The sequence below is a fragment of the Nicotiana tomentosiformis genome, chromosome 8, assembly GCF_000390325.3.
Source record: "Nicotiana tomentosiformis chromosome 8, ASM39032v3, whole genome shotgun sequence".
Classification (NCBI taxonomy): domain Eukaryota; kingdom Viridiplantae; phylum Streptophyta; class Magnoliopsida; order Solanales; family Solanaceae; genus Nicotiana; species Nicotiana tomentosiformis.
The window spans coordinates 6613366-6685454 of record NC_090819.1 but is presented as its reverse complement, the minus strand read 5'-3'; the positions used below and the strand labels follow the sequence as shown (position 1 = coordinate 6685454).

The 72089-nt window shown below is 36.0% G+C and overlaps 5 protein-coding genes across 12 annotated transcripts; 1 reads left to right on the top strand and 4 right to left on the bottom strand.

The window, feature by feature from the left end:
- Positions 1-31777: 31777 nt before the first annotated feature.
- LOC104105238 (COBRA-like protein 10) lies at positions 31778-35682 on the bottom strand. Of its 2 annotated transcripts, none has more exons than XM_009613491.4 (3): positions 34798-35682; positions 32631-34073; positions 31778-32125 (listed from the first exon to the last, which is right to left on the bottom strand). In XM_009613491.4, the coding sequence occupies exons 1-2, from the start codon at positions 35396-35398 to the stop codon at positions 32650-32652; spliced, it is 2025 nt and encodes a 674-aa protein (XP_009611786.1). In that variant the 5' UTR covers positions 35399-35682; the 3' UTR covers positions 31778-32125; positions 32631-32649. The 2 variants fall into 2 exon arrangements, with proteins under 2 accessions (XP_009611786.1, XP_009611785.1); XM_009613490.4 differs by having other exon boundaries at positions 31778-32134; positions 34798-35681.
- Positions 35683-36885: 1203 nt separating this feature from the next.
- On the bottom strand, positions 36886-43239 carry LOC104105240 (DDRGK domain-containing protein 1). Of its 7 annotated transcripts, none has more exons than XR_001971032.3 (11): positions 43093-43239; positions 42637-42783; positions 41755-41860; positions 41032-41138; positions 38851-38952; positions 38617-38778; positions 38138-38194; positions 37830-37866; positions 37490-37724; positions 37295-37379; positions 36886-37187 (listed from the first exon to the last, which is right to left on the bottom strand). XR_001971032.3 is itself a non-coding variant. In XM_009613495.4 (10 exons), the coding sequence occupies exons 2-9, from the start codon at positions 42754-42756 to the stop codon at positions 37519-37521; spliced, it is 897 nt and encodes a 298-aa protein (XP_009611790.1). In that variant the 5' UTR covers positions 42757-42783; positions 43093-43239; the 3' UTR covers positions 36886-37379; positions 37490-37518. The 7 variants fall into 7 exon arrangements, 4 of the variants coding, with proteins under 4 accessions (XP_009611790.1, XP_009611792.1, XP_009611789.1 ...); XR_001971033.3 differs by having other exon boundaries at positions 37508-37724; XR_004509391.2 differs by having other exon boundaries at positions 37295-37724.
- A 2122-nt stretch (positions 43240-45361) lies between these two features.
- On the bottom strand, positions 45362-48819 carry LOC104105241 (protein translation factor SUI1 homolog). The gene is made up of 5 exons (XM_009613498.4): positions 48682-48819; positions 46628-46727; positions 46214-46419; positions 46058-46111; positions 45362-45646 (listed from the first exon to the last, which is right to left on the bottom strand). Exons 2-5 carry the CDS (start codon positions 46662-46664, stop codon positions 45602-45604), a joined length of 342 nt encoding a protein of 113 aa, XP_009611793.1. The 5' UTR covers positions 46665-46727; positions 48682-48819; the 3' UTR covers positions 45362-45601.
- A 3474-nt stretch (positions 48820-52293) lies between these two features.
- LOC104105242 (polyubiquitin) lies at positions 52294-54187 on the bottom strand. The gene is made up of 2 exons (XM_009613499.3): positions 54059-54187; positions 52294-53605 (listed from the first exon to the last, which is right to left on the bottom strand). The coding sequence occupies exon 2, from the start codon at positions 53603-53605 to the stop codon at positions 52460-52462; it is 1146 nt and encodes a 381-aa protein (XP_009611794.1). The 5' UTR covers positions 54059-54187; the 3' UTR covers positions 52294-52459.
- A 2349-nt stretch (positions 54188-56536) lies between these two features.
- LOC104105243 (uncharacterized) lies at positions 56537-59969 on the top strand. Its single transcript, XM_009613500.2, has 5 exons — positions 56537-56697; positions 56781-56878; positions 57378-57477; positions 58945-59127; positions 59663-59969. The coding sequence occupies exons 1-5, from the start codon at positions 56641-56643 to the stop codon at positions 59783-59785; spliced, it is 561 nt and encodes a 186-aa protein (XP_009611795.1). The 5' UTR covers positions 56537-56640; the 3' UTR covers positions 59786-59969.
- Positions 59970-72089: the final 12120 nt, after the last annotated feature.

Below are 72089 nucleotides of genomic sequence, written 5' to 3'. Positions count from 1 at the left end.
TTCCTCCTGTTCTCGATGACTGGAACAGTCTGATTGGTATAGATGGGATTACTCCTGCCTTTGTGGATGATCAATTCCTGATGATTCCATTCAAACTTCACAACCTGATGTAGAGTAGAAGCTACGGCCCCAACGACATATATCCAGGGTCGTCCCAAAAGTAGACTGTAGGTAACAGATATATCCAACACTTGAAACTCAATATCAAACCAGGTTGGGGCCATCTGTAGGCTGAGGTTGAGTTCTCCAATTGTGGCCCTCTGAGATCCATCAAACGCCTTCACATTCATACTTCCTGCCCGTATCTCGTGCAGACCTTTACCCAGCCTCTTCAGAGTAGTCAGAGGACATATGTTGAGACTTGAACCCCTATCTATCAGGACCTTGGAGATGAATTTGTCCTCAAATTGCACTGTAATATGTAGTTCCCTATTGTGACTAAGTCCTTCCGGTGGAAGCTCGTCTTCATGAAAAGTAATTTTGTGGCTTTCCAACACCTGCCTGACCATGTTGGCCATTTCCCCACTGGTGATGTTGCTGGGTACATAGGCTTCACTCAACACCTTCATCAGGGCGTTCCTGTGTGTCTCTGAATTTTGCAGCAATGATAAAATAGATATCTGAGCAGGAGTTTTGCTCAAATGGTCAACCACAAAGTATTCTCTTGCTTGCACCTTCCTCCAAAGGTCGTCAGGGCCAGTCTCGACGACAAGTGGCCTAGACGCAACTCATTTGCTTGTTCCTCCCAAATACTCGGGTGTATAAACCCTACCGGTTCTAGTCATTCCTTGTGCTGCACCTGTTTCTTCCATTTTCGCTTTTTCTTTCCTTTTTGCCTCCGCAACATAATCCCATGGTATAGCTTTAGACTGGTAAGATGGAGTAGGTGCTACCATCACAGTGAAGGGTGTGGTTACCTCAACTTCAAATGGCATTGGTGCGGCTACTTCAACTTCAATTGGTTCCTGGGTTTGCACTACAATGGGTGTGAGGGTGATTGGAGATGTTTTAGGATCATCCCCCTCCCGAATGAATCCAATTGACCCTTCCGAATCCCGTTCTTCATCGGTCTCTATCACATTTACTCCCTCATCTCTATGATCTGGGAGAGGATTTTTATGAACATTAGGTGTAGTCTCTTTTGCCTATATGACTTTAGTGTCAGTAAATGTTTGGATCTTGTCCTTCAGAGTGCGACATTCCTCAATGGTGTGACCCTTTATAACTGAGTGAAAGACACATGTCTTGTTTGGGTTAATCCACTGAGAAGAGTTTTCCATAGCAACAGTGGGAATGGGAGTGACATAACCGGCAGCCTTCAGTCTCTCATAGAGTTGGTCTATGGGTTCAACAATCGGAGTGTATTGTCTGGGTGGTCTGGTCTGCGGTCAAAATTTGGCCTTGGTTTTTGATAATTCTGGCGGGCTGGTGGTGGTGAGTGGTAATATATGGGTTGGGTCTTATAAGTATGGTAGGTGGCAGCAGGTTGTTGGTATCTGGGGGGTGAAGGCTGGTATTTGGTATGTGAAAGGAGACTTCAGATCTTGGGCTACCATTACTGCATCCACTTCTTTCTTCTTAGAGATACCTCCCGACTTCAAAGCTTTATTTATGGCCTAGAGTGCTTCAAAATTCGTTACCATTCTGCTTTTGATCCCTTCTTCTATTCTCTCTCCCAGGTTGATGATGTCAAAGAACTTATGGTTTTCAATAACCATCAACCTTTCATAGTATTGCGGGTCTTGAGCTCTGAGAAGAACTTATTCATCTGTTCTTCTTCAAGTGCCGATCTTACCTTCGCAGCTTCAGACCTCCATCGAGTAGCATACTCGCGGAAGGTTGCTGTTGGTTTCTTCTTGAGATTTTGAATGTAGAAAATGTCTGGTGCATTTTCTATGTTGAACCTGAATTGATCCATGAAATCTGTTGTCATGCTCACCCAATTAAACCACTTCTTTGGGTTCTGACTGATGTACCAAGACAAAGCATCACCAGTGAGGCTCCTCGTGAACAGCTTCATACGGATTCATTCATCTTTGCCAACTCCTACCAACTTGTCACAATATGTTCTTAGATGCACTTTCAGATCACCAGTTCCGTCGAACATTTCGAACTTGGGAAGTTTGTAACCCTCTGGCAGTTCTATACCTGGTTGTATGCATAGGTCCTCATAATTCAAACCCTCAATGCCCTTGCCACCTTCGACACTTTAAACTCTTCCAGTGAGATTTTTGAGTTCTTCTGCCATGTTCTTGATGAGCAGGTCCTTCTCAGTGGATTCCGGTATATATAGGGTTTGTTGTGGGGTGTGGGGTAAATTTTCCACATATATGGGGTTGCTTTGGTGGACTCCATGACTTTGGGCGTAATGGTGGTCATTGGTTGAGTTTCGTGGATTAGGAGTAGGCTGTGGTACATTCTGAGGGGTATGGTATGTGGTTGTTTGTGGGTATTGAGTTGGATGGTGATGGTGTTGTTGAGGAGTAGGTACCGGTGAAGGCGACGTGGTGTATTGATGTGGTGCGGGAGGGTTTGGTGGTAGATTTTGATTTTGTGTGTTTTGGGGAAGTGTCGGGTTTTGGGCGTTTGTGTTTTGTTGGTTGATATCATGGACGTTTAGGGTGAGGGGAAGGTTTTCCAAGTTCCAGACCTGCTCAAGTTCTCCTTGTAACTCTAGTATTTTCTTTTCCTTACGTAGGACCAATTCATTCCGTGCTAAAGTACTCCGACCGTCCGAAGTTTCAACGTTCTCTGCATTGTCCTTTCTGATACCGCTTAAATCGTCCATTTTTCCTTTCCTTTTGCTTTTTCCTTTAGTATCACTTGGTGGAGGAGGAGGTGAAGGACCTCTGGATCTAGTATGATGTGCGGATGATGTCAGTATGCACGAACCGACCTTGGAGAATGGGAATAATCAAACGAAAGAAAAATAAAAGGTAACCAAGTCAGTAAGGGATATTAGAAGAATGCTTGCAATATTGAACATGCTTTGCAAAATCATGTAACAGATTCGCGTCCTAATTTGGGGGACCTCGTTGTGCCCGAGGTAGGCCTAAGCGACACATAGACTTGGAGAAAATTGATGCCAATAATTGTGTCATTTCATTAATGCGAAAATGAATCAAATCCTTACTAAAACGACAATAATAAGAAAGTTACTAATGGCATTTGCCTTATTACAATCGAAATCTAAAACTAAGCTAAAAAGCAGTAAAGAACATCATTTCCTAATCTACTTGGTCCCAGAAGGACCTTCCATATGCTTGGCTCTCTTGACTCCATCAATCAGATTCCCCAGGTCGCGGATATCCAACAATAGGTAAGCCTTTGCTAGATGCCCCCTTCATTGCCATCCGTGTTCTGACAATCTGAAAACCTCTTTCTCATCTTTCCCTCAAGCTCCATCAACCCTTTCTCCAAATATTCTAATCTTTCTGTTGATTTAGTGACGGTTTTCCTCCGTTCGTTGATTGCTTCCATATCCACTTTGTGTTTTTCTAGATGCCTAGCTTCAGACTCGAAGACCCTTTTGCGTAACCTCATATACTTGACTTGTGCTTCAGCAGCGTTATCTATGATCCTGTTTTTCAGATTAATTCCCGGCTTGACGTCCCCTGCTATATCGTCTACTAACCATGATGGGTAGAAGTACACATGGCCAGCATGATACCTATCTGGCTCAATAGTATCCTTTTCCACAATGACCTTCTGATTCCACATATGTTGTGCCTCGAACTTGAATGGAAAAACCTCCCCTTTAAAATCTACTTTGTACTGGACCATGTTGGAAATTCGAGGTATAACTTGTTTTCTTCCCGCTTGTCTTATTACCCTTATAGGAGCATAAGGATAGATGCCCCTCAACCCGATCAGTACTAGGCGAGTAGTCTCTCTTGACCTGATGATGAAATCACTGCTAGGAAACCATTCAAATATCCAATGTACTTGCTCGTCCGTCAGACTGCTGAAGAAATGCACCCAACTCATATCATTTCTAGGTTGTGCAAACCTGTCTAGGATAAATGTCATTCTCTTTGGGTGATGGTAAGCTATGTAATCATTCAATGGCCGATGCAGAAGCTCTTAGCGATATTCTCTTCTTTGAAAATGCTCTAATAACCAAACTTGCAGTAACAGATTACAGCCCTCGAAGTGCCCGAACCTCTGCTTGCATCGATCTAGAGCGCGGTACATCTCGGCTAGGATCATGGGGATGATGGTATAAGTCTATCCCTCGATGCCTTCCATCAAAGTCCTGGCGACCATGGCTAAACGGGTATGAATCCTCCCCCCTTTCATTGGAAATATCAATAACCCCAAGAAGCAGACAATGAATACATAAACCCCAAGGTCCGTCCAACCCCAAGGAAGTAATGGCAAGTTCATCATGATAAATGCGATATGACTTGTTGTGCCCATACGCTCATAAAGGAATTCAAATGGGATGTATGACTTCTTCAAACAAAGCAACTCATCATTTTTCTTGAAACCCAACATTTTCAGAAAACCGCGAGGGGTGCGATTAACTGGCACTAATAACCCTGGACTATCCCATGGCAGCTTAGCAAAACCTCCTATTTCCTCTAAGAGAGGAGTCATTTCTATGTTACCAAAGCGGAAGACGGCCCTTTTCTCATCCTAAAACATAGTAGCGGCCTCAATAAATGCTCTATTAGGTCGGATGTCTAATAAAGATGGAAAATTACCAAGGACCCTTCTCACATGATTCTTGTCAGTAGGCGCAAGATTTTTCCACCAATCAAGTAGCAGAGGTGGAATGTTTTGGACCATGCCGAACCTGGGGACTTCGTGCTTCATTTTCTACAAACAAATAGAGTTACCCCCCCCCCTCCAAATTCGACTATTTACACACTAATGATCAACATATTGGCATATTTTCTCCAAGTAATGCGCATAACATGACGGTGTCCATTGGGATTGTGGAAATCCCGTCGGACTTTGGACAAGGATTATCTTAGCAGGATATCATGTTGACAACGTTCTAACTCGTACTAAGTTTAACATTATGCATGTACATTTGATATTGGAGTAAGGTTTCTAGAATGGCCTAGACTGGTACTCTCAAGTGGACAACATGAGAGGGAAAGGAACGAGACCATCGACTGCACCGCTGATCGACTAGTCTACCGTAAATAAGCCTTTCCGATCAAAAAGGGTAATTTTAGAAGAGCGCAGACACTCATCAAGCGCCGATATGTTGATAATTGGCACGAGTAGAGTATGATGTGGGGCATGCTTTATGCAGAGATAATAACACATTGCCAAGTATTTGCATGATAAATATGTAAAAAGCAGTATATACAGTATTAAAGTTAAACGTGAAAAACATAGGAAGAAAGACAAAGGAAGAAGTTAGTCCATGGAATATATGCGAGAATGTAATAAAGCAAACAAGGGAGTAGAGACGGGAGAGGCATGATATAGCTAATAAAGAGCAGTTAGAGCAACTAAGGGCGAATAAGGAAAGGGATGTGCATGTTATAACAAATTTAAGTAAATAAAGGTAGAGAAGGGAAGGGATGTGCATGTTATAACGGGTTTAAACAAGTAAAGGTGAACGGAAAAAGGATGTGCATGTAATAGAAAAATTTAACAAATAAAGATGGAAAAGGAATGTGTGTTTTATAACAAAGAAAACTAATCCACATAAGCCAATTTCATTATGGTAAGAGCCTAAGTTTCCCCAGTAGAGTCGCCATGTTGTCGCGCCCTTTTTTCTCTCGAAAGTGGGTTTCGACATTGTGACAACTCTTTTAAATGGGTATTAAAAGAGGAGAGTCGCTACCTAACAATTTTTTAAGGTGTGTTAGGGCACCTATTTTCAAATAACTCTGTTTGACTAGTCAACGCCACCAAAGATCAGGTAAGGGCTCAAATTACCTCAAAGAGAAGGTGTTAGGCACTCTTCGAGGTCCAGAACTATGGATCCCGGCCGAACATAAGATTATGTGGATTACATTTAAACTAGGTGATCAAATAAACAAAGGGAATTCATAAGTCAAAGAACATGATAGTATAAGTCTTAGTACAAATATAGGGATACAATTATTTAGATCTAATAACCACATATAAAGAAAAATGGGGGGTCCTAAGTTTTGTTTAGCCCATTGGAGTGGCTAACTAGGTTGTTTAATGTTATTTTCAAGACGAAAGAGATGCCAGAGGAATGGAGGTGGAGTACGATATTTCCACTATACAAGAACAAAGGCGATATCCAGAACTGTAATGACTATAGGGGCATCAAGCTACTGAGTCATACCATGAAAGTGTGGGAGGGGTAGTGGAAGTGAGGGTGAGGAGGCTGGTGTCGATATTCGATAACCAGTTTGGGTTCATGCCTGGTCGTTCCACTACGAAAGCGATCCATCTTATTCGGAGGTTGGTGGAACTGTACAGGGATAAAAGGAAGGATTTGCACATGGTGTTTATTGACCTAGAAAAAGCTTATGACAAGGTACCCAGGGAAGTTCTTTGGAGATGCCTGGAGGTGAAACGTGTTCCGATGGCTTATATTATGGTGATTAAGGATATGTATGATGGAGCTAAGACTCGGATTAGGACAGTGGGGGGCTACTCGGAGCATTTCCCGATTGTTATGGGGATACACCAAGGATCTGCGCTCAGCCCGTTCTTATTTGCTATGACGATGGACGTACTGACATACCATATTTCAGGGGAGGTTCCATGGTGTATGTTATTCGCTGATGATATAGTTCTGATTGATGAGATGCGAGGCGGTGTTAACGAGAGGTTGAAAGTTTGGAGACGGGCCCTTGACTCTAAAGGATTCAAGCTGAGCAGGACTAAGACTGAATACGTGGAGTTCAAGTTCAGTGGTGTGCCGGGTGAAGCGGACATGGACGTGAGGCTTGACTCTCAAGTCATCCCAAAGAAAGGGAGCTTTAAGTACCTGGGTTCGATTATTCAGGGGGATGGGGATATTAACGAGGATGTTACACACCGTATAGGAGTGGGGTGGATGAAATGGAGGCTAGCGTCTGGTGTCCTGTGTGACAGGAAAGTGCCTCCGGAACTTAAAGGAAAGTTCTATAGAGCGGTGGTTAGGCCGGCCATGATATATGGGGCAGAGTGTTGGCCAGTCAAAAATTCTCATACCCAGAAGATGAAAGTTGCAGAGATGAGGATGTTGAGATGGATGTGCGGACGCACTAAGCTAGATAAGATTAGGAATGAAGATATTCGGGTGAAGGTGGGCGTGGCTCCCATAAAAGACAAGATGCGGGAAGCTAGGCTTAGATGATTTGGGCACGTGAGGAGGAGAAGCCTGGATGTACCAGTAAGGAGGTGTGAACGGCTGGCCTTGACAGGTATGAGAAAAGGTAGAGGTCAACCTAAGAAATATTGGGGAGAGGTGATCAGGCAGGACATGATGCGGACGCAGATTTCCGAGGACATGGCCCTTGACAGGAAGTTATGGAGGTCGAGCATTAGGGTTGTAGGTTAGTAGATATGAGGCTAGTATGTTAGTGTTTTGTTTTAGGCTGCTAGTGGCTCCAGTTGTGTTATTAATACTTCATTAGGGTCGTTTGTTAGGTTGTGGTATGTTTAGTGGCCCTTTGTATACATATTATTCCCTTGCGTCTATAGCATTGTGCCTTTGTTACTGCTTACTGTTACTACTTTGCTCTCTATTTTTTGGTTATTGTGTTGCTGGTGCTATCGTTCTAGATTCCGTTGTTGTTACTGATACACTGTCTCTTTCCTTCTTGTGCCGAGGCTCTACCGAAAACAGCCTCTCTACTCCTCCGGAGTAGGGGTAAGGTCTGTGTACACACTACCCTCCTCAAACCCCACTTGTGGGATCTTACTGGGTTATTGTTGTTGTTGATCACCACGTGCAACATAAATAATACTTCGTAACTCCCTTGGAATATGGAGTTACTCATAATATTCAGCGGGTACAGACTATCATCTCCTGCTACCAGATTACTATGTTAAAGTTGTTACCTAAAAGCGTTCTAATTCAATTCTGAGTTGTACACTACGCGTGCACTACCCATCCCATACCTATGGTCCAGGAGGTATTGGACCTCTATTTGGGTGCTTCTAGACCTAACTTAGGCTGCTCAGAAATGTCAAAACCAGGCAACACACAAAAACACATTGGACCTCACATATAGGCAGTTAAGGCTCAAGTTTGCCTCCACACTTAAGCAACAAATGCACGCAAGACAAACTTTATGTTAAGCAATCCAGAATTAAGAAACTTAAATCCCTATAGACATGATTTCTATATGACAAGGCATCAAGGCTTGCAAGCAATTTCAGAGGCCAAGCATTGCCCATAGACAGGATTATACGATTTGCATGCTGATTAATGAAATTGCAGATTTTCGGTTATTAAGCTTGATGTGTCTATGTGACTCGTGCAGTAAGGAATAATGAAAGGACCATTGGGAGGATCCCAAAAGTGCATAATAAACCATATTGAGAGGTGCAGCATTGACTCTTATTAAGACGAAACAGTGTTGTCCAATAGATAGGATCTCTAATGTTTAGCACTTGGAGCTGATTTTATCATTGCACTCAACCCTATTGACATGTTTTCTAGGTGAACAGTGCGATGTAGTAACGAATGAGATGATTAACATCCTATAGGCATGGTTTCTAGCGAACAGTACGAGCTAATAGCAAATGAGGTTATCAAAATCCTATAGGCATGATTTCTAGTAAATATGCTGAAATGAATTGAAAGAAAGTTCATTGACATTTGTTCCTATAGGCAGGTTTTCTAGTAACATGTAGCAGTAAGAATAATTGCAGCATTTGAATTCATGTTTGCCAACAGACAATGTATGTGTGTGTGTGTGTGTGTGTTTATCCTAATGACATGGCTTCTACAGTGCACATATAAATTGAACGGCACATATAGCAAGTGATTCAATGAGTCCTATAGGCATGTTGTCTACCCCCTTTTACACAAACATTAAGAATCTACTTCTTCCCTATTTTTACTAACATCCCAATCATTTATACAAAAATTATTACAGGCCCAATAATGAGTAAGATACAAAATGTTATACAAATAATGACAATAGGCCCACATCAGGCCCAAATAAAATACCCAGCATTTTCTGGGCCTTCAGCAGCATACCCAGACTTTCAACAAAGAGTCATGTTCGTTAACACAATCCAGAATCAATAGAAGAGCTCGAAGCCAAATCACACAATCATATTGCCAAGCAATGAATTACTTAAACCAACCAACTTACATGTTCGTGGGATAATAAGAAGAAGGAACTGGGATAATTCAGGTTCCAATATTAGGAGAAATGATTAGGGACCCAAACCCTAGTGTGTCAGAGCTCACAAGGGCCTCAAAAGGACCCCGAGCAGTGCTCACACTAGGGAGGTTAGTAGTAAAAGCCTTGGTATTCTTGGCTTTCAGCCGGCTAAGAATAAGAAGTTAAGAGAGCACAGGTGACAAGTGAAGGAGAGTGAACCAAGGCTAAGAGACAAGAATTGAGGGACACAGACATAGTCAAGTTGAGCATATAGAGCAGATAATCGAACAGGTCACAGGATTTAAGAACAAACTTAGTAAAGATTTAGAAACAAGTTCAACACTTAGCGCATAGGCAGTCACACATTAACAGAGTTAAGGAAAGAACAAGTTTGCAAGATTGGCAAAAATTATCATACACAGATTCATAATACCAAATAAGTAAAAACCTAAAAGGTCCAAATTATGCTAAGTATAGGTCCTAGTGTTACAAAATAGTCGTGTTAATTTAAACATGATAGGGAAGCAGATTATGACAATTACTGGTGAATCAAGGGAGCCAAAAACATGCTAAAGGGCATATTAACAGAGAACTAGTCATGGTTGATTAAAAAAAAGATCTTGATACAGGATTAAAACATGCTACATAGGCAAAGATACCATTACAGAAATTCAGAATAGAATAGGAAGAGAAACTCGTGCCATATAGCAAATGCAAACACTCAGGTTTTGAACACAATCGACTAGTTAAACTAAAGAGAGTACAAATTATGCAGATGAAGCATGTTCGAATAACAGAATTGGCATTTTGAGAAGAACTAAACACTAAAAAGATGATAACTAGGGCAAAGGTCACACACAGTAGTGGTTCAGAACATATTGACTTAGGAGAATCTAAATTACTTGAATCAGGCTTAGGCACGTTTCAACTAGCAACATTATGAAGTTAAAGGTTAAAGAGACCTAAAATTGAAGTAAAGCAAACAGAATTGCACACAAGAATAATGCAGAAAACACATTAAGCTATGAACCTCAGAAGTGAAAACATATGTGAACTTCAGATATATAAGAATTGAAATTACAAAAGTACAGTAACTCACCAGTTAAACGAATAACAGTAAAGAATCAAAATTCCATAAGAACCCAGAATCTCAATGCGTCAAAGTTCCCAAGAACTTTGAGAGAACTCCGGGCAATGCTCGCACCAAGAGGAGGTTGAGCAACAAGGTCTTGGTGTCCTTGGCTTTCAACCGGCCAAAACAGAATATAGAATAACAGAATAGCAAAAGCCCCAATTTTAGTGAAGAATATGTCGATTAAAGTCTGTCTCGAAGGGGAATAGGGAGGGGTTTATATAGCAGTAAAAATTAAACGATCACGCAAGGAAATGGAGTAAATCGAACAACAATAAGGAAAGAAATCATGAAAAATCATTTCAAAATCAATTAAGGAGAGAAATCGGGTAAACCCTAGTTTTTTAGGGAAAGTGTAAATCAACAGAGATCTACATGAAATCGGACTCACATAATATGGTATTGAATGTATATAGACGAAATAATGCTCAAAATCAAAGATTCGAATCATGTTCGATTTTAGAAGGTATTGCTTGTCATGTATAGGCAAGCACCTAGGTAACACCACAAACGAACAACCAGTACCAAAAGGTTTCAAATATGGCAAGAGAATAGTAGTCGAATCCCATTATCAGTGGGATTAGAAGAGGGATTAAGGGGAGGCGGCTAGGGTTTAGTTAAGAGGAGATGAGTGACAGAGGGAATAGAGGCAGCTATCTTTAGGAAATGGGGTTAGGGTTAGGTTTTGGGGATATAAGGAAAGGGAGTGGGGTGTTGTGGGCCGTTGATCACTTTTGATCAACGGTTGAGATTAAAAATGAGATGGGTCGGGTTTTGGACAGGGAAAGGTCGCTTGGGTTGGGCTTGAGGATTGGGTCAGGGATTTGGGTCTGTCTGGTCCGAAAAATAACTCAAAAATTGGGCCAGCTTTTAAATAAGAGATTAAAAAGGAAATAATTTAATAAAATAGTTAAATAAATATATAAAGAATACTATTTTTGCAAATTAATACTTTAAACAAGGATAGAAGATTATAAAAATGTAAAAATATCATTTTGACTCTGAATAAAATGACAAATGCAATAAAATACAAAATATAGGCTATTATTGCAAGATTGTGCAAATAGCCTAAGAATACCAATATAATTATATAAAATAAATTAAAAATATTTGAAACATGCATTATGGATGCAAATAATAATTTTAGATTATTAGATCATCACAAGAATAATTTAAAGGAATAATTAGTAAACATTCAGGTAATTTAAATGCAAGAAAATTAATTTTAGGCTCTAAAAATTGTGAAAAAATTAAAAAACAAAATGCTTGTATAAGTATTGTAACTTAAATAGTGATGCAGAATGACATGTTGAAAAGATATATATACTATTTAAAAATATGAGGGCAAAATTGGGTATCAACAGCATGGACAGTACATGAAAATCTGGGAATAGTCCTAAATTTTGATTTTATGGCCTTCAAATGCCAAAAAATGAGAAACGGTAATGGCGAAGCGATAAATACTATTCATTAGGTCATTTTTATGGGACCTTAAAATTTTAGGAGATTCGGGGTCGATTCATGCAGATGGCGTAGATTATAGCACATGAAAATTTAGGAATCATCCTGAATTCCTGTTTTATAGCTCTAAAATGCCAAAAATGAGAAACGGTCATGAAGAAGCGATGACAATTATTCATGAGGTCATTTTGTATGGACTCACAAAATTTTAAGGAGATTCGGGGCCGGTCACCCGAATTCATGCAGATGGCGTGGAATATAGCACAAGAAAAATTGGGAATCTCCTTAATTCCTATTTTATGGCCCTAAAACACCAAAAAATGAGTAACGGTCGTGGCGAAGCTATGACTATTGTTCGTTAGGCCATTTTTTATGAGCCCACAAAATATTAGTAGATTCGGGGCCGGTCGCCTGAATTCATGCATAAGGTGTAGACTATAGCGCACAGAAATCTAGGAATCGTCCTGAATTCCTGTCTTATGGCCCTAAAACGCCTAAAAATAAAACACGGTCATGGCAAAATGATGATTCTTGTTCATTAGGTCATTGTTGATGGGCCCATAAAATTTTAGTAGATCCAAGGTTGATCGCCCTAATTTATGCATGTAGCACACAAAAATCTAGGAATCGTCCTAAATTTCTGTTTTTTGGCTCAAAAATGCCAAAACACGAGGAACGGTCATGGCGAAGCGATGACTATTGTTCATTAGGTCATTTTTTACGGACCCATAAAATTTTAAGAGATTCGGTGCCGGTGCCCGAATTCATGCAGATGGTGAGGTGTATAACATACAAAAATCTGGGAATCATCCAGAATTCCTGTTTTATGGCCTTAAAATGCTAAAATATGAGAAATGGTCATGGTGTGGACTATAGGGCACGAAAATCTAGAAATTGTCCTGAATTCCTGTTTCATGGCCCTAAAACTCCAAAAATGAGGAGCGGTCATAGAGAAAAGATGTGTATTATTCATTAGGTTATTTTTTATGGACCTGCAAAATTTTAGGAGATTCGAGACCGGTCGCCCGAATTCATGCAGATTGTGTGGAGTATCGCACATGAAAATCTGGGAATCGTCCTGAATTCCTATTTTATGACCCTAAAACGCCAAAAATGAGGAACGGTCATGACGTAGCGACGACTTTTGTTCATTAGCTCATTTTTTATGAGCTAGCAATATTTTCGTAGATTCGGGGCCGGGGCCCGAATTCATGCAGATGGTGTGGACTATGCCACACGAAAATCTCGTAATTGTTCTGAATTCTTATGTTGTGTTCCAAAACCACCGAAAAATGAGGAATGATCATGATAAAGCGATAACTATTGCTCATTAGGTCATTTTTGATGGGCCCGCAAAATTTTAGGAGATTCGGGCTGGTGCCCAAAATCATACATATGGCATGGACTAGCACACGAAAATTTGAAAATCACCCCTAATTTTATTTTTTGGTCCTAAAATACTAAAAAATGAGGAACGGTTATGCCGAAGCCATGACTATTGTTCATTAGGCTATTTTTGATGGCCCTGCAAAATATTAGGCAATTCGGATTTGGTAGTCCGGATTCATGCAGATGGCGTGGACATAGAACACGAAATTTTGGAAATCTGAATTCCAATTTTTTGGCCCTAATATTCCAAAAAAGAGGAACAGTCATGTCGAAGCCATGACTATTGTTCATTACGTCATTTTTTATGGTCCCGCAAAATTTTTGGCGATTTGGATATGGTAAACTGGATTCATACAGATGGCGTGGACTATATCACACGAACAATTGAAAATAAGCCTGAATTTCAGTTTTTTGGCCCTAAAATGCCAAAAAAGAGGAACGGTCATGTTGAAGCCACGACTTTTGCTCATTAGGTCATTTTTAATGGCCCCGTAAAATTTGAGGCAATTTGAATCCGGTAGACCGCATTCATAAAGATGGCGTGGATTATATCACACGAAAATTTAGAAATTAGCCTGAATTCTAGTTTTTTGGCCCTACAATACCAAATAAACGAGGAACGGTCATGCCAAAGTCATGACTATTTTTCATTTGATCATTTTTATGGCCCTACAAAATATAAGGCTATTCAGATCCGATAGCCCGTTCATGCAGATGGCGTCAGCTATCGCACACGAAAATTTGGAAATCTCAATTCCAGTGTTTTGGCCCTAATATATCAAAAATCGAACAACTGTCATGCCGAAGCCATAACTACCGTTTGTTATGTCATTTTTTTATGTCCCCTAATATTTTTAGGCGATTCGGATTTGGTGGCTCGGATTCATGCAGATAGCGTGGATTATAATAGCACACGAAATTTTAGAAATCAGTCTGAATTTCTGTTTTTTATCCCTAAAAGCCCAAAAATGAAGAACGGACATGCCAAAGTCATGACAATTGTTCGTTAGGTCATTTTTATGGTCCCAAAAATTTGAAGGCAATTCGAATCCGGTAGACCGGACTCACACAGATGGTGTTGACTATAGCACACAAAAATTTGAAAATCGTCCCAAATTCTAGTTTTTTGGCTCTAAAATACTAAAAATGAGGAACGACCATGCCGTGTAAAGGATAATCCTAGACCAACTAGAATCTTGGTCAAAGTTATCTATTTGTTGTGGATTTAGGTTCCCTGTAGTATACGGACTTGTATTATATTGCTCTCTGTATGTCTATAGACTTAGGAGTCTTATACATCATGGATGATAAGTAGTGAATGAAAGAACTCTTTATGGTATCGGAGCCTTAAGTGGTTTAATCAACCCAAGGTAATTTTTTTTTCAGTAACAGAGAACGAAGACGTTATTGATATGGGGGATGATATCAACTCCTCATCGACCTCTACTACACCGCTCTATATTGATATGGGGACTAGTCCTTGCCTATCGTCCCTTCACCAGGTCACTAGAATCACGTCAAGAAGACATTATGTTTGATGCATTATATGGCCTTATCCTTAATGAAGAAAGACAGTTAAAAAGAGATGAGACCATTAATGTTATTGCACCCACCGCTCAGTTCACTCAGAGTTCTATTTATACCACTCGAGGGCGTGATAGAGGACAAGGAGGGCGTGATCGCGGACGCTCCTCCATCCAAGGGTTCACACAGAATAACCAAAATCGTAACATTCAGGTATCCAACCAATCGACTAAAGCAAATCAACAATCTTCTAACTACTCCGGACTTATCTGCCATAATTATGAAGGAAAAGGTCATATTGAACGTGTATGTCCTTCACCACGAGCTAACAGTATCAGCATGGTGTCTGCCCGACCCACTTCTAATCTTGCCAGTTCTCCCAATCCAGCTACACAAACCTAGTTAATGGATAGTGGCACCACGCATTATCTCATAACAAAACTTGATAATCTAGGCATTCACTCTGAGTATCAAGGCCTCGAAGAAGTGACATTATGTAATGGTTCCAAATTGCCTATATCTCATGTTGGTAAAAGTTTTGTTCTTGTTTCCCATCAAAAGTTCAATCTTGATAATATTTTGCATGTTCCTTCTGCTATTCACAATTTATTATCTCTTTATGCCGAAACCATGACTATTGTTCATTAGGTCATTTTTATGGCCCCACAAAATTTTAGGCGATTCTGATCAGGTAGTCTAGATTCATGCAGATGGCGTGGACTATAGCACACGAAAATTAAAAAATCGGCCTGAATTCTAATTTTTTGGCCCTAAAATACCCAAAAAAAAAAGAAGAAGAAGGTACGGTCATATTGAAACCATGACTAGTGTTCATTAGGTGATTTTTGATGGCCCCGCAAAACTTTAGGCAATTTGAATCCGATAGCTCGGATTCATGCAGATGGTGTATACTATAGCACACGAAAATTTGAAAATCAGTCTAAATTCCAGTTTCTTGGATCTCGAGGAATACGCCTATACCAAATAAATATCCTTAAGATGTCCGTGTTTTTTTAACAATTACTAGTAAGTGTCAATGTCGAATCCTCGTCACTACTTCTCCGGGGTTAGGCCAGATACTTACTGGGCACGCATTGATTTACGTACTCATGCTCTATATATATATATATATATATATATATATATATATATATATATATATATATATATAATGGTCTTTTGGGCATAAAGGCGCGGCTGTTGCGGGGACTTTACGGTGAGCTGCATTCCCTGTTACGATCCACAGCATACAGAGTTTCCATCAGAGTTATTTATATTCTCCTGTCTAACTTGTATTCCAGACAGATGTTATATTTTATTATATTTCTAGTAGATATTCATGCACTTGTGACACCAAATTTTGGGATATGCTAGTCGGCGTTAATAGTTTTGCTTTAATATTGTATGTGTACACGATTTTAATTATATTAAATCCCTTATTTAACCAAGTTTATGATTTCAAAAGTAATAAAATGAATAATTATTTGGATGATTCACCGTTGGCTTGCCTAACGGCGACGATGGGGTCATCACGGCCTATAGTGAATTTTGGGTCGTGACATAAATAATGAAGAATTTTATAAATAAACTTTAGTTAATTTTAAGGCACTAAATATTCGGAAAAGTAACATGAATTAGTTATAATTATGTTATGTAGTTGGAATAAAGAAAAATTTATATAAAGTAAAATTTGATTGATTATAAAGTCCTAAATTTTAGTATTTTCTACATAATTTAAATAAAAAAAGTTTAATAATCATATTTTAAAAACCTAAATATTAAAAAAAATTACAAGATTATCCAATATGAAATAGCATCATAATTGTTAAACATTAATTTTTTTCCTATTACCAAATTGGCAGTAGAAATGTTATCACGGATAAGTGGAGGGGTTATATTTGATTTCCTCCTCGAGAATGTGAATATACTAACGTACAAATTATGAAAATTTCTTCGTAGTAAGTCATACGGTCATACCTATAAAATCTCGTCCATGAGGGAGAGATTAGTTTTTTGGTGATAATTCAAACTTTCCATATTTATATTACTAGTATTAGCACCCGTGTGGATGCGCGAACACTAATCATGTCAAATATTTAAGTTATTTGGAATATAGGTAAATAATCTTAAAATTTAAACTTTCTCGGTAAATATAGATAATCATTGGATATTAATAAAAAATACTACATGAAAAATATTAACCATTTCTTCTATTTTTCCTTTTTGATATCATTCTCGCAGGTGTCATTGAATCCTAAAAACAGTCAGGAAGCAAAATAATAACTCATATTTATGGCAAAACAATCAAATGTTGAGACTATGAATGACTCTTTGGATACGACTTGCCTCTTTTACTACTACTTGAACTCTTATTTGGTGTGTTGATATCTCTTAAAAATATATTTTTATAAACAATTACAGTTTCTAAAATTTTATTTTTTAATAATTATTATTTTTATAATAATGTAAGTGAAAATATTATCATTAATTCAAAACTCATTTTAGTTGGCTATCTAAAAATTTAAAAAATTCTTTAGCCAGTGAATTTGTTTTTTTTCACTATGACTCCATTTTGATGTTTGACATTAATCATGTAAAATATCTGAGTTATTTGAATTATATGTAAATAAACTTAAAATTTAAACCTTCTAAATAATTATAGATAATCGTTAGATATTAATTAAAAACACTACATGAAAAAAGACTAATATTTTCTCAAATCTCGTAGTGATAATTTTATTTTTGCACTATTCTCATTGGGGTCATTGGAACATAAAAATAGCCACAAAGAGAAATAATAACTCTTATTTATGGCAAAGCACAAAGGCTGACACAATATAAACGATACTTTGATTATGACGTGACTCTTTTACTACGACTTGAACTCTTATTTGGTATGATATTATCTTTCAAAAAATATTTCTATTTTAAAATTCCAATTTCTAAAAATTTATATATATTTCAATAATCAGTATCTTTATAATGATGTAGGTGAAGATATTATCCTTAATTTAAAATTCAATTTAATCGGCTATCTAAAAATTTAAATGATTCTTTAGTTGGAATTTTTTTTTTCAGTATGACTCCATTTTTTAAGTTTATCAATATATCTAGCCACAAATTTTGAATTTTTAATACCCTATATATACAAAAATTTTGTTCTTTGAATCATTAAATGTTAAATTAGTTGATTGTTATTATATAACATTGCATATATTGTCTTAAAATTACCAATTAGTCTATAGTGTTTCGACACCATACTTGGCTTACCCTCAATGCAAACTACTCAAATTGCATTTAAATTCAAATACGAATATCATATCAGTTTGTTAGTAATAGTGATTTTTTAAAAACGACACACAATGTAAAAAAATATATATATATTAAGATATCCTTATCTTATAATCTATGTATTTGAGTTGAAAATTGTCACGACCCGAAATTCTCTCATTCGGACCGTGATGGCGCCTAACATTTCACTTACTAGGCAAGCCAACGTTAGAATAATATTAATAATTTTTTCAACTATTTTTAAATTATTAATAATCAAGGAAACAAAAGAGGAAGCAAAGTTTGTAACATAGTGAAATAATCCATAAAAATAACGGTGTCTAAATACCATCCCATAATTGGTGTCACAAGTGCACGAGCTTCTAGAATAAATAAAATAAAGGTCTGAATAAAATAAAGCTGTCTGAAAATAAACACACAGCTAAAATAAAATAGACGAAAACTTCAGAACTGCCGACGCCATGCAGTTATACCTCAAGTCTCCTCTGGTAGCTGAAATCCGAGAAAGTCTATTGTACGCCGCTGGGACCAACTCCAAAATCTGCACAAGAAGTGCAGAGTGTAGTATCAGTACAACCGACCCCATGTACTGGTAAGTGCTGAGCCTAACCTCGACGAAGTAGTGACGAGGCTAAGGCGGTTCACTTATATTAACATGTACGCAATATTAATAACAACAACAAATAATAGAAATAAATCAGGTAACTCATTTATAATAATTGAAGCCAACCCAACAGTCATAATTCATTATTATTTCAACCAATTCTGTTGCAGCGAGCAACCCGCTCACACAATATATTCACATTCAATTCTGTTTCAGCGTACAACCCGCTCTCCCAATATTTTTCTTTTAATCAAGTTTGTCATATATTTATTTCAATCAAGTATATATATAGACTTTTAAATAAGTCTGTTGCGGCGTGCAATCCGATCCCCCAATATTGACTTTTAATAAGTTTGTTACGGCATGCAACTCGATCGTCCAATATGGACTTTTTAATAAGTCTGTTGCGGCGTGCAACCCGATCCTCCAATATTGACTTTTAATAAGTCTGTCATATATTTATTTCAATCAAGTATATATATAGACTTTTAAATAAGTCTGTTGCGGCATGCAATACGATCTCCCAATATTGACTTTTAATAAGTCTGTTACGGCGTGCAACCCGATCCTCCAATATGGACTTTTTAATAAGTCTGTTGCGGCGTGCAACCCGATCCTCCAATATTGACTTTTAATAAATCTGTTGCGGCGTGCAACCCGATCCTCTAATATATCAATTTCAATCAATTCTTATAGAAGAAATTTTCCCAATAAATGTAACCATTAATATAAAATTATAAGACAACAAGCATGCAACAATTTTGATTTAATTATGAAACAAACAATGACAAATAGCAAATTATTATAGAAATCAGGGAGAACATAGGCAGTTTAATATTTAATATGTTAAATGTCAAATAACAATTAAAACACATAATTCAAATAGCATGTAACAATTAATACAGGAATTCAAGAATTAATATTTGACAAAGAATAGGAGAGAAATAATTATTATAATAATTAATTTATGATTTAAAATAATTTATGATTTTTCAAGTAAGCAGGCAAACAATTAATTTGACGACGTATAGACACTCGTCACCTCGCCTATACATCGTTCACATGCAATTCATATAACAAATAATTTAAGGGTTCTATTCCCTCAAGTCAAGGTTAACCACGACACTTACCTCGCTTTGCAAATTCCAATTAATTATTCAACCACGGCTTTTCCTTTTAAATTTTCCTTCGAAAGCTTCAAATCTATTCACAAATAATTCGATATATTCAATACTAATCATAGAAATTAATTCCATATGAATTTATAAATTTTTCGGATAAAAATCTGAAATTCATTTAAATATTCGACAGTGAGACCCACATCTCAAATCCCGAAAAAACTCGCGAAATTCGAACACCCGTTTCGATACGAGTTCAACCATACAAAAATTGTCCAATTCCGCTATCAAATGGACCTTCAAATCTAAATTTTTTATTTTTGGAAGATTTTAGAAAAATCTGATTTTTCTTCCATAAATTCACTGATTCATGATATAAATGAGTATGGAATCATAAAATATAATCAATATGGGGTAAGTGTTCGCATTAACCGAGCTCAAAACGATCAAAATGTGAAAATAATTTCGGACTCTTCGATATATACACTACCCAGGCATTTTCGCACCTGCGGTGCCTGGGCTCACACATGCGAGTTCGCATTTGCGAGAAACTCTCGCATCTGCAGAAAAGGGGCTGCCAGCATAAGTCCGCATCTGCGTGATTTGGTGTGCATTTGCGGACACGCTTCTGCAAGAAATTGTCCGCTTCTGCGAACGCGCGGGTGCGTGCACATTTCCGCACCTGCATACTTTTGCCCAGCCACGCCCGGGCGCATCTGCGATCGAAGGCTCGCTTCTGCGAGCTCGCACCTGCGGTCAAAAATCCGCAGGTGCGATTATAACATAAGGCAAAAATTCAGATTTTGCTTAAGTCTATTTCTTGATCCGCTTTCAAACCGTATCACTCTCGGGGTACCCGGGACCCCGTACGAATATATCAACAAGTCCAATAACATAATACGGACTTACTCGGGGTCTCGTATCATGTAAAACAATGCTGAAATTATAATTCACACCCCGATTCAAACTTTGAGTTTCAAACTTTCAATTTGCAAATCTCGTGCCAAAATATATTAAATGAATCCGGAATGACTTCAAATTTGGCACATAAGTCATAAATGACATAACGGAGCTGTTCAAATTTCCAGAATCAGATTTCAGCTCCGATATCAAAAAGTCAACCCAGTGGTCAAACTTGGAAATCTTTAGCCTTTAAATTGCTAGTTCCGTTAAATAGTCATAACTTGAGCTAGGGACCTCCAAATTAAATTCCGAGCATACGTCCAAGTCCCAAATTATGATACGGAGCTACCGGAACTGTCTAAACACTGATCCGGGTTTGTTTGCTAAAATTGTTGACCAAAGTCAACTCACTTGAGTTTTAAAGCTCTATTTCATATTTTAATCCATATTTCATATGAAAACTTTCCGAAAAACTTTTCGGACTGCGCATGCAAGTCGAGGAATGATAAATGGTGCTTTTCGAGGTCTTAGAATATAGAATTACTTACTAAATTTAAAGATGATATTTTGGGTCATCACATTCTCCACCTCTAAAACAAACGTTCGTCCTCAAACGGAGTTAGAAAAATGTACCTGAGCTGGAGAATAGGTATGGATATTTACTCCGCATAACCGACTCGGACTCCCAAGTAGATGCCTCTACCGGCTGACCTCTCCATTGCACCCGAACTGAAGGATAACTCTTAGACCTCAACTGTCGAACCTGCCGGACTAGAATAGCCATCGGCTGCTCCTCGTAAGTCAAATCTCTGTCTAATTGGACTGAGCTGAAATCTAACACATGGGACAGATCACCATGATATTTCTGGAGCATAGACACATGGAACACCGGATGAACCGCTGATAAACTAGGTGGTAATGCAAGCTTGTAGGCTACTTCACCCACCCTTTCAAGAATTTCAAAGGGTCCGATATACCTAGGGCTCAACTTGCCCTTCTTTCCGAACCTCATTACACATTTCATAGGTGAAACCCGGAGCAATATTCTTTCTCCAATCATGAATGCAATATCGCAAACTTTACGGTCGGCATAACTCTTTTTCCTAGACTGAGTTGTGCGAAGTCGATCCTGAATAATCTTGACCTTATCCAAGGCATCCTGTACCAAATCGGTACCCAACAACCGAGCCTCTCCTGGTTCAAACCAACCAACAGGCGATCGGCATCGCCTTCCATATAATGCCTCATATAGAGCCATCTGAATGCTCGACTGGTAGCTATTATTATAAGCAAACTCTGCAAGTGGCAAGAAATGATCCCAAGAACCCCCAAAGTCTATAACACAAGCGTGGAGCATATCTTCCAATAGCTGAATAGTGCGCTCTGATTGTCCGTCTGTCTGTGGATGAAATGTTGTACTCAACTCCACCCGCGTGCCTAACTCACATTGTACAACCCTCCAGAAATGTGAGGTAAATTGCGTACCTTGATCTGAAATAATAGACACGGGCACACCGTGAAGGCGGACAATCTCACGAATGTAAATTTCAGCTAACCTCTCTGAAGAATAGGTAACTTCCACTGGAATGAAATATGCTGACTTGGTCAACCTGTCCACAATGACCCAAACTGCATCAAATTTACTCAGAGTCCGTGGGAGCCCAACAACAATATCCATAGTGATACGCTCCCACTTCCACTCAGGAATTTCTAACTTCTGAAGCAAACCACCAGGTCTCTGATGCTCGTACTTAACTTGTTGATAATTCAGACACCGAGCTACATATGCGACTATATCCTTTTTCATTCTCCTCCACCAATAATGTTGCCGCAAATCTTGATACATTTTGGTGGTACCTGGATGAATAGAATACCTGGAACTGGGTGCTTCTTCAAGAATTAATTCACGAAGCCCATCCACATTAGGCACACAAATACGACCCTGCATTCGCAGAACCCCATCTTCCCCTACAGCAACCTGTTTGGCATCACCGTGCCACACCGTGTCCTTAAGGACAAGTAAGTGAGGATCATCATACTGCCTCTCTCTAATGCGCTCATATAAAGAAGACCAAGCGATTGTGTAAGCTAGAACCCGACTGGTTTCTGAAATATCTAACCTCACGAACTGATTAGCCAAAGTCTGAACATCTGCAGCTAATGGCCTCTCACCAACCGGAATATACGCAAGACTGCCCATACTCATAGCCTTTCTACTCAAAGCATTGGCCACCACATTGGCCTTTCTGGGGTGATACAAAATGGTGATATCATAGTCTTTAAACAATTCCAACCATCTTCTCTGCCTCAAATTAAGATCTTTTTGTTTGAACAGATACTGAATGCTACGATGATCAGTAAATAACTCACACGAGACACCGTAGAGGTAATGCTTCCAAATCTTCAGCGCATGAACAATGGCTGCCAATTCTAAGTCATGAACAGGATAATTCTTCTCGTGAACTTTCAACTGCTGCGACGCATATGCAATTACCTTGCCATCTTGCATTAATATTGTACCAAGCCCAATGTGAGATGCATCACAATATACCGTATACGATCCTGAACCTGTGGGTAATACCAACACTGGCGCCGTAGTCAAAGCAGTCTTGAGCTTCTGAAAGCTCAACTCATACCCGTCTGACCATCTGAATGGGACACCCTTCTGGGTTAGTCTGGTCAGTGTGCTTGCTATAGATGAAAACCCTTCCACGAACCGACGATAATAACCTGCTAAACCCAAGAAACTCCGGATCTCTGTAACTGAAGTAGGTCTAGGCCAATTCTGAACAGCCTCAATCTTTTTAGGATCCACCTTTATGTCTTCTGCCGATACCACATGCCCTTAAAAGGCAACTGAGTCTAACCAAAACTCACATTTTGAAAACATGGCATATAACTGATTATTCTTCAAAGTGTGAAGCACACTTCGAAGATGCTGCTCATGCTCCTCTCGACTGTTGGAGTAAATTAAGATATCATCAATGAATACAACCACAAAAGAGTCCAAATAAGGCTTGAATACCCGATTCATCAAATCCATAAATGTCGCTGGGGCATTTGTCAACCCAAATGACATCACTAGGAATTCGTAATTCCCATACCGAGTTTGAAAAGTTGTTTTAGGGACATCAGATGCCCTAATCTTTAACTGATGGTAACCAGACCTCAAATCGATCTTCGAAAATTCCTTGGCACCCTGAAGCTGATCAAATAAATCATCAATTCTTGGCAGTGGATATTTGTTTTTGATAGTGGCTTTGTTCAACTGCCGATAATCTATACACATCCGCATAGATCCATCTTTCTTCTTTACAAAAAATATTGGTGCACCCCAGGGCGAGACACTGGTCTAATGAATCCCTGATCAAGCAAGTCTTGTAACTGCTCGTTCAATTCTTTCAACTCTAGCGGGGCCATAAGGTATGGTGGAATAGAAATGGGCTGAGTGCCCGGAGCCAAGTCAATATAGAAGTCAATATCTCTGTCGGGTGGCATCCCTGGAAAATCTATAGGAAATACTTCTGGAAATTCACGAACAACTGGTACCGAGTCCATAGAAGGGACATCCGCACTGGGATTATGAATATAAGCCAAATAGGCTAGACACCCTTTCTCTACCATACGTCGAGCTTTCATATAAGAAATAACCTTGCTGGCAGAATGGCCATGAGTTCCTTTCCACTCTAACCGAGGTAACCCCGGCATAGCTAGGGTCACTGTCTTGGCATGACAATCCAATATAGCATGATAAGGGGACAGCCAATCCATACCCAAGATGACATCAAAATCTATCATATCAAGAAGTAGAAGATTCACACTAGTCTCAAGATTACCAATAGTAACCACACACGAACGATAGACATGATCTACTACAACAAAGTCTCCCACCGGTGTTGATACGCATACAGAAGCACTCAGAGAATCACAAGGCACAACTAAATATGAAGCAAAATAGGAGGACACATAGGAATAAGTAGATCCTGTATCAAATAGAACTGAAGCATCTCTATGGCAAACTAGAATAATACCTGTGATCACAGCATCAGATGACTCGGCCTCAGGCCTAGCTAGAAAATCATGAAATCGGGGCTAGGCCCTACCACTCTGAACTGCGTCTCTGGGACGGCCTCTAACTAGCTGGCCTCCACCTCTAACGGTCTGACCTCTACCTCTAATGGCCTGACCTCCACCTCTAATAGCCTGACCTCCACCTCTAGCTGGCTGAGCAGGCGGTGAACCAACCAGTGTCGGTATGATGGCACAAGAATCTTGCCGAGATCTGTTACTCGCTAATCTAGGGCAATACCTCCTGATGTGACCAATGTTCCCACACTCATAACACCTATCCTGATGCCGTGACTGCTGAAGCTGAAGCTGACCCAGATAGGCCAGATAACCACTGTAGTAACTCTGGAGTGGTGGTGCACTGATAGGAGCTGAATGTGCATTGAATACAGGCTGCCCAGAGTAAGGCATAATAGGACCGTGACTCCCTGAAGCATCGGGAGATGCATGTAATGCTGAATGAAATGGTCTGGGATGATGACCCCTACCAAAATTACCTCTGCCTCCAAACGAGGCACCACTAAAACCGCCGAACTGACGAGGCCTCTTATCGGACCTCTGCCCTCTCTCCTGTGCAAGAACCATCTCGATCCTCTTTGCGACATTAGCAGCCGCCTGAAAAGAAATCTCACTTTCGGTATCCTTGGCCATCCGAAGTCTGATAAGGTGAGTGAGTCCCTCAATAAACCTCCTCACTCTCTCTCCCTCTGTAGGTAGTAAAAGGAGAGAATGACGGGCCAAATCCACAAAATGGGACTCATGCTGAGTAACAGTCATACTGCCCTGCTGTAGACGCTCAAATTGCTTGCGGAATTCCTCTCTCAGTGTGATAGGGAGGAACTTCTCTAGAAATAGCTGAGAGAACTGCTCCCAGGTAAGTGCAGGCGATCCAACTGGTCTGGTCAATGTATAATCTCTCCACCACCTCTTGGCGGAACCCGTCATCTAAAATACAGCAAAATCAACCCCATTGGTCTCAACTATACCCAGGTTCCGCAGCACCTCGTGGCAGCGTTCAAGATAATCCTGTGGGTCCTCAGAAGGTGTACCACTGAAGTGAACTGGAAAGATCTTAGTAAACTTATCCAGTCTTAATAAGGCCTCAAAAGACATGGCGGGCCTATCACCGATCTGTGCCGAAATAACTGGCTGAACTACCCCAACTGGCGGGGCTGCTGGAGCCTGATTTTGGGGAGCCATCTGCTCCGGAGCGGGAGTAGTGGGAGTTTGTGCTCCTCCCCTAGCCTGTGAGACGGCTGGTGCCACTGGAAATGTACCATTCTGGGCCACGCCCTCCATAAGACTTACCAAACGGACTAGAGCGTCCTGAAGTACTGGAGTGGCTATAAATCCTCCCGGTACCTGAACTAGTCCAACTGGTACATTCTGAACTGGAACCTCCTCCTGAAGGTCCACCTGAGGTTCTACAACGGGTGCAGCTGCTCGAGCTCTAGACTGAGCTCTACATCGGCCTCTGCCTCGGCCTCTAGCACGACCTCAACCTCGACCTCTACCTCTGGCCATAGTTGCCACCGGGGGTTCTGGTCCCTGTCCATCGGTAGAGGTATTACGTGTTCTCACCATCTGCAAGAGAATAAGAGTAGAATGGTTCAATCATCGGTGATAGAATAAAATCGCACGACAGAATAAGAAAGAAGTGATATTGTTCCTAAACTTCATAGCCTCTGAGAGATAAGTACAGACGTCTCCGTACCGATCCTTCAGACTCTACTAAGCTTGCTCGTGACTCGTGAGACCTATGTAACCTAATGCTCTGATACCAACTGTCACGACCCAAAATTCCCTCCTTCGGACCGTGATGGCGCCTAACATTTCACTTGCTAGGCAAGCCAACGTTAGAATAATATTAATAATTTTTTAAACCATTTTTAAATTATTAATAATCAAGGAAACAAAAGAGGAAGCAAAGTTTGTAACATAGTGAAATAATCCATAAAAATAATGGTGTCTAAATACCATCCCAGAATTGGTGTCACAAGTGCACGAGCTTCTAGAATAAATACAAATAAAGGTCTGAATAAAATAAAGCTGTCTGGAAATAAACACACAGCTAAAGTAAAATAGACAGGGACTTCAGAACTACCGACGCCATGCAGTTATACCTCAAGTCTCCTCTGGTAGCTGAAATCCGAGCAAGTCTATTGTAAGTCGCTGGGACCAACTCCAAAATCTGCACAAAAAGTGCAGAGTGTAGTATCAGTACAACCGACCCCATATACTGGTAAGTGCTGAGCCTAACCTCGACAAAGTAGTGACGAGGCTAAGGCGGTTCACTTACATTAACATGTACGCAATATTAATAACAATAACAAATAATAGAAATAAATCAGGTAACTCATTTATAATAATTGAAGCCAACCCAGCAGTCATAATTCATTATTATTTCAACCAATTCTGTTGCAGCGTGCAACCCGCTCTCACAATATATTCACATTCAATTCTGTTTCAGCGTACAACCCGCTCTCCCAATATTTTCCTTTTAATCAAGTCTGTCATATATTTATTTCAATCAAGTATATATATAGACTTTTAAATAAGTCTGTTGCGGCATGCAATCCGATCCCCCAATATTGACTTTTAATAAGTTTGTTATGGCGTGCAACTCGATCGTCCAATATGGACTTTTTAATAAGTCTGTTGCGGCGTGCAACCCGATCCTCCAATATTGACTTTTAATAAGTCTGTCATATATTTATTTCAATCAAGTATATATATATATATATAGTTTTAAATAAGTCTGTTGCGGCGTGCAATCCGATCCCCCAATATTGACTTTTAATAAGTCTGTTACGGCGTGCAACCCGATCCTCCAATATGGACTTTTTAATAAGTTTGTTGCGGCGTGCAACCCGATCCTCCAATATTGACTTTTAATAAGTCTGTTGCGGCGTGCAACCCGGTCCTCCAATATATCCATTTCAATCAATTCTTATAGAAGAAATTTCTCCAATAAATGTAATAATTAATATAAAATTATAAGACAATAAGCATGCAACAATTATGATTTAATTATGAAATAAATAATGACAAATAGCAAATTATTATAGAACTCAGGGAGAACATAGGCAGTTCAATGTTTAATATGCTAAATATCAAATAACAATTAAAACACATAATTCAAATAGCATGTAACAATTAATACAGGAATTCAAGAATTAATATTTGACAAAGAATAGGAGAGAAACAATTATTATAATAATTAATTTATGATTTAAAACAATTTATGATTTTTCAAGTAAGCAGGCAAATAATTAATTTGACGACGTATAGACATATGTCACCTCGCCTATACATCGTTCACGTGCAATTCACATAACAAATAATTTAAGGGTTCTATTCCCTCAAGTCAAGGTTAACCACGACACTTACCTCGCTTTGCAAATTCTAATCAATTATTCAACCACAGCTTTTTCTTTTAAATTTGCCTCCAAAAGCTTCAAATTTATTCACAACAATTTGATATATTCAATACTAATCATAGGAATTAATTCCATTTGAATTTATAAATTTTTCAGATAAAAATTCGAAATTCATTTAAATATTCGACAGTGGGACCCACGTTTCAAATCCCTGAAAAACTTGTGAAATCCGAACATCCCTTCCGATACGAGTTCAACCATATAAAAATTGTCCAATTCCGATATCAAATAGACCTTCAAATCTAAATTTTTCATTTTTGGAAAATTTTAGAAAAATCAGACTTTTCTTCCATAAATTCACGAATTCATGATATAAACGAGTATGGAATCATGAAATATAATCAATATAGGATAAGGAACACTTACCCCAATGTTTCCCGTGAAAATCCCCAAAAATGCGCCTTAACTGAGCTCAAAACGACCAAAATGTAAAAATAATTTCGGACTCTTCGATATATACACTGCCCAGGCATTTCCGCACCTGCGGTACCTGGGCTCGCACATGCGAGTTCGCGTTTGCAAGAAACTCTCGCATCTGCGGAAAAGGGACTGCCAGCGTATGTCCGCATCTGCGTGATTTGGTGTACATCTGCAGACACACTTCTGCGAGAAGTTGTCCGCTTCTGCGAATGCGCGGGTGCGTGCAGATTTCTGCACCTGCGGACTTTTGCCCAGCCACGCCCGGGCGCATCTGCGATCGAAGGCTCACTTCTGCGAGCTCGAACCTGCGGTCAAAAATCCGCAGGTGCGATTATAACAGAAGGCAAAAATTCAGATTTTGCTTATGTCCAATTCTGGATCCGATTTCAATCCGTATCACTCTCGGAGTACCCGGGACCCCGTACGAATATACCAACAAATCCAATAATATAATACGGACTTACTCGGAGTCTCGTATCACGTGAAACAATGCTGAAATTACAATTCACACCCCGATTCAAACTTTGAGTTTTAAACTTTCAATTTGCAAATCTCGTGCCAAAACATATTAAATGAATTCGGAATGACTTCAAATTTGGCACATAAGTCATAAATGACATAACGGAGCTGTTCAAATTTTCAGAATCGGATTCCGGCTCCGATATCAAACTTGAAAATCTTTAGCCTTTAAATTGCTAGTTCCGTTAAATGGTCATAACTTGAGCTAGGGACCTCCAAATTAAATTTCGGGCATACGCCCAAGTCCCAAATCACGATACAGAGCTACCGGCACTGTCAAAATACTGATCCGGGTCCGTTTGCTAAAAATATTGATCAAAGTCAACTCACTTGAGTTTTAAAGCTCTATTTCACATTTTAATCCATTTTTCACATGAAAACTTTCTGAAAAATTTTTCGGACTGCGCACGCAAGCCGAGGAATGATAAATGGTATTTTTTGAGGTCTTAGAACACAAAATTACTTATTAAATTTAAAGATGACATTTTGGGTCATCACAAAAATAATATTTGAAATCGATGAGATTAGCTTCCAAATTTTTTATACTCAACAAAGATGAAACATAAGAAAAAATTCATTATCATTTCTTATTTCTGATTTTTAGATCTTTCATACATTTCTTTCAATATTTATTTTATTTTATCTTATTTTTTATGTCATTCTTTCTTTTGTTACAAAAAATTAATTTATTTCACTATAAAAGGATGAGTTTTAATAGAAATTGTCTACATAAGAACTTTATTTATATTTTTAGTCTTTGGTTGAAATTCCTTCATATTTTTCTTTTGACTTTATCTAATCACCCTAAATAGGTGCTCACCCGACCACTTAAACTAAAAAATTGAAGGATGGGTAATTTATATATAATCTATATATAATATGTGTATAATCGTGTGTTGTCAGCATATCATTTATTTATATTAGCTATAAAAAGTAAACAATAAATCTGGCCGGATATTTATATAAATATTCCATAAGATTTCGATTTTTTGAATTTATCCATGATATGACTTCTATTATAATAATTTTAAAAACTCTCTACTAATGTTCAAAAATATCTTATCTTTTTAATATCTTTGAAATAGAAAAAAGTAAAGTGTTTTTTTGAAATAATTTGTTTATATTTTTTAAAAAATATTTCACGTCATACCAATTGTTTTAAGAAAATATACTCTTTGTTACACTTGAAAATCGCTATAGAAACTATCAATTAGATACAAATATCTCTCTTGTTGAGTTTGAGAGAAAAAAAACCTTTCACATAATCTAATAATTCAAAACTTATATTCTTCAACGAAAAAAATATTATATCCTTGCAATATTGACTTGACTGCAGCTAAATGAAGGAGTTTCAGCTTATACCCTTCAATTCCTAGAATGTGCTAAATTGAAATTAATGATAGCAATTGTATAGCCAAAGTTTTGTTATTTGTTTGATTTCCATTTATACAAATTGGCTCTTCAAACAAATATTTTTCAAAAAGAAAAGAAAAAACAACTTTTTTTTTTAATATTGACTGATTTTTGTGATGTTTCTTTCTCCAGCATGTATGTTTACTTCATTATATATGTAAGTAAACTTTTATTCGATTTTTAAACTTTTTTTTGTTATTTGAATAAACATAGACGTGTACCCTATATATTACATTTATTTTAAAAGAAATTTGCTTTATTCAAATCTAGCTACAGTGTTTTAAAGAACTATAATTATAGGGTTTTAAATGTGAAAGAGTTTTTTAGTTATATAGAATAGTTTTTTTTTTGCCAGAGGCAAAGTAGTATTTAAATAATTAGAAAAGATAACAAAAGTTCCTAACATGATTGCATATGATCATTAACCGAATTAAGTACGATAACATGATTAAAAAAAAGATAAATTTTTATTTTTAATTTAAATTTGAATTTTAAAACTTTATCTATAAATTCAAAATTATCTTTTAATTCAATATATATATATATATATATATATATATATTATTTGTGTTTGACTAACATAGTCAAATATAGAATAAAGTTATCATATACTATTGACATTTATTAGCTTGCCACTTGGCTTAGCCAGAATGCCAATTACATATGGTAACTTTATTCCTTTAATATATATATATATATATATTCGAATTTTAAAACTTTATTTATAAATTCAAAATTATCTTTTAATTCAAATTCAGTCACTTGGCTTAGCCAGAATGCCAATTATATATGGTAACTTTATTCCTTTAATATATATATATATATATATGTGTGTGTGTGTGTGTGTGTGTGTGTGTGTGTGTTTAATTGTCCATGTTGCGTAATTTTTATATAAATTAAAATTATAATGGAATATAAAGCCCCAAAATATTAGAATTTCTCATATTGTTCAAATAAGGAAAGATTTAATATTTACTGTTGAATTTAAACTTCTAAATATCAGGAAGAGAATTAAATGATTATTTTGTTCAGTGTGAACTCTATTTTAAAGGGGTAAAATAGGCGAACGATATTTCGCTAAGGATTTTCATGCTTTTAATATAGTATAGATATAGATATATATAGATAATATTTTTAGAATAAAATTCATTCCTTCAAAAGGTGCTCTATATCAATTACCTTGGGTCGTTTAATAGAAATCATGATAATCAATCATTTCAAGAAGAGTATTTAAGCAGAAATATGTATTGAAATATATAGTACTCCTTGTCTTGATACTGCTTAAGAACAAGAATATAATCTAAACTCTATATTCCATTTTTATGTACTTCCTATTGAAGAACATAAAAAGTTTTCAACAATATCCAACTCTCACCAACATACTCCACTACACAAGAAAAAAAGGGTCAAATATTCATTTTGTGGGTAAGTTTAATTATGATACATCAATCAAACAAAGTACATGCATTTTCTGTCCCAACTTTGTTACAGTCTTCTAAATTGCAAATCAGGCCTAATTTGTCTCTTTTCTTGATCCACTTCTCTTCTTTACACTCCCAACTTCATGTCCATTTGACCTATAAAATCTTGAAACAGAAAAACCCTGTAATAAATAAGCACTGACCAAAAACAACATAATAAAAGTTTAAGTTATACACGCACAAAAAACAGCCCCGTGCACTAAGCTCCCGCTATATGCGGGGTCCGGATAAGAGCCGGACCACAAGGGTCCATTGTACGCAGCCTTACCCTGCATTTATGCAAGAGGCTGTTTCCACGGCTTAAACCCGTGACCTCCTGGTCACATGACAGCAATTTTACCAGTTACACCAAGGCTCCCTTTCTTAAGTTATACACACCGTATGTAAAGAATTTTTTACGCTATTAGGTCATTTGTAGAATATCTACAGTTAAGCCTCATTTTCAATCTTGAAAATAAGCAGGTACTTGTTACAACAAGTAAAGATGACCTGATGGTGTAAAAAATCCTTACTTTTAACGATGTATATAACGTAAACTCTATAGTAAAAACCAACAAATATTGTACAATTTTAGTTTTGTTAAAAGAAAATGTGACTATACCAGCTTGTAGGGATAGGAATCAGTGTAATTGATCTGTCAACAGAAGAAAAGTGAGGAGAGCAAGCAAAACTGCAGACAACAAGCCAACTTGGGATTTGAATGCTGCATTTCTTTTGGGAAAATCAGTTGGAAGTGCACATTCTTCACCATTGAAGAATATTTTAGCAGGGAATCCATCTCCTGAAGGAATGTTAATATTTGGTGTATGTTTTTTCAAGAATGAAATCACAGATTGTTGTTTTCCAGGCACTCTTGGATCTTTATCAGGATTAGTTCCATTCACTTCTCCAACTAAATAGTTCAATCCAGGCAAACCTTGCATGAAAATCGTGTCGTTACGTTGAGGTAACTTAGTACCATTGAAAGAGTAAACATTTTCATATCCCTCAGCAATGTTTTTCTTCATTTGAATGGCCGTAAACCAGTCCTCAAACGCGCCGTTTCCCCAGTTAAAGAGAGTTACTCGAGCTGTCCATCCGCTCTTGTAATCACTATCAACATGCCAATTTACGCTCACCCCACAATTATCAGGACAAGGGAGTTTCTTAGGAAATGGACCGAAATGTTTGATCGCGTTCCAGGCTTCCGCCATTTCTTCCCTGTCTTCGAAAGGGACAAGAAGTGCTTGTGGAGGGAGAAGCAATGGCTTTCTATTCGCGTCACATTTAGACGTCTGTTGACAGCCGCAAGCGCAAGTGTTGCAGGGGATAACAGAATCAGCATAATAAGCTGAGAATGAAACACAACATTTGTTTTCTTTTGGCTTTGGACGCGTAATATTGCAAGTAATTTGCCAACTAGCCACAGCAGTAGAAGTCATGCCCGTTCCACTAGGATCAGGGAATCCTGTTGGATCTACTCTAACAGGAGGGCCACATTTATAAGACGGATTAACCGTACCTTCAATTTTCCAATTCTGAGGCGGATACAGGGCGGTTCTGTTCATATCAGGAGGAAGTTTAAAGACTTCAAGCTGAAAAATAGATCTTGCCTTAGTCTCATTCATAGTAGGTGGCAAAAGTGTGCCATTTCTGCAACAATAAGGTAACTTGCCAAGTTTGTAATCATTTTCCTTTTCGGGTGGCAAATCCGAGATGAGTGGCTTCTTTTGACAATTCAGGACAGTTGTGAAGTCGAAATCCTTGTAATATTGTCCCTGAGGCCCGTAAATGCATTCAGAAGGGTCTTTTTTATGAGTGTATGCGCCTTTCATGCTATAAATGAACTCGTTTCGCATCCATTCCCAAGTCAAGTTCCAATGATCAAGACGGCCTAAGGGATTGAGGTTGTCGATGGTGACTTGAGCTTGGTACTTGTTCTCATACGCGGATAGAACGTCGTATGTGAACGAGAGGTCTCCATATTGGCGAGGCATGAACTTGAGAGTAGTATTCTTGGGCTTGAATTTGGGGTCCCTCTTGCAGCAAGCATGCATATAAGTTTCTGCATATTTTGCAAACAGATAAATTAAACACTTTCAGCAGTATGATCTATCCTTTAAATTCTAATACTATAAAGTTTTCTGATCAGATACAAAAGCAGACACATTGTATCAGTCCATGTAGCTTGAATCCTTCAAAAATGTTGCAGCGTCCATGTCTGGTCCTCCAAAAGTGCATTATTTTTGGAAGATCCGACACATACTCGAAGGCATTTTTCGAGGATCCGAGCAAATATTCATCATACTCATGAAGAACAAAATTTTAATGCAGATAGACTTTAAACATAGAAAACAATCAATTATTCATGATAATTCCTTATTAGTTAGAGTCGGCTATATATGCATATTTTATATCCTTGTTGTGAAGAGATATAATAGTTACTTTTATTTTCTTAGTTTCTTTCAAAAAGAACAACAATTTTCTATAGTTGAAAACTGAATAAGATTAAACTTCCTAATCTCTCCATAATTATATGCGGGGGCGGATTCAGGATTTGAATTCTATGGGTTCAACCTTTAAAATATTTAGTATTGAACCTATTATATTTTAAAATTATGGCTTCATATCTACTATTTGTTCTTATTTTAGATAATTTTTACTCATAAATTTATGTTTCGCCTACTCTGGATCCACCCTGATCGCATGCTCTTAAAAAGTAGTCGGCATGTTTAGGCTCGTGTCAAATCAAATATCTGTCATATAAAATTGTGAAAATATATACGTACTGAAGCGCTTAGGAGCAGGACACTTATATCCATCATTAAGAAGCTTAATTGTCTTAGGCATTGGAGTTGCTTTTGGCGAAACACCAAATTGCGTCCCCTTAATCTTCACTTGCGCCGCCATCTGATTAAAATCTCCGGCCGTATCAATCGCCGTCTTCAAATCCGACTGCGGAAAACCTGCCAATACTGTGCCGTTTTTCCCAACTTTGATCGGAAATCCGTCGCCTTCAACCGCTACAGCTCCGTCAGTTGACACTAAAAGCTCGTTATGCTGAAACCCAACGTGAACTTTCCAAGATTTCAGCTCGTAAAGTCCCGTATTAATAACAGTTAACATGGAGTTAAATGCCCATGCTTGTGCTGATACGTTTTTTACGAACGGGTATTCTCTTTCGCGGCTGTCGAATGTATATGAAACGAATATGCCGTCGCAGTTCTCTTGCTCCGGCGGTGGTGCGGCCGGGACAGACGACTCGTCGCCGCCGCCGTAGTCTTGAGCTTTAGATATTTGAATGTTATAACATAACAAGATTAGTGTAAAGCAAGAGATGGCGGCAGCATTTTTCCATGGTATTTTCATTCCTTCACTTCTTACAATCATTTGAAGGAATTAATAATGTTTTTTGTTTTTTTAAAAGGAAATGGACAATGTTGGTTGTTTTTGTTTTTTGATTTTGTTGTTGTTCTTGTTTTGTTAAGATGTATCTTTGTTCAAATTTTTGGCTTTCAGCAAAGAAAGCAGAGGAGGAGGAGGGAGGCGGCAGGGGAAGAGGAAGGACGATTTGTTGATGCCGCGTGAAAACGCACACGGCAATCATCAATCAACTACGTCTCAATTCCAAATTAGTTAATTAATGTCGATTACCAAAAAAAAATGAACGACGTAGGAGTAAGAGAAACCATGCATCAGACAGTTAAAACTGCCTTGTAGTAATAATAGACAGAAAATTGTAAGACTTATTCAACTTCAATGCTATTCCTCTAGTTTTCCCCGATTTTTACGGACGGGACACAGGATTCTAACATTTACTATGTTTGCTAAATGAACCTTTCTAGATGGTTAAAAAAGCAGATATTACAAAAAAAAATCTTTTTTCTGCTTTTTAACATTTTTAGGACCATAGGGAAAAAAGAAAAAGAAAAAAAAAAAATAATGTGGCATGGAACATTTCTTTAACATCTTACTCCGTTTCAATTTATGTGAACTCATTTGACTGGGTACGGAGTTTAAGAAAAAAGGAAAGACTTTTGAACTTGTGCTGTAAAATGAGGTACATGTATTTTATTTGGCTATAAATCATTACATAAAAGTAAATTATTTCCAAATATGAAAATAAGTCATTCTTTTTGGCACGGACTAAAAAAAAATGTCCACACAAATTAAAACAGAGGGAGTAATAATTAACTTCTTGTTTACATGGAGGAGTTAGATTGCAAATTTTAGCTTAATTGGCATGGCAAATTGTCTATTTCAATGACGGTGGTCGGATGGAAAGAGGAACATAAAATTGGAAATTACTTTTTGAGTTATATTTATTTTTAAAAACACTAATATTGTTATTTAAGGGGCTCAAGCAAGAGAAAAATACTACCCCTAGCAACTTTCAACCCCTCTTTCGTCCAATGCTTTCATAAACATGCACAAAGAGTCTGAACCATTACAGGATCTACACTTCCAAAGTTACAGCATAAGAAGTTCAGTGGTTTTCTTTGGTTTCCTTCGACTTAACCATCCGATATTTGACACTGACTTACCCGATTAATCCGGATTCACGCCAGATAGGCTCACTAAGGTGTAAAAGCAAACTTCCAGTTAAAGCTGGAGGAATCCCAATCATCTCACCACACCCCTTAGTAGGTTCGGTGGTCTTTAACTCAATAGAGTTGATATAATTCTGTAACAACTCGAACATGCATTTCCAATTTCCTTTTTCTAAAGTTTCTGGAGTTCGAATTAAAACTCATCATATCCAAAGAAATCTACACTATATAAGAGCGGACATTTCCTCATTTCAAGCCCGGTTCTTGAAAACCACTATTATTTGTCAATACCCAACCAGAAACCATAAATTCAATAAACTCTAAATGTATCAGCAAAATAAGAACTCTTCATGTAATGCCTTTGGTTTCTACATTAGTCTAATTGGACAAAATACAGATGAATTAGTCCTGCTGCCTATAAGAGTTATGAGTAAACCTTCAACATGGTATTGACAGCTAAGAGGATTTTCAGGCAAGGCTAATCTACCTGATAAATCAGTAAGAGAGACACAAGCTGCCTCAGAAAGTAAGCGAGAAAACAACACCGGGTCTCTAAAATTGTAGACATAGTTCCAAGACATGTTTGATTTGCTACTATAGGACAAATTGTTCTTCAAAACTTAGCCAGCCTGGGAGGAAATTGCCAAAGAAGTCCTTTTAGTAAACTAATTATCTACTTATATACATCCATAGGAGTAGCCACAGCAATATACTCGCAAACAGGAGGAGGTTATACCCCGCCAATGACAGCTTTCTGAGCAGCAAATTTTCAGGAAGTGTCTTGGAATCCTCAAGTTCGGAATTTATTAACCACCATTTACCTGGAATTGAAGAGACAGAAAAGGGAGAAAGGAAGGAGAAAGATATGTATCTAAATTAGGGTAAAGCATATCAATTTTTTCACATTAGACTTCCATAGAATTACACGTACAAGTTCATGAAGACGTACTCGCATTAAGATCAGGCAACAGTGGCCTCCTCGATGCTGCCTATATCCTCAACCAACTCTACTTTTGGTTCCAAGTCAATGAATTGATTAGACTTGCTAGCTAGGTGTGAGATACTGACCCTACCTTCACGTCTAATATAGTCAGCTACAGCTTTCATTTCTTCTAGTGAAATGTATATGTATTTCCCTCTATCATCCATGACACCAGAGAGTCTCCCTGATGAAATCACATCAAAATGTTTGGTTGTTTAGGAACAAGAATTCATGGCTTCTTGAAAGCACAAAATCTAACCAAAATTTTAAGAAATAAAAAGGAGAATACCCATTTCTTCCAGAGAGTTGATCCGATTGATACACTCCTGCATAAAAAAGTAAGCAGTAATGGGCAGTAAAAGGGAAATTCAAGAAATGCATATAGCTAAAATGAAAACATTATATATCCCTATTTATGTTAGGAAGATGAGCAACTTTACTCTACAACTTAACTAAGCAAAAGAAGATCACATAACCTAGCTTCCTTGGATCTTCCTTTTTAGAGGACCAAACTGACAAGCACTATTCTTCACAGGGAAAAAAAAGGCGATATGGTGACCAACACCCAGAAATTGGTATAATGACAAAGGTGTTTACCTGAGTCCTTAACTTGAATTCTGCAGCAAGATCTTCCAATGGCACACATTTGTGTTTCTGCGACAGTAAATAAGAAGATTTGATGTACTCATGTCAATGATTTTCACCAAACTGCAAATTATGTGTCTTGAAACTGGTTTCAGATACATGCTATAGCCATACATTGAAATACAAGCTTAAGTTGTGTTGCACGGACTCTCCAAAATGCTGCCGCACTCGTGTCGGATCCTCCAAAAATACACTACTTTCGGAGGATCCGACACGTACCCGGAGACATTTTCGGAGAGTCCGAGCAACATAAAGCTTAAGTAGTCTGCGTAGTGTCAAAAGATTCTAGTGCAAAATAGAGAAAAACTTACTTATCAAGAAAGAAAAGATCCCACCACATCCAAAAGGCAAAAGAAAAAGATGAGGAAAAATGCAGATATAGTATATGAATCTTTGGTTAGTCATTGGTCAACTGGCATGAATAAAATTACCTTAATGTATTCCACAAAATCAAAAAGCAGACCCTGGCTTCCATCCTGTATTTCATTTTCAGTTGTTCCTTCAGCATCAACTGAAATTTCGCCTCTCCATTTTTCAAACTCCAATGCAGCAGCTTCTTCTTCTTTGGCCTGTCGAGCCTTAGCTTCTTCTTCCTACACAGATTATTCCAGTTTTCTCAAAAGAGTCCTGCAACACATCAAGTGATTCCACAAACACATACTCACCAGTGCACGCTCTTTAGCTTCACGCTCCTCCTCCTTCCTCCTCCTGATGTCATCATAGCGACTTTGCTTTGTCTGTTTCGATTCCCGAGAAGCTTCTTCAGCCTATATAGTCAATGAGAAGAATCATAACCAATACTGATTTTCAATTTCTAAAAATTGCATGAGGCAATAGAAATGCACATTTCTCAGAAGAAACCAGTGTTGTTTCAACAGCTTTATTCAGTTCCGAGTTTAAAAGACTAGCCATGTGCAGTATAACTTAAGATGGTATTCATGACTCTTGGAGGGGGGTTTAATTCTAAGGTGACACACTGCAAAATGTGTTAACCCATGCCATTCTTCTGCTTTTCATCAGCAAGATGTGATTTCACCAACCATTAGGTGAAAGGCAAGCAACCAGGTGCAGACTGAACTTTTAACCATCACATAAATTGAATGAGACCAAAGAGATTCAGTTCCATTTATCAATTAAGTATACTACTGTTCCATTTCCATCTTTTTTCAACCATTTAGAATTTCTAACTATTCTTCATAGTTGCATCCAGGACCTGCCTAAATTGAGTTCATAAAATGCTTTATGTTATGTTGGAAAACCTTGCACTCTTTCTTTTTCTCTTTAATAACTGAGAAATCCTCGAGGATCAGTGGCGCACAATTCGAGTTAAAACTAGGCAGATAACAAGCCCCCCCCCCCCCCCCAAAAAAAAAAACCGTTCTCCACTTTACCTGCCTTTTGTCTGTGTAATACGCCTAATCCACACATCACTTGTTGCGCTCTTACTACTAGACCAAAGCCCTAGGAGAAAACCTAACACTCTTTCTTTTCTATCATTTTGAGATGAAGGGTTTATTTTCGGTTTTACTTATCGATTCAGGCTGAATCCTGAAGGTTAAGGGTTTATTTTCGGTTTTACTTATCGATTCAGGCTGAATCCTGAAGGTAGTTAGTAACAACCGATCAAGATGCTATCATTGCCTAAAGATGTTCAGCATACAATGTTGTAGTTAGCAGTATTTATAACAAAAAAGGACGCAAAGAACTCATATCCTATGCAAACCAGCATTCCTAGTTCTCTTTAACCAAGGAACTAGCCAAAACCAAAAGAGAATTCTGAAATTAATTTTGCATTATTAAAAACAAAAGGTCCTCCAACAATCAGGGGACAAACACCTAATAATTGACAAACTAAAGAGGAAACAAGAATAAGAAACTAAATCCTAATATAATTTCAGAATCAATAAATCGCTTGTTCCTTCATTGCTCAGTTTCAGCAGACATTAACATGTTTTTATCACTTTTTGGACTGCATTGGTCTATGCCATGCAATGTCAGAGAGGCCTTTGTGAGCTGGAGCTCATAGAAAGTTGGGAAGTCCATCAAAAGGATCTGGACTTTCATTCTTGCTTGTATTTTGTGGTACATATGGGCAGAATGGAATAAAAGATGCTTTGATGGCATTTCAACTGCCAACCATACACTCACGGCCAGATGTTTGGTTAATCTTTTTTGTTGGGTTAACCAAACCCCTGTATTTAGTCTTGACATGGAATTTATCAGCTCCTTAGCTCTATGATAGGGTTTTTTGTCATTTTTGGGCTGATAACTTCTCTCTTATGTAATCTATGCATCTTCTTGATGCTTTTGTCAATAATATTCCACTTACTGCAGTAAAAAAAATCCTAATATAACTAGATTGCTTTGCAGACCTATTATAGCAAAATAGGGTGCTAGATGAACATTACTTTTTTACCTCCTCTATTCCCATGTGAACTCTCCTTGGGTCGACAAAAATTTGTCCCAAGTTTTGGCCTCCCATGATTATTAGGTGTCTATATAATTTATTCCGGCCTCAATTAAGAAAATAAACTAGAGAAAAACTAAAGGTTTGATAAGCATAGAAATGTCATTAAACACTTGTATGCTCATACTATACATTGCTGACATATTTCTGATAATAGCTAATCCCATCGTTTGGACATTTTTCTATCCTATGCTTGATATATGTTGCAATAATTACAATCAGTACACCCCCTCTCAAAGGGGAGCATACGAATCACAAGCATCAAGCTTGTTACTAACAAATTGTACTTGTTAAGATTATGAGAATTTTGCTATGTAATAAAGTTCAGAACGATTAACTTTTGCAAGGATGTAGGCAAATGCTTAAAAGTTTGAGGTACCTGTCTTTGTGCTTCCCGCTCTTGACGTTTCTTTTCCTTTTTCTTTGATGATTTTGCAGTATAATATCCATCTCCAGCAGCTTCATCATCACTGTCATCACCCAGATCTGCAGATATTTGAAAATTAAAAAAAAAAAAAAAAATAAACATGAATCAGTCACCAAGTAGCATCAACTTGACCAAGTGCACCTAAAGCATGGGCGCAGCAGTTAGGAGACAATAATCAGGAAGAACTAGGCCACCTAAAGGTCATTAAGATAAATACATCTTAGTAACAAGGAAAAGTAACAATAATCATGTCCTTGTCCACGAATGGTAGCCCTTTACTTCTCGTTCGACTCATTAATTTACATATGAAGTTACCACAATGGGGATGAACATAAGGCAACAAACTTATAGCCAATCCAATAAGCCGCAGCTATTTAGGCTCATGTTCAATGAATGGAAGTGACTCCTCCTGTAGTCTTATCTTGCATTCTACTTTGAAAAAGGGGCTCAAAGGTGAGAAACAGTTGCCTATTTCTTTTTACCTTTCAACTTGAAAGTTGAAACCATATGAACATGATAATTACTAGAAAAACATCACATAAAAAAGTGATACTTTATCTTTAGATTTTAAAAATATAAACAAGCTAAACAGATATGGAAAAAATATATAAATAGACATTACCAGAAGAAAATTAATCAAACGGTTCCTATAAAGCAAGAGATCTAGCAGAATACCATCTATAGTGGCTGCAGCCGAAGATGTGCTAGCAGCTGAAGAAGCTGGTCTTCGACGCATTCGACGCGTAGCAGTGGCTCTTATTACAGCTTCCCTCTGCTCAACCTGATATTTAGCCAGTAATGATTTCAGTTCTTGCTAAATTTGCAGCATGTGTTAATTTCTTATTTCTCTAAATTCGATGACGCTTGAACAACACCGAGGCACCTTTTACAAGTCCCTCATGTAGTGTCACCTTAATGAGTGTATTATGCTGACATCTAAATGTCTATTAGTCCCTCCGTCCCGATTTATATGACACTTTCCCCATTTCAGGATATCCCAATTCCCAAGATGTTCAACATAATTCCATCTCTTTACGACTTTCACACTTTCAAGAATTCAAAAACTGTTCAAATTTTATACAACAACAACATACCCAGTATTATCCCACATTGTGGGGTCTGGGGAGGGTAATGTGTAAGCAGACCTTACCTCTACCTTTTGAGGTGTTCAAATTTTATACATGATGTGATATTTTGTTTATCAAACTAACTTATAACCATTAATCTAATTGTTTCTCCCACTGTCATCAATATATTCATTTAACATCTTAAACTCATATCCAGTCAAATATTTTTATATGAAATGGGACAAGGACAATTGATTATCTGCTTATACCAAAATTTTAGTCCTAAGATCAGTTCATAATATTCTCAAACCCTGACAACAGTGTCATACCCACCCGCAGATCACGCTTTAGTTAGGAAGGTCAAAGAATCAATCCCCTCTCCCCGTCACTTTGTACCAGAGAACTTACAAGTATAATCCTCTTAATCCCCAAGTTTGTAACAGAAGACAAGAAGCAAGAAAATAGCGACCAAAAGGAAAAGCAAGTCAACCTGAGCTTCATCTTCATGTTCTCCCGAAGACTCAGAATTTTGGCGGCGCTTCCACAGATAAAGCGGAACTAATGCTAGAACCAGAAGCATCGACAGAATCGCCACCAACATGTCCTCCATTTTTCAATACTTAGTGCAGTATCCTGTCTATTAATGCAATACACAAGGCATGATAAGTGAGCTACGAGAAAAAACATGTTCTCCATTATGAGTTTAAGTTTGCACTGAAATCAAATCAAACTTACAACGAAGACTAAAAATTAGATTTCAATCTATTTACGCAGAGGAAAAGTACTGCAACCGAATTACAGTCGTATTCGACACATTAACGTGATTAACAATGGGATTAGGGTTTATGTAGTAAGAGCAATGGAAAAGGGGATATAGGAGAGAGAGAGAGAGAGAGAGAGAGAGAGAGAGAGAGAGAGAGGAGGATGAGGAGGAGAGGGAACCTACCTGAGAAAGGGATCGCCGGCGGTCACCGGAGAAAGAGACGGAAAAAAGCAATTCTGTAGACGATCGTCAGACGGTGGATGAACCGAAATGATGAATAAGATCTCGGGTCCAATTTGAAGTTCATTTTTTATCAGAATGTGGTGGCTCTCCTTTATATTTTTAATCGCTCTCAAAAATAACAATAGACAAAATATATTTTTTTTTTATATAAGTATTATTATACACATATAATATATATTTTATATAACTTTTGCTAACAAATATAATTAGATTTGACTGCCAAACAATTTTGTATTTTACCCCTCTTTTTTCTAAAGGTCATTCTTGGGAAATTACATTTGTTTTTACATAATTTAATCCCCACGCTTGTTAATATATAATTTTTATTTCACATTCTATCCAGCATAAAAAAAAATCCATAACTTAATACATATATTGTATTTGTTAACATCGTCAACTAACGTTGCATTAGTTATGACTTATGCGGCATTTCTTTTTCTCCTTTAACAACAAATCAAGCACTTTATTATCTTATGCGAGATTTATGATATTTTCAGTACCACAACCAAATGACCCTTAAGCTATATATCTTCACAATATAAAGAATATTTTCTTATTTTATTTTTAATTATTTTTTACTTATAATCTTGTCAACATTATTAATTTATTCGTGCCGTATGTTCCTTTTTAAGTATTTATAGTTAGACTTTAGGTAATCTAACAGTAAATTGAATGAAAGACTTCAAGAGAAAGCATCTTTGAGAATGGATGTAAGCAGGGTCGGAGCTATAGGCGGTTTCGGGCGAATTCAGAGATTTTTTCCGGATCCTGTATTTGTGCTGAAATATTTTCATTAGGTATATAGATAAATCACGCTGAATCCAGTAACAAATAGGGTTTGGTTCAGTGGCAAAGGTTTTGGGTTCCAGGGAAAATGCATGGGTTCGACTCCCTTTGAAAGCAGCGCGTTTTTCTGTTACTTTTTCTTTAAAAAACAAAAACCTAAACTAAGAATTAAAACAAAGAAAATTCCAAAAGTCAAAAAGAAACATTTAAGTTCCAAACTTTCGTTTTTTTTACTTTTTCTTTGAAAATCTAACTAACTAAGAAATAAAAACTAGTTTTAGGTCACAATCTTATCTTAAAATTTAGAATTCATACACTTTAAATCTTAACTTCGTCTCTGAATTCAAGTGTACCTTCCGAGAAATCCAATAAATGTAGGATGATACAAAATAATTTAGAATGACCCTTATGTGCAATACACACAAATCGAGAAATACTCTATATTTTTAAAATAAAACATCTAGAAAAAACGTGTGGACGTAAATATGATACATACAAAACGAAAACGAACAACAGAATTCGATTCTTTCTCTCCTTATGGTCAAATGTCACTTAGCTCGTAGTACGTACAAAAATCATTCACCATTTGCCTCGCTAGGACATGCTGCATTAAGGTGACAAATTTACTTTAATAGCTTGTTTGGCCTTCTAAAATCTGCTTATTTTTAGAAGTATTTTTTTTAAAATTACTTTTCAAAAAAGTATTTTTTATGAGAATCAATTTGTGTTTGACTATTTAATTTAAAAATATTTTTTAAGCAATAATTAATGTTTGACCAAACTTTTAAAAATTATTCTAAGTATATTTTTTTCAAAATTATTTCTCAAAAATATGTTTTTGAAGAGAAGCTACATTTTTCTGCTTCTCAAAATTTGTTTCTGTTCCTCCTCAAAATCACTTTTTTTTTCTTCTAAAAACTTGGCCAAACACCTCAATTTTTTGCCAAAAACACTTTTGGGGATAAAAAAAAGAATTTTAGCCCAAAAAAAAACTTGGCCAGACAGGTTATCAATTTTACATCTGACAAGATCAAACTAAAGTGTGATTGATGTAGTAAGTGCAGTATTAATCATAACACAATGAATCGTCTGTTGTTTACCATCAAAGAATAGAATCCTTCACCCTTATTAAGGAGATAAATTTCCAACTTTAGGAATGAAAAAAAATCTTATTAGCGAGAAATTATCTCCTCTTTAATGGGCCACATATGATAAATTAATCGGAACACTAATGTAAATACCCAATACACCAATCATGCGTTTTTCTCCTCGTAAGACTAGACTGAGAGAAATGAACAAATATTATGAAATAAAAACAAACAAATCGTACCTCATCTGTAAAAAGAACCCCACGGAACTCTACACTAAATCTGGTAAGGATGCACAAAAACACAAAGCATACATAACAACAACAACTGAAAGATGATAAAGCCATTAATTGTATTCGCATGCACAATGTTTGTGCTGGAAAATATAACAGAATCCATAACTACGAGGCAGAAAGTCGAGGGGAAACACAGCATTTATATCAAACCAGCAGAAAACCAACACTAGCAATTTTTGATTAAAACACACTAGGAAACTTTATTATCACTAAGTTTGGATAGCATTTCCTGCACTGGCACAACAAATATGATAACTGCACGATGAGTGATGATGGCAATCAGAAACCATGAATTTTGATGTGCTCTTTCTTCACGATTTCAGCCTGTTTCCAAATGTTAAAGGAGAAGAAATTAGCAATGATAAAACATTAAAACTACATCCACCAAAACTAAATATCACAACACAACAGTTCAGTCAAGCTTAAAGAACTTAGTTCTCTACAATTCCCTTGTTGCTTGTTTTCTCTATTCTGGGAGAGATTTTCAGCAAATAATACCAACAAAAATAGCACATGACTAAAAGAGAATTATGTCGTTAATGGAACTAAATAGCCGCTCACTACAGTTGAAAATTTAAGGAAGAACTAACTATGCTGAATCAGTACAATGATAGAAAGAGTTTTTGATATTGATAGTGAATTCAAGGATAACGTATTTAGCACACATCTTCATGATGGCAGCATATACTTAAAATGAACAAGAGAGAGTTATTGGCTGACGTAAAGAGCAATCACCTGGACAAGAAATGCAGAAACGTTCTTCCTCTGATCACCCTGGAGTTGAATAACCTTCAAAAACAATAATCACCAGCATATTAGTCACAACACTCAAAAATGACCATGATGTTGTAAGACATTTAACAGACAGATAACAATCTCCCTAACACAAACCTGGCCTAGTTCTGGATCCTGGACAACAGTACCATTGCAGCAAAACTCTTTTTTTAGGTCCTTCAGTATTTTATTGTAGCTGAATTCTTTCTTCAACCCTTGAACAGTTGTCAGGCTTTTCCGACCATTCCTTTGCTGTATGCGAATGTGTACATAATCTTTTGACCCAGCTCCAGAATTGTCAGCATTTGCCTCAGCAAAGGGATCTAAAGATGAAATCAAAGCAACCATATAGCTCAATTATATATCGTAAATAACCAGCAAGATAATTTTTTTCATGTGCCCTTCACATCTAATCCATCAAAATACAACATAAAATAAATTGCCCGTTGCAAGCTTCTAAAAGAAAATGAAACAGAATTAGAAGTATGATAGAAACACCAAAAATAATGTTATATCAAACGAGTTGCATACCAAAAGCAGTGGGAACTTGGAGGTCGAGCTCAGACATGAAACTTTTCAGAGAATGGAAGACAACAAGCGCGCTGAAATCACAAAACTTGGATGCTCAGACCTGGGTAGAGAAAAAGTTCATCAATTATACAATGAGAAATCATAAGCAAATATGTCATTCATAAATTATATCAGCACATGCCAACATGAATATCGAAAGCATCTACCTAAACAAACTTGCAGTATGCGAAGATAGATTATCTCATCTGATGTGTAATGATCACAAGTGACACAGGACTTAAAATACAACCAAACTTGCACTCATATAGCTGGATAGAATAGAAGCAAAAGGGAAAAAATTGGTAATAACTAGAATAAAAGTCAGAAGACATAGTTCTGGAAACAGAAAGATGAAGAAAACCCATGGCACAAATACCAAAAACCCGTACAGAGAAGAAAGATGAATCCTTTATTACTAACAGGTCTGGGAAAGCCATCTCACACCAAGATTTCATGACGAATACAACAATCAAAGCCATGAAACCACATCAAGTAAAAACATTGAGCTAATAGAACAATCCAAAAGAAGAGATTGTTATTTAAAATATACAGATTATATAAATAAATAAAAAGATGAATTCTTCATTATAAACAAATCTGGAAAAACTGTCAACCACTAAGATTCATGACAGAGACAAACATATCAGGCATGAAACGACGTCGAATAACCAAAAAATGGCTCACTAAACCAACCGAACTAATGAAATTCCCGACAAGTTACCAGCTCTTCAAAGAAAAATCCGATTTTTAAAAGGTTTCACAGCAAAAATAACATTGCAAGGCATGGAAATAACCAAAATCAGGCAAACAAATGAAACGCCAAAACAAAAGATCTATAAACTATAAAGCCATAGAAATTGAAGAACAGTAAAGAAAGATTGTGACAAGATAATAATTATTCAAAGAAAAATCTGGTTTTTATAAGCTTTCATGATTAAAGTAACAATCAAAGGCATGAAACCACATCAGATAACCAAACTTAGGCTAACAAATTAACCCAAATCAAAAAACAAGCTAAGTGATAGAACAAAAAGCTGTAGACTAAATTCCCCAACAGGGTAACAGTTCTTCAGAGGAACAATCTGATTCTTATAACATTTCACAAGGCAACAATCGAAGGCATGAAAACGGTTGAGCAAAAAAGACCCAAAACACAATACTAAGCTATACAAATATAATAACTGTTAAATAATTTTCCCAAAGAGATACCAGTTTCAAATAAAAATCTGATCTTTATCACAAGTAAAAACAAAAGATTAGTTAGGTGATAAATCCAATAACTATAGAGTAAAACTCCCAAAAAAAATCCATACTTTCTATTTTCTAAGCTATATAAATAGAGTAACTGTTATATAAAATACCGAAAAATGGAGTACATGTTTTCAAATAAAGATCAAATTTTTATCACATGTAAAAACTAGAGAGACAATTTAATTCAGCGGCCAAAAAAGAACCCAAAACACCATATTTGCTAAGCCATATTATTCGAGTAACTGTTCAATGAAATTCCCAACAAGATTCCAGTTCCAAAATAAAAATCTAATTTTTATCACATGTAAAAGCAAGAATAGCCCAAAACACCTTATTTGCTAATCTATGCAAATCAAGTAACTTCAAAATAAAATACTCAGAAAACGAGGAGTACAAATTTTCAGATAAAAATCTGATTTTTATCACATGTAAAAGCTAGATACAGTTTAATTCGGCGGACAAAGAAAAACCCAAAGCACTATACTTGTTAAGCCATATAAATCGAATAACTGTAACATAAAATTCCCAAAAAGATACCAACTATCACATAAAAATCTGAATTTTATCACATGAAAAACGAGAATAACCCATAACACAATATTTGCTAAGCTATATAAACCGTATAACTGTTAAATAAAACTCCCAAAAAGATAGCAACTTCCAAATAAAAATCTGATTTTTATCACATGTAAAATCTGGAGACAGGTTAATTCAGCGGATCTGAAGATTATAAAGATTACCAAGAATTGGGAATTAGAGATTACCTGATCCGAAAACTAGGGTTTGGAGAGATTCGGATAAGTCTGAGCAAATAGAGTGCACGTAGAATAGTTGATTACAATGGGAAAAGTAAGATATAAAGACTCTCGGGTTTTGGGCTGTGTCGGTTAAGGACGAAAAATACTTAGGCCTCGTTTATTTTTATTTTTATTATTAATGGAGTTATAAATTTGAAAAACCCAAAGGAAAAAATATGCCGGAATTATAATTTAGCAATTATTTATACAATGGTAAATGGTAATGATAAAATTATGGTTGTGGTGAGATGAATAAAATTCAAGAGTTCTGAAATTCGAGCTATCGATACGAAAAAAATTATAATGAGGAATAATGATTCCTCCTTTGATGGGCATTAGGCGGACATGAATTCAAAATTAGTCGAATTTCAATGTGGCCGAGTGAAAATAAAATATATTTTACAAAAGTTGTTAGAATTATTAGAATTGTTACGGGAGAATTTATAATGAAAATTTTGTTATGCAGAAAATTACTTGATTTATGTTATTTAAATATATTAACGTTGCCACCAAAAGCTCTAATCAGAGGCGGATTTACCTTAGTTCAAGCGGTGACACCGCTTAGACGAAAATTTTACTAAATAAGTATTTATAATAAAAATCTAACAGAAAAAAGAAATAATTTAATAAAGTGACACAGCACGACAACAAGAGACATGTAGCAACTGGTTAGGCGCTTTGTTTTTCTTGACTATGTACTAGTTCGAATCTATAACAATTTGTATAATCCAATGAATGGTGAGTGTTTGTGTGATTACTTGTTGTTCTATATATAATAAAGGTATTTAGTATTATTTTTAATGAGGTTATATTAAATATATTTTAAAAAATAAAAATTTATATTTAATAAGATACTTGAGTTGTGTTCTATAAAATAATTCGAATTATATTTTTTTTTAATATGATGTTATAGTGAATTATTATTTATTTACTATTTAAAATTCTGACACCGCTTATAAAAAACCATGCGTACGCCGCTGACTCTAATTAGTTATGAATCTTAGTAGGCATTTATACATAAAAATTATAATTTTTGAAAGAAGAAAGTAGTATTTGGAGTTAAGTTGGAAAATGGTATTTGAAATTTGAAATTATGTGTGGACATGCATTTCACTTGAAAATATGTTGTTTTTTTGTGAGTGAAAAAAAATCTGATAATTTTGAAAAAGTAGTCAAAATCACTTTTTGATTTTTAAAAAACTCATTTTCGGAAAATTTCAAAAAACTTGCAAATTTCATGAACAAACATATTTTTGAATTTTTTTTTGAAAAAAAGGAGAAAAAATTTATGGACAAACGGGGCCTTAAGATAGATTATGTCTTTGTTATGCAGCCGATCAAATGCTCCATTGTTACGCAAAAATTATTATTTTCTCATGACTAATCAAATACTATATAATTTAATATAAAATTTTATGGCGGAATTAACTAGTTGCAATTAGAGGTATGGAGGCAGACCCTGGAATCTAAAGGTTTCAAGTTGAGAGGACCAAGACATAATACTTGGAGTAAAAGTTCAGTGGCGAGGCTCAAGGAGGGGAAGGGAAGGTATGGCTGGAATCGCAGGTCATCCCTAGGAGAGACAGTTTTAAGTACCTTGGATCTTTTATTCAAAGAGGGCGGGGAGATTGATGAAGATGTCACACATCGTATTGGGGCAGGATGGATGAAATGAAGACTAGCTTCCGGTGTTTTGTGTGACAAGAAGTTATTACCGAAACTTAAGGGTAAGTTCTACAGAGTGGTGGTCAGACCTACGATGTTGTATGTGACTGAATGTTGACCAGTTAAGATCGCGCAAGTCCAGAAGATGAAGGTAGCAGAGATGATGATGTTGAGATGGATGTGCGGACACACCGAGTTAGATAGGATCAGAAATGCGGTTATCCGCGATAAGGTGGGTGTGGCCCCTATTGAGGATAAGATGCGGGAAGCGCGGCTTAGATGGTTTGGTCATGTGAAGAGGAGGAGCACAAACGCCCCGGTGAAGAGGTGTGAGAGGTTGACATTTGAGGGCCTACAGGGAGATAGAGGTAGGCCAAAGAAGAGGTGATTAGGCAAGTCATGGCGCAACTTCAGCTGACCGAGTACACGACCCTTGATAGGAATGTATGAAGGTCGAGGATTAGGGTAGTAGAGTAGGCAGTCTAGAGTGTTCATAACAGTAGTATTGGCATCCAGTCTCGCTTTCTATTAGTAGTAGTATATTTTTATGACTAACCATTATTTTCTTTCATTGTTGATCACCTTAGTGTCTTGTTGTTTTTATTCTGCTTGGCCCTTCTTGTATATTTTTTCATTAATGTGGTGATATGCTTTCCTGAGCCGAGGGTATATTGGAAACAACCTCTCTATCCTCATAAGGTAGGGGTAAGATTTACGTACATACTACCCTCCCCATACCTCACAATATGGAATAATACTGGGTGTGTTGTTGTAAGTTGTAACTAGTTGCAAGTTACAATAAGGCAAAAAATGAAATGAGGAACCATAAAAATAACAAAGATCAGACTCACAGGTAACCAACAAACCATACCGGGGATGCATGATAATTCAGAAAGGAATTACATAGTACGAGTTAATATAAAGGAAAGCTACAAAAAGAATACAAAAACACACCGATTTACTTTCTTTTTACATAAAATACACAATGGAAAATTTTCTTCGTTTTAGTATTCAAACAGGGCGAAGCATGCCTTAAATGCGTCGAAAAATTACACTGTGTATATAAATAAAATATTAAATTTTAAAGGTGTATAATATATATTGAACACATTCTTTGTCGGTGAATTTTTTTTACAGTCTTCTTTTCGATTATAATTGATAAAATCAACCATTTTGCTACATAAAGAATAATCGATTTGAACAGGCCACATTCTGAAACTTCCAAACCAATAAAAACGGAAATGTCACAATATTTTTTATCCATGGGCGTTCCAGTGGAAATTATGCGCTTGTTACACATTCGAAACTTCTAATCCGCTTGATGATAAATATAGGAGGATGCCAAACTTGGGGGGAAACGGTTGAATGGTCCATATACAAGTGCTATTTCAATTATATGACCCTTTTAATAACATAGATCTTTGTAAAGCCATTTCTTCTATTAGAATTGTAACTTGTACTATTGCCATCAAGATTTATTAGTAGGACATCCCAGAAAAGAAACATCTCTACTTCTAGACAAATATAGACATGGATGTATAGGTTGTTAAGTGTTGCCCACAGCTGAGGTCCTGAACATTGCTCCAGTAGGCAAATTGAGCAATTTAGGTGAAAAAGTCAAAACCGCAGAGCTAAAAACTCAGAGCCGTTTTGGCACCCCCAACATATCATTGACCTCAACACAATCTTATAGGAGAGGGGCTCCAACACATGACAGGAAGCAAAGCTTTATGCCAAAGCAATTACCAAAGAAGAATAGTCTGTCATTTGGATCATCACGTTTGAGATGAAATGCGCAATAGCAGATATCAAGTTTGTAACTACTACACAAGATATCATATCTAACAGCTTAAGACCAAAGTTTGAGATAGTCTTCTCATTGATTGCACAGAAAAAAGGAGTTCAAGACCAACATTTAAACAATAATTAAACTTTATTATTCACAAACAGAGACAAGAGAGAACAAGCCTCCTCGCCTCTTTTGGAAACATAACATGATGACAACCAACAGAAACTACACAAATTGCTAAATCATGAACCAAACAGACCCAAGACACAGACACAGGCACTGACAGAAACTTTAGAAACCACCACGGAGACGTAGGACAAGGTGCAGGGTGGACTCCTTCTGAATGTTGTAATCAGCGAGGGTTCGTCCATCTTCCAATTGCTTTCCCGCAAAGATCAGCCTCTGCTGATCCGGGGGAATACCCTCCTTGTCCTGAATCTTAGCTTTCACATTGTCAATAGTATCAGAACTTTCCACCTCCAAAGTGATGGTTTTCCCGGTCAACGTCTTCACAAAAATCTGCATCCCACCACGAAGACGGAGCACCAAGTGAAGTGTGGATTCCTTCTGGATATTATAATCAGCTAAAGTTCTCCCATCTTCCAACTGCTTACCAGCAAAGATCAACCTCTGCTGGTCTGGTGGGATACCCTCCTTGTCCTGAATCTTAGCCTTAACATTGTCAATAGTATCTGAGCTTTCGACTTCGAGGGTGATAGTCTTCCCAGTGAGTGTTTTAACGAAGATCTGCATCCCACCGCGAAGACGGAGAACCAAGTGAAGGGTAGACTCCTTCTGGATGTTGTAATCAGCGAGGGTTCGGCCGTCTTCAAGTTGCTTTCCGGCAAAGATCAGCCTTTGCTGGTCTGGTGGGATTCCCTCTTTATCCTGGATTTTCGCCTTAACGTTATCAATAGTGTCGGAGCTTTCAACTTCAAGGGTGATTGTTTTCCCGGTTAGGGTTTTGACGAAGATTTGCATACCGCCGCGAAGACGGAGCACCAAGTGGAGAGTGGACTCCTTTTGAATGTTGTAATCGGCGAGAGTTCGGCCGTCTTCCAACTGCTTTCCGGCAAAGATCAACCTCTGCTGATCTGGTGGGATTCCTTCCTTGTCCTGAATCTTCGCCTTAACGTTGTCAATTGTGTCAGAGCTTTCCACTTCAAGGGTAATTGTTTTCCCAGTTAGGGTTTTGACAAAGATTTGCATGCCTCCTCTAAGACGGAGCACCAAGTGAAGGGTCGATTCCTTCTGGATGTTGTAGTCGGCTAGGGTTCTGCCGTCTTCGAGCTGCTTTCCGGCGAAGATCAGCCTTTGCTGGTCCGGTGGGATTCCTTCTTTGTCCTGAATCTTAGCCTTAACGTTGTCAATAGTGTCGGAGCTTTCAACCTCAAGGGTTATGGTCTTTCCAGTTAAGGTTTTAACGAAGATCTGCATCTGTATATACAGAAAAAGTTTCAATCATCAAAATAACAAACGAAAAATTCCAACTTTGTGCAAATACAAATCAATGAACAAAACTAAGATCGATTTTATACTGTATACATAAAAATCAACCAAAATTAGCACACCAATTCAGATCTATGCATATACAAACTACAAAAGGGAAACAATAAAATCAAGACTGAGTTTTTTAACTGTATACACAACAATAACAAATTCAACCAGGTACAACAAAATCAAGGTTGAGTTTTTTTTTTCTCAGTAAAGGGTATTTCAGATCTTAAAATATAGACAGAACAAAATAAACTTACAAAAATTTCAAGTTGGTGTATATATACAGAGCGATTAAACAAATCAAAAATGAGTATTTAGATCCTAAAAATATAGATCGAAATTAAATAAAAGTAGCATAAAATAAGAGGAACAAAAAGAAAGAAGTTAATGTACCTTGAGAAGTGTTTGAAGACGAGAGAAAAATTGAGGAGATATTGAGAATAGAGAAATCAAAGGATGAAGATTTTGGGAACAAAGAGGCTCCTTTTAAAGGTGCAATGGCCGACTTAAGACGAAATTGCCTTATGGATTATCCTATAATAAGGCAACACGTGTCTTGCTTATTTTGTACAGCACCAAACCTACACGCTACTACTTCCTTGTCCTTTCCTTTGAACGGTGGACAAAATTAGGTGCCTTTTGGATAGCAATTTCACATTACATTATTATTATCGTAAAAAATACGGTATATGAAGTATTCTCGTTAGCGCTCTAACGTAGTTAGCCTCGTCATATACAAGTATTAACTGATAATTCTACGGTTCAAATATATGATTTATATATTATACAGAAATAATTTTATTATTATTCCAAAAATAATTTACCTTAACATAATTTATTTTGCCGCTCAAAACTAACACGCAACCACACGAATACAACTTTACTATCGGTCCTTAGGCTTTCCTTGCTTTGTGGTCAAGGAGAAGAATATTAATCCAAATATCTCATTTTTAATGTAACGCAATTATTGGATGAAAGAAAAAAAGTAAATAAAAATATCAGTTGCACAATTATCTAAGAGTCCAAATATCTCATTTTCAATGATCTTCACCTTGAATTACATTATTACATCTATTTCCAAGCAGGAATGGTGACATGATGATGCTTATAGAGTATTTATCGGTCGGTTATGTACGATATTTAGATATTTCGCTTTAGTATTTTTGGTATTCGATTTTTTAAAATACAATATCAATATCGTACCTAATTAAATTCGGTATGGTGCGGTTTCTCTTTTCGGTTTCGATTTATTCGGTTTGGTAACTTTGATTTATTCGGTTTGAATACTAACTAGTGCATATAGTCATAGACTGTAATATTCTAAATTAAAGTACTCAAAAGTACAAACCTAAAAATATTTATTGACAAAAGGTTTGTCCAAACTAGCAAATATCAACCCAAAGAAAAAACTGTACATAAAAGAATAAATTTGATCATTAGAAATGTCTTGTTACTTGCTTAGAGTTATTTGATAAACTTAGAAAATAAAGGAAAGTAAAATTTTAGATTTTTATATTTATGTTATAATTAATAATATGTGTATTGTGTAATATATCATATATTTCGGTACAGTATCGGTATTTCGGTATTTCATTTTAAAATATCAAATATCATACATAATACCAATATTTTTTAAAACTTAAACCAAATACCATATCGAATACCAAATACCAAAATTTTCGGTTTCGGTGCGTTAATTCGGTATTTACCAAATTATGCACAACCCTAGATGTTACCCTCCTTTTACAATGGTGACATTTCTTCATTTTTAACGTAATGTTCACAAATTTATTATTTACCCAGATTTTCATATTAGTCATCCGTTAAAAAAAATGAATTTATTTCTGTTCAAATAACTATCACTTTATTAAAATCAAATGGCATAATACATAAATAGATATGAGAAAATTAAATGGTTTACCGATAATTTATGTCAACGTTAAGTGTGTATCTAAGTGTTATGCCTAATTAATTTAAAAATTTAAGTTATATATACGGTCGAAACTTTTACACTATCTAGTCATCTTTATATATTGTAGAAGATTATCTATCTTATATTAAGAAATTTATATATAAATATCCTTTGAATAATCTAGTAAAATAAAAAATTGTTTACATTACGGTGGTGTAACCTAAACGCTTTTTAATATAGTGTGCAACATCAAATTCTTAACACTCTCTCCAAATAAGTGATGCTTGCTAAGTTAGTAAAAATACCCCTACATACGACCGTTATGTCCTGGGTTCGAGTCACAGTGAACGGGAAGTGTGAAAATATTATAAATTCTCATAATTTGAAAGTTTTATTTTATTTTATTTAAAAAAAAAACACTATCTCCACGTGTCAACTCGACCATAAAAAGAAAACTGAGATTTAGGAACCATAGATTTTTTTCAATTTGTTTTTGGTAAATACATGTTTGTTCATAAATTTTATATTTTGTCAAATTCTCAAAATCCAAAACCCCCCAAAATATTACTATTATATATATATTTTTTAAATTGTCCCAAACTTTGTATTTTATTAAAGAACCCATTATTTATTATTTTGTAACAATATTGCATCGTCTTCTCGGTAATACGATAATGTATTATGTAGTTTATTATAAAAATAATAATTTTGTTCTAATGTTTTTAATGTTTTGTGATAATGATAATGAATGTTATTGATGAAGTCACTATGAGGTATTTATAATAGTTTTTAGAACTTGCGGGTATAAGTCATATTTTATGTTTTTTCTTAAAAACTGATGTACAAATAATTTTTCATGTTCAAACTAAATTTCATCCGAATTAAATTTTACAAATCAAATTTGAAAATCTACTGCCAAACGGTGCCTTAGTTCCCGGGTTTTAATCCAATCGGGCCTAGCCTGTTTTTACTGCTAAGCATCAGTATTTTCTTCTACAGTCTTAACTTCTAAGCTGGCTCAGACATAAATCGATCGGAAAATAAGCAAATCTCAGAGGCTCACATGGCTCCCGTTGCTCCCAGATCCGGCGATGCCATTTTCGCTAACGTTGAACGAGTGGTATTCTAAAAATCTCGATTTTATTTAATTTATTGTTGAATTTAGTAATAAATGTTACACTAATTTTGTGATTTTTTCAACAGAACGCTGAACTTTTCACCCTAACGTACGGTGCGATCGTGAGGCAATTGCTTACCGATCTGGAGGAGGTCGAAGAGGTCAACAAACAGCTTGATCAAATGTAAATCCTTTCCCTAGTTCTTCTCACCGTTCCAATTTATGTGGCTTAGATTGACTCGCTACAGTGTTTAAGGAAAAAAAAGGAAGCTTTTTTTCAACTTGCGCTCTTAAATATATCATTAACATTTGTGTGGTTATAAAAACGTCTTAGTTTAAAATTGAATTATTTTTAAATTTAGAAAACTGTCATTTTGGAATGGACTAATAAGGAAATAATATCACATAAATTGAGATGGAGGGAGTAGTCTTCTGTTAGTGTTCATAGAATTTTCGGTTGAACTCCACCTATGTGATCCGAAGTCCATATAAATGAGGGGAGTTACGACCGGAGTAATAATGATGAATCCTCTGAATGAACCCCGAGGATTCATATCGCTGACTCTAACCAGAATTGAGGTATCACTGATATTGATATTGATTGGAATTATCAGTGGCAATTCAGTTTAATTTTATTGGCCAAGAAGTATAAACTAATTTTGAGAGGTTTAACTGAATTGCAGGGGTTATAACATTGGAATTCGGCTCATTGATGAGTTTCTGGCAAAATCTAACGTCTCTAGGTGTATCGATTTCAAGGAAACAGCTGAAGTCATTGCCAAGGTCTCTCTCCTCCTCCAAATTGCATTTCATTTAATTGTGTGTTGGTTTAGTAACGGAGTTCCAGTTTTGTTTTGAATAGTAGTTCTGAAATCCTACGCGTGCCAGTAGCCAATACAAAGCAGAAGGAATAATATGGATGTATCAATTTTACAATCGTGTTGGAGGTTAATGTGGCAGTAGATTGAATTGAAATAAGATTGAGACAAAAGTTTGAACACAATGCATCTAGTTCTGGAAGCTGCACTATGATGCTTCATGCCAAAATATCATTTTACTCAAAATAGTCTTTTAGCAGTCAGACCTGAACAAGAAAGTATAGAGAAAATTTGGTCATGTTGTTTGTACCCACTTGGAGTTTCTATACAACTGAATAACCTCTTCTTTATTTCCTCTATCAAAGGGGGTCATGTAAATGGTACGTAAAGTGAAACGAAAATGCATAACAGGACATCTAAATTGTACAAAAAATAGATCTTCACTTTTGCAAGTATCTATATGGTGCAGAAGCAAAGAGATGATCAGATTAGCAAAGAAGATGTAAACACACAGCATAGCACGATGTTTTTTTTCCTTTTGAAGAGAAAGACTTGTGCCAACATTTTTCTTCATTCTTTTCAAAGTTGAGAAATATAATTAACCAGAACAAATGTAAAAAGCTATGAGAGCAAGGGAGGGGGGAGGGATGGAGACGATCTGAGGGGAGGGTTTCCTAGAGGGGGTGTGGGAGGGTCACGCATTTTCTCTAGGGTTCTACAGAAGAAGAAGTAGAAGAAGAGAGAATAGATGGAGATAGGGTAAATAGAAAATGAGAGAAAGGCTGGTCGTTCTTTTCCCCTTGTTTAGAGGGATTGTTGTTACCCCTAGGATATGATAATGATGGATTTTTAGATAAATTTTATTCCTAGCTAATTCTTGACATAGTGAACGCCTAATAAGGCTGGATAAGTTTTCTGGACCTCAATACATTCCAAATGTATTACTATGTGTGTAACCAGCAACGTTCCCTTTACACTTTGGTTTGCAATAGGAGATTGACGGTGTGCATGTCTACAAACATACATACATACATACATAAAGTATGCAGCAGGAGGTAGTAATTGCTTCTATCTCTAGCTCCTCTTCCCTTCGTTATGTGGGGAAGTTTGTCTTTCGGATGTTTGAGTAAGTTGGGAATAAACCTCCTAGTTGATTTCTGGGTTGAGCAGAGTATATTGTAGTTTCACTGCCAGTATTCATGGTAGTGAGCAGAATATCCAGTTGTTCTACTTATTAAAAAAAAAAAAGGAAAAAGAATATCATGTTGTTTCTATGTCATATGTTTAGCTGAGCACCTCAGCCTATAACTTCCCATCATATTCTCAAGTTCATTTTCTTTATAGTACACTCTTAGTTAATCTTCCTTTTAAAAAGTCTATGCTGAAATTCTTGATTTAAGAAACATGATTTCTTGCTGCTCGTAATGAACAGGTTGGTCTCAAAATGTTCCTCGGTGTCACAGCAACTGTGGGCAACTGGGATGCTGAGGGAACAACGTGCAGTTTGATTTTGGAGGACAACCCCTTGGTAGACTTTGTTGAGCTTCCCGATACTTGTCAAGGTCTATATTACTGTAACATCTTAAGTGGAGTAATCAGAGGAGCATTAGAGATGGTGAGCTTCACCCTTCTATAGCATCTGCTAATTATCAATGTCTTCTTGTGCACAATATACATGCTTTGTGATAGAAGAAGAAAGCTGTTATAGATGTAGACATGCGCACGTCCTGATTTATTGTCAAGTTATAGTAGATGTCACCAAAGCCCTGTCCTTCCGACTGGAACGGCAACTAGTGTGCAAATGAAAGGGTGTTTTTCCCATACGGAAATATTATGGAGTGTTGTTGCGCTGTTTCCCTTTTGCTTTCCTTATTCCTCGTATGTTTCATATCATACTAAACTCAGATGAGTTTTCATTTTCCAATGTTGCAGTCTCCCTCATAATCTATCTTAAATGACTCCCCTTAGTCCATTGGCAATTGTTAGGTTTAGTAGGAAACTTACTGTGGGATATGAGAAGCAAAAATGTACTCTTTAATCTCCCGCAGCAAGGGTGGACAAGTATTAAGAACAGATGAAATTGGGAGTGTTGCATATATATTAGCTAATTGTTGGAACACCAAATTTATCTGCATTTGCCCCATGTTCAGGTGTCAATGAAAACAGAAGTCACATGGATCCGTGATATGCTTAGAGGGGATGATGCATTCGAGTTGCAGCTGAAACTTCTGAAGCAAGTTCCTGAGGAATATCCATACAAAGATGACGAGTAACTGCTGAAACTTACGAATTTTGTATTGCTCCTTTTGTTTGATCTTAAAACATTTTGTGCTTCCTCTCTATGTGATCTAGAAATATTAAGCTCCCTAAACCCTCCATTGTGATAAAACATTTCTTTGTAGTGTTACACTGTAACTTATGATGTTAATGATTAGCTATCCAGAATATCTTTATTCATCCTCTTGCGCCTCTTAAGTTCTTTTTTCTTCTTCTGCTCTTTCCTTTTGTGAGTCCGATTTCCATTGGTGTTTTAGAGGAACTATATTAATTTTCCAAGTACTCATTGAAGTGGAGAATCTGGTTTGAAGAAAAGAATTTACACTCTCTTTAGACATTGTTGAGCAGCAGTACACATGTGTCGTGCCTTACACATGCTACTTTTTATTTGTTTGCCGATGCATTGGTGGGTCAATTGTTTTGAATTTTGTCTTGAAATTTCTTGTAGAGTTGGTCTTAAACCAATGAGGTGCAAGATATGTGTAGAACGAAACATATTGTATGATTGTGCATGAATATTTACTCTATATGTACCAAAATATGAATATAATCAATCCTCTCTATAACAACCTCGTTGTTATTATACACCCAAGGGTGGCAAGTGGGCCGGTCCAGGCCCGAGACCACGGGCTAAACGGGCCAGGACCGTTTGGCTCGGTTTTAGCAGGCCTGAGCCGGTCTCGTGGACCGGTCCTATGAGTTGGGCCCGTCAGGCCCGGGACCGGCCCGGTCCCTTAGCGGGCCAAATGGTCCCAACGGATTTTTTTTTTTTAAAAAAAAAAATAGTCGTTGGGCTGTCAAAAATAGCCGTTGGCTATTTATAAAATAGCCATTTAACCCCCCTCAACTTTGTTTTAATTCTAAACTTTTTATAATTACACTTTTTCCCTATTTTCAACTACAAATACTCCATCATTCTTTCATTTTTTCTTATAAAATTATCAATCTATCACAATCTCTATCTAATTTTCTTCTATAATTGCTACTATTGCTTACTTTATTGTTACAATTTGTGAAATAATTGTGAAGTTGGTGAATTGAAGTTTTCAACGATAATCAATTTCCAACAAGTTGTTCGTCAATTCGGTAAACTCATTCTAACTCTTAAGTTTTAATATTATAATTTTGTTTGTTTTATTTATTTTCTATTACTTTATTAATTAAGATGGCTTCCTTAAAAAAACTTTTTGGTAAAAATTAGGGAAAATCCAAGAGTGACGAATGTAGTGCTCAATCTGTCCCCCCTGCCCCGGGCTCCCCGAACCAAACTCCGTATACGTCTTACACCTGATATTCTTGATAGCGATAATAGTTTATTACAATTTACTGAAAGTCAATTTTGCCATAATATTAGATCTGGTGAACAATTAGACCATGAATTAATGAATGCTCTTTATTCTAATCCAACTATTGATGAAAATGACGACGAGGAAATAGATTTTGATGAAACTCAACCGGATGATGATACACCAACTAGTCATGCTCCTGATGTTAACCCAACTAGTGGTAACCCTGCTAATCCAAATGATGTCCCATTTGATACTCCTGTTACTACCCCTACTTTTTCTAGACAACCTAGCAAACGGACGGAAACATCTCCCGTTTGGCCATTTTTTACTCAACTAATTCCAGAAAATAAGGCTAAGTGTAAAACTTGTGGCACGGAGTTAGTTTTTAAATATTTTGGATCGCGGGGGGACGGGGGGGGGGGAACTTTGACTAGATACATAATGAAACACCCTCAAGATAAAGTGAGATATCTTCGTCTGAAAGCTTTGGCCGAGTGGAAAAGTCTACCTACTCCTAGTCAGGTTGACCCTAGTACCGGTTCAAATTAATTTCAACCGGGAATTAACACTGTTACCAGTGATATTTTATATTATGATTCAAAAAAAGATGGGGAAGAATTGGCAAAAATGGTAATTGTTATGTGTTTACCCTATAGTTTTCCTTCTGATCCTAACTTTGTGCATTATATTAGAATTTTTTTTAATCCTACTTATAAAGGTTTTCCTCGCACAACCGTAAAGAGCGATATTTATAAATATAAACATGAATATGAACAATATTTGCGCTGTTTATTTACTTATATAAATTGTCGTGTTGCTATTACAACTGATATTGGTAGAAGTGGTAACCACTGTGATTACCTTACTGTTACCAGTCATTGGATTGATGAGGATTGGATAATACAAAAGCGCATTATTTCTTATAGAATAATTAATTCACGTCACACAAGACAGTTTATTGCTAGCACAGTTACAAATATTTGTATATATTTTTGCATTAGTGATAAAATAATGTCAATTTCAATGGATAATGCTACTAGTAACACAAATGCTATAGCCTTGCTTACCACTACGCTAAATCCTATATTTAGTGATATTTTTCATGTTAGATGTATTTGTCATATTTACCATTTAATTGTGGGTGATGGTATGAGAATTTTAAATATTGAAATTGAAAAGGTTAAAATGGCTCTTAACTGGTTTTTTATTCAAACCGTAGAAGTAGACTTAAAGAATATTTTAAAAGATGCGATGAATTTGGCCTAAGAGAAAGAAAGGTTCCTAAACCTTGTCCAACTATATGGAATTACATGTATGAAAGTTTGGTTGTTGCATATGAATATAGAAACCCCATAAACTCAACATTTAATGCACATGTAAGTGATGATGATGAGCACCTTACAAATGGGGATTGGGCTAATGTTAAAATACTTGTAGAATTTTTTTTAAAATTTCATATTGCTACAAATGAATTTTTTGGGCAATATTATCCTACTATTTCTAACTGTTTAGTTTATATTGCAGAACTTGTAAATTTGTTTGCTCATTTTTCAGAGGGTGGGGAAATTTATAAACTTGCTATTGATTCTATGAGAAAAAAGTTTAAAAAATATTTTTCCCTATTCCCCCTATTTATGGTGTTTCTGCTTTGTTAAATCCTTGTATGAAATTAGGAGGTCCTCATTTTTTTATATGAAACTGTTTATAATGGTTTAGCACTTAAAGATTAGGAATTGTCTCAACTTCCGGAAACAATAGCCTCAATTAGAATAAATGCTCAAACTATTTTTAATACTTATCAAGTTGCATTACATCATGCTAGACCAAATGTTCCAACTCATTCTTCTTCTGATTCTCAATCATCTAAAAGAACTGCGGGAGTAAGAGCACTTAGTGCTTGGGCGGGGTTTAGGGGTTCTCAAGGTTCTAGTAGTAGTGATTTTTCACAACTAAATGAGCTTGAAGTTTATTTGTCGTAGGGAATTGAGGAAGTGAATCCCGACGGTTCCTTTAATCTTTTGGAATGATGAAAGGACAAAGAAAAACACTTTCTGATTCTTTCAAGGATGGCCCGAGACATTTTAACTATTCAAGCTTCAATAGTGGCATCAGAGAGCGCTTTCAGTCAAGCAAGACTTCAACTCGGTGATTATAGAGCGTCTATGAGGGAGAGTTTGGAAAAATCAATACTTTTCAGAGATTGGATCCGGTCGGAAAGAAGAAATTTTGGACTTGCTGAATCACAACCAGATGAAGACGAAGCTTACGAAGAAATGCTAGCTGAACTTGCGGAGGATGTTGCTTCGTTCGGAAGTGGCGATGACCAAGCAACTTTTCCGCCACCACCAACGAAAATTCCCCTCCGGACCTTGATAGATTTATAAAGTTTGTAAGAGATACCATGTAACTTGTATGAACAAAAATTAGTATGTATTATGTAACTTATATTTTGGCACATCTTGATTAGTTTCTTTTTCTTCTCAATGGTGGTATTAGCACCTTGTTGTGCTCATTCCATAGGGGGATGAATACTAAGAAAGATATTGTCATATTTTTTTAATGCTATAATAAAATTACAAGGCATATCTCTTTACAATATTTTTGTCTTTAGACTTAGATATTATTATACATTTAATATATATACTATACTATACTATATATACATCTTATATATAGTATATAAACTGCATATATAGCTTATCGAATATAACTTATATATATACTATACTATACTATATATATATATATATATATATATATATATATATATATATATATACATTTAATATATATACTATACTATATATACATCTTATATACTATATATATTCGATATTAAATATTGAATATTAAAATTTAGGATGTTAAATAAAATTTAGGTCACAATTCTATAATAAAATTTATAAAGCATTGCCTTAGATATTTTTTTTAACATCCTTTTGTCTTTAATATCTATTTTTTTTTTAAAAAAAAAAATATATGTTGGGCCCACTTCGCCCGCGGGCCGGGACCAAACGATCCCGGACCGGTCCATACAAAAAGCCCACTTGGCCCGTTTAATTTGGGGCCGGCCCACTTGGCCCGTTTAGGCTCGGGACCGGCCCACTTGCGAGCCTTATATACACCTATAATAATATTTCATATTTAGATATTTTTTGGCTGTTATAGAGAAAAATTATCCAAATATCAATTATTTTTTCTTTTTTAATGTTACATATAAAAGATAAAGAAAATTATTTAAATTTAAAATCTCAAAAGATATGCATATTGCATATTTCCCTAGTTAAATATTGAAAAAAGTTAATACATTATTAATAAATTCATAACTAAATGTATAAAGATTTAAATTCTAAGGCAGACATTTTAAAACTACCTAGAAAAATAAATTCTTTCAAGATTGATGGAATAACTTTGTAATTGTAGCTTATTTCGTAAATTTCATTCTCTTACTAGCGAAATAACACTTGAATTGGCGAAAATTCATGTCCAAAGTTTCAGCAAAAAGGTATCCAATAGCTTTCCTTTGAAGACAAACTAAGAGCTTAACAATTAAATTTTCTTTTTAAATATTTTTTGAAATTTGTCTAATGAAAAAGATATCATGTGCAAATCTTATATCTTATGCAAGATAGAAACTTTGTTTAATGAAAAAGATTGTGCGCATATTTTTAGAATTACTATTAGTAATCTTAAAGATTCTATATGGCTGTTATAGATGAGTAATTTTACAAAGAGCGTTCAGTTATAAATATGGTTGTGAGCTTATAGGTAAAAAACTGTTATAGAGAGGTAAAATATAACTTAAAATTCGTTCTGAGAAAAACTTGGCTTTTATAGTAAATGATTGTTATGTAGGGATGATGTTATAAAAAAGTCTGACTGTATTTACTATTTATTATTTAATCTGAGTACAAGATCCATACGTACACTAGTTTCAAATTTTTGTCATAAAAAAATTCTGTAGTTTCTAGTCTGTAGTCCGTGGCTCGTAATTGAGATTTTACAAATGCTCTCTTGACTTTTAACCTATGTTACTTGACTCTCCAAAAATGCTATCGCACCTGTGTCAGATTTTTCAAAGATGCACTATTTTTGGGGACCTGACACACCCGATGACATTTTTGAAGAGTTCGAGCAATATAGCTTTTAACCTTCGTACTTAATGTTCCCGAATCTGAGGTATATCATTTGTTTCGTAGTATTTGCATATTCGAATGGAACGTTTGGTCAAACAGATAAGTGTAGCATTGCCAAAGTTTAAATAAGGCAGTGCATTTATTCAAATTTCAAGTTTTGAACTTCATTGGTTTTTCCATTTGCCCTATATATGTATGTATTTATCGTTGTAATATCTCAGATAACAATCACATTGTTATAAAATAAATACTGTAAAGTAAAGAAACCGAAGACAAGTATAGAGAGATTGATATATTATTCAACTTCAAACTGTTGTATATAATGAACTGAAAATTCCTCTATTTATAGAAGAAAGGAAGCAGCTGCGAGGCTTTTCAGGAAGCAACTACGAGGTTTTTCTTGAGCTGCTTGTAGGTTGTCTGCATGAGTTGCTTGCAACCTGCCTGTTTAATAAGAAACTGCTGCAAATCATTTCATTGAGTTGCTTGCAACCTGCCTGCATCAGTTGCTTGTAGATAAACTTCAATAGAGTACCAAATGAATAATCTTCTTCAGGAAGATTATCTATAGCAGAGTAATAAATGGACATCTACAATATAACTATTTTCATAACACTCCTCCTTGGATGTTCATTAAAAGATATTGTGCCTCGTTAAAACCTTACTAGAAAAAATCCATTGGGAAAAATCCTAGTGAAGGAAAAAGAGTACACATATTTAGTGATACACAATTCTAGCTGCCTCATTAAAAATATTATAAGGAAAACACTGTGGGAAAAACCTTAGTAAGGGAAAAAGAGTACAACGCGTATTTTACTCCCCTTGATGAAAATCTTGTTTCAAATATTTGAGTCTCCGCATTCCAATCTTGTATACCATCTTCTCAAAAGTTAAAGTTGGCAAAGATTTAGTGAACAAATCTGCTGGATTGTCACTTGAACGAATTTTTTGCACATCAATGTCACCATTTTTCTGAAGATCATGTGTGTAGAATAATTTTGGTGAAATGTGCTTCGTTCTATCTCCTTTTATAAATCCTTCCTTTAATTGGGCTATGCATGCACCATTGTCTTCGTATAAAATTATGGATCTTTTATCACATTCCAAACCACATTTTTCTTGAATATAATGAATCACCGATCTCAATCATACACATTCCCTACTTGCTTCATGAATAACTATTATCTCAGCATTATTTGAAACAGTAGCAACAATTGATTGCTTTGTGGAGCGTCATGATATGATAGTACATCCACATGTAAACACGTATCCGGTTTGAGATCGAGCTTTATGGGGATCAAATAAATAACCTGCATCTGCATAACCAAAAATATTTGCACTACCTTTGTTAGCATAAAACAAACCCATATCAATAGTTCCATTTAAATATCGCAAAATATGTTTAATATCATTCCAATGTCTCTGTGTATGAGAAGAGCTATATTTTGTTAGTAAATTAACAGAAAATGCTATTTCAGGCCTTGTAGCATTAGCAAAATACATAAGTGCACCAATTGCACAGAGATAGGGTGTTTCTGGACCAAATAGTTTCTCATCCTCTTCTAGAGGCCGAAACGGGTCCTTATTCACTTCAAGTGATCGAACAACCATTGGTGTACTCAATGGGTGTGCTTTGTCCATGTAAAAGCGTTTTAAAACCCTTTATGTATAGGCAGATTGATGTATAAAGATCAAGTCTGCTAAATGTTCAATTTGCAGTCCAAGACAAAGTTTTGTCTTTCCAAGATCTTTTATCTCGAATTCTTTCTTAAGATATCCAATTGCCTTTTGGAGCTCTTCTGGAGTTCCAACAAGATTTATGTCATCAACATAAACAACAAGTATAACAAATTCTGATGCCATTTTCTTTATAAAAATATATGGACAAATAACATCATTTATGTAACCCTCTTTCAACAAATATTCACTAAGGTGATTATATCACGTGCGCCCAGATTAATTTAAACTGTACAAAGATCTTTGTAATCTAATTGAGTACATTTCACGATACTTTGAACTATATACTTCATGCATTTTAAATTCTTCAGGGATTTTCATATAGACTTAATCAAATGAGTCATATAGGTTATGACTTGCATTTAGATGGCATGACATCTTCAGGTGTCTGGACTACAGGTCTGATCCTCACAATCATTTATAATATTGTGTATTATATTGTATCAAATATATCGTCGACGATCATTTTGTATCGGTTCGCAAGTGACTTAACTTGTTGAGATCTCATCACTTTCTTTATTTTTAGGTACCTGAACTTCTTCTGGAGTTTCATGACATGTTATGTCGTGAGCTCTTCTAGAGCTTATTTTCTCCTTGTTATGATCATTTTGATCATTGGCTCCTATCCTTTTCAAGGATTTTTACCTTTGGAACCGATCGGTCTACTATGCTTCATGCGTGCAGTAAACTCAATCCTTTAGGGACTTTAATTTCAATAAGAGCATTTGCAGCTGAAATATGATAATTATTTTTGAATCAGCAAATGCTTCTGGCATTTGACTTGAATTATCTTCTAAGTGAGGATCATATTAATGATTATTCGATTCATATAACATATTTTCTAGCTGTTTATTCCATCCCCCAAATGTTAGAAAAACTAACACATATCCCCAATTTTCTTTGAAAAACCTATCTTTGTGCATTGTGGTAGAGAAATTAATCATATACCACACATCAAAAGTTATTATATAGTAAAAATATTTGGTTTCTGATCCTAAACAAATTGTGAGGGGAGGACTTATCATATTTTGTTGGTCTGATGCATACAAGTGCTGTTGTATGCAATTTAGAAAATCTTAGACCAACACATGAGGCTTTGTTCTTATAAGCAATAGTTTAGCCATTAATAGGAGGTATTCAATGCTAAACTAGTTTGGATATAAACCAGCATCATCAAGATGAACTATCTTGATTTCATAATCTGAAAATTATGCTCTTAATTGAGAAAAGCAATTTCAAATGTCAAACTGCAGATTGACAATAAACACACATGTAACCATCTCATATATGCATCTATAAGTGGTTCACATGATAGGTGAATAGGCCCATATTCACCTTTTATATATTCTAAAATTCAAGGGTTTTAGTCCCAACTTTAGCTGGTATAATCAATTTATTATGAGAACAAGCAACACAAGAGAATTCTTGAAGAATCTTCTAGTTCTTCAGTATATATTTATCTGAATTCTCAAATAGCTCATTTAAAAATGGTAAATAAAAACTTCAAGTTTGTCATGGCATGTGCTATCTCTAAGTAAACTTCTAATTTACTACAGCATAAACTTTTGCATCAGTAAACTTCTGATTTACTGTGACTACTTTTGTATCAGTAAATTTCTGGTTTACAATAGCTACTTTTGCCTCAGTAAAACTTCTAGTTTACTGTGACTGCTTTTGCAGTAGTAAACTTCTAATTTACTGTGATACATGATATAGTACAAATTGAAGAATAAGGCGGGTCACTTCTCATATACATATTATTTTACTCCCTATGATTGTGGAAACATGAAGATTTTCAATCTTCCAATCATTTGTAGTCTCAATATGATAGCCATTTGTATTAGTAAACTTCAGGTTTACTACAACATATATTTTGACCATAATCATATAATATGAATGAAATATTTGTATATAAGCTCTTCGAGAGCCTTTATTTATTACCCACAATCTAATATTATTCAGATACTATTGATGTCACGTGTCTTCTAGACAAACAGTTAGTTCTTCAGGAGTTTTTGATACATTTTGTACTATCAAATATTGCTCAGACACTTCTCGTATCATGAGAGAAAATCATAATCAAATAAATAATATAAAGACAATTCTAAATTTACAAATGTTAGAAATCAAGAATTTCAATATTTTTACCATCAACTTTGTGACAAATATCTCATTCAGGGAGAAATGCCATTAACATCTAAATATTTTATATCAAAGCGGCAACCACATAGTCATTACATCCTTCAGGGAAACATACATGAGTTGTTATTTTCTTTGGGATAGTTAATAACAACTAACCATAATATATCAGTGTGGTTGTAGTAGAAAATATTCTACAAGAATGCTTTTGTCTTAGAATGATACTTAATAAAATTATCCAAGATGTTTTATGTACAACAAGTACGTGTGGCAATGATCTTTATGCTACAAAAATAATATTTATATCCTCTATTATTCTACCTCTTCAGGAGGTGAATTGTGGTATTTCTTCATTCACTTCAGGGAATGAAAATGTGCTTGAAAAATAACTTTGAATAACTCATTATTTTATTTAAGCACAGAAAGACACTGCTTCAAAATATTTTTCTACTTCAGGAGGAAATTTCAATTGTGTTACTTCTTCAGGAGCAAATTTAAAATACAAAATATTATATATATTCTCTTAATCATATTAACTCTTCTAGAGGTAAATTGTAATATATTTACATCAAGAGCGCATTCATATTTACGGTTTTATTAATATTATCACATTCACTTCAGGGAATGGATTAATATTTATCAAAAATTCTCATCCTTCAGGAAATCGAACATAATTATCTAAACGTGCATTAATCACATCAAATTGTGATGCTTCAACCTCTTTTAAAATATTTACTACTTCAGGAGCATATCAAGGTGTGCATGTAATATAAAGAATATTTCTCTAGTTTATCTTTAATTGTAACCATAGAAAGCCCAAATTATCACTTCTGGTGGTCATAGGCATATACTACTTCTGGTGGTTAACAAAATTTAGTTACAATGAGATATACTAAACATAACCATTTCTGGTGGTTGTATATTTCTTGCAAACTCTGCTGGAGTTTAAGTGGATCTAAAAATGTTATCCACTTTGTAATCCTTTATTAAGATAATAAGGATGAAAACAAATACCAAAATAGGTACTGTATACGTAACATATAACCAAGCAAGCGATGCTAAAGATATTAAAATATAAGCAAAAGGCTCAAATTAAATTATGCAAATTTGGCCACTCCAGATGTAAGTGATATCTACATCACTACTGCCAAGAAGAAAAACTTACCACCTCAAGGATATAATCTGCCTTATGATGCTAGGAATGAACAAGATCTAATCACAGAGGTAAGAGCGTCATGAACACACCTCAAGGATATAATCTGTCCTATGATGCTCAGAATGAATAAGATCTAACCACGGAGGTAAGAGCGCCATGAACACATCTCAAGGATATAATCTGCCTTATGATGCTCGGAATGAACAAGATCTAACCACGAACATAAGATTGTCACCTTCTCTGTGGTTGTGAGTTGCTTCATGCACAAGAAATTAAACTCAAATAAAGAGCTCAAGATGTCAGAGTCTCGTGCTGATAACGTGTTATAAAATAAAGACTGTAAAGTAAAGAAACCGGAGACAAGTATAGAGAGAGATTGATATATTATTCAACTTCAAACTGTTGTACATAATGAACTGAAAACTCATCTATTTATAGAAGAAAGGAAGTAGCTGCGAGGCTTTTCAGGAAGCAGCTGTGAGGCTTTTCTTGAGCTACTTGTAAGCTGTCTGGATGAGCTGCTTGCAACCTGCCTGTTTAATAAGAAGCTGCTGCAAATCATTTCATTGAGTTGCTTTCAACCTGCATGCATCAGCTGCTTGTAGATAAACTTCAATAGAATACCAAATAAATAATCTTCTCGAAGATTATCTATAGCGGAGTAATAAATGGATATCTACAATATAACTATTTTCATAACAACGTATCTCTGTTTTATATTGGGCACACAATTATTTGCAGACATTCGGGAAGTATTCTAATAGTTACATAAAATTTTGTGCACAAATAGCTGCTTTTTGGGTCTCTATTTAAGACATAGCTGAGATTTACAAAGTATTTAAAATTTAGCCGCTTCATAATCAAAAGTTCAAACCTCGTGTCACGGGTTTTAGTTCAAAATCCAGACCTTAGGGGTCTAAAGTTTGAACTGTTAAACTCAAGTTTCATACCTGGTTTGAAGTTAGGTTCTGGCATTCAAAATTTTAGATCCAAAGGTCCAAATGAGGAGGAGAAAGAGGAGCAGTCCGAGGTTTTCTAAATCTGGTTAAACTGTAAATAGGTTTTAAAAATTGACTAAAGTTTAAATAGCATATCTAAAAGCAGTCAATCTTATGCTCTTTCTACAATTCATGCTTTTTTTTTTATTTAAAAATATTATTACAATGGTGTTCAGATCAATTAGCACGGATATTGATTATTTCAGTGAATATATGCTACTTTATATCGTCACAATATCAGGTAACTTTGTCCTCAAGGTTGAGGCAAAAAAATCATTTGATTTTCTTTCATGGTCTTTGATTTCTTAAAATCACACAAGACACAAATGAAATCGAGTTTCGGACGGTTGGAGCAAGACTTCTTTAAGTAAAAAAAATTTTGAATAACCTTAATTTTCTAAAGGACTAATCATTTTCTATTAGGAACGCTATGTTATTTCCAACTTTCTTTTAGTTGTTGTATTTTTATTTTGATCCTTCTTTTTTGTATTTTATTGTATCATATTGGAACAAACTACGTTAATATCTCATATTTAGCTCATTTCATTGTTACTCAGTTCTTACCAATATTCCTATTTGGTTCGAGTGATATCAGTTATCTATCTGTTAAAAATGTCAAAAATTATTAAGTTTTGCAGAAGTTTCTTTCTGTATAACAATATTGTTATCTTGTACCCAAGATATCTACATAGAATGGTAGAGATTTCATATTGAAGACGTAAAAGATAACCTTTAAAAACAATGAAATAAAGCTAATCTTTACTTGAAGCCAAACTTGAATTAAAAACCAGCAAACCAATAAGAAGACACCATATGCGCTAAACTTGTACCTAACTAGCAAATCA

What these genes read in the sequence shown, in the direction of transcription:
- LOC104105238 (XM_009613491.4), bottom strand. Translation starts at nt 35,398, where the DNA reads ATGATTGTAAGAAGTGAAGGAATGAAAATACCATGGAAAAATGCTGCC. An exon ending in TCCTGCTCCTAAGCGCTTCA is followed by an intron (nt 34,074 to 34,797) that starts GTACGTATATAT and finishes CAAAATATGCAG; the next exon opens with AAACTTATATGCATGCTTGC.
- LOC104105240 (XM_033658443.2), bottom strand. Translation starts at nt 42,756, where the DNA reads ATGGAGGACATGTTGGTGGCGATTCTGTCGATGCTTCTGGTTCTAGCA. An exon ending in AACATGAAGATGAAGCTCAG is followed by an intron (nt 41,861 to 42,636) that starts GTTGACTTGCTT and finishes GCTAAATATCAG; the next exon opens with GTTGAGCAGAGGGAAGCTGT. An exon ending in AATTCAAGTTAAGGACTCAG is followed by an intron (nt 37,867 to 38,137) that starts GTAAACACCTTT and finishes TTTTTTATGCAG; the next exon opens with GAGTGTATCAATCGGATCAA.
- LOC104105241 (XM_009613498.4), bottom strand. Translation starts at nt 46,664, where the DNA reads ATGTCTGAGCTCGACCTCCAAGTTCCCACTGCTTTTG. An exon ending in CCAAGTTCCCACTGCTTTTG is followed by an intron (nt 46,420 to 46,627) that starts GTATGCAACTCG and finishes TTTCATCTTTAG; the next exon opens with ATCCCTTTGCTGAGGCAAAT. An exon ending in TTTCTGCATTTCTTGTCCAG is followed by an intron (nt 45,647 to 46,057) that starts GTGATTGCTCTT and finishes ATTTGGAAACAG; the next exon opens with GCTGAAATCGTGAAGAAAGA.
- LOC104105242 (XM_009613499.3), bottom strand. Translation starts at nt 53,605, where the DNA reads ATGCAGATCTTCGTTAAAACCTTAACTGGAAAGACCATAACCCTTGAG.
- LOC104105243 (XM_009613500.2), top strand. Translation starts at nt 56,641, where the DNA reads ATGGCTCCCGTTGCTCCCAGATCCGGCGATGCCATTTTCGCTAACGTT. An exon ending in TCGCTAACGTTGAACGAGTG is followed by an intron (nt 56,698 to 56,780) that starts GTATTCTAAAAA and finishes TTTTTTCAACAG; the next exon opens with AACGCTGAACTTTTCACCCT. An exon ending in TCAGAGGAGCATTAGAGATG is followed by an intron (nt 59,128 to 59,662) that starts GTGAGCTTCACC and finishes CCCCATGTTCAG; the next exon opens with GTGTCAATGAAAACAGAAGT.